Source organism: Zingiber officinale, chromosome 1A (assembly GCF_018446385.1).
Source record: "Zingiber officinale cultivar Zhangliang chromosome 1A, Zo_v1.1, whole genome shotgun sequence".
NCBI classification, from domain to species: Eukaryota; Viridiplantae; Streptophyta; class Magnoliopsida; order Zingiberales; family Zingiberaceae; genus Zingiber; species Zingiber officinale.
The window spans coordinates 165,132,627-165,193,574 of NC_055987.1; the positions used below are offsets into that span (position 1 = coordinate 165,132,627).

The window sequence follows — 60,948 nt, forward strand, 5'->3', positions numbered from 1 at the left end:
CTTACAATACCACATGTAAGTTAGGCTAATCCTATAGCCTCAATCTTCATGCCACTAGGTAATGAACATATAAATTAAGCTCTTCATTCTCCCCCTACGAGGGCACACTCCCTCTAGGTAATGAAAGCCTAAGTTAGGCTAATCCTATAGCCTCAATCTTCATGCCACTAGGTAATGAACATATAAATTAAGCTCTTCATTCTCCCCCTACGAGGGCACACTCCCTCTAGGTAATGAAAGCCTAACTTACACCCATTCATAGGTCCTTTCATTCTCCCCCTATTGGCACACATCAACCCATCTTTGGACACACATCAACCCATGCCCCAATTTTGGGTACACATCAACAAATCCATTTGTTGACGACTCTCCCCCTGAAGAGTTACTCATCATTGTTCACAACATCAATCGTTGTGATCAACACGATAATGAAGGTCCCATACCCTTCATTTATCCTTAACTTCTCCCTCAATGTAGACAAATACCCAACCTTGAGCATTATCTAACCACTTGAGTTCCCACTTGAAATAATGAGGATATCCACTCCCCATTTCAAGTTCAAAAGCTCATACATGAGCATTTTCTTTAAAGAAGGTTAACCACCTTCCAAGGTTCATGAAAAGTAATTTTTCATGTCTTTAAAGAGTCCCTCCCCCTAAAGACATGGTGGTGACTTCTGTCATTTCACCAACAATGACTTGGAATCCCTAAACCTTTAGGAAACCCAAATTTAGAAGTTTTGAAGTTCAAATACTCAAAATTTGAAACAAACCTCAACCTAAACTTCAATGAAGCCTTCCTTAACCAATCCATCCTTGTTTTCACATGAAAACACTCTTTGTATGTATACAAATGTATTTTAGGGGTTTGGAATGGTTACTTAGACTCAAAGAGGTTCAAAGATGCTGAAATCAAGCCTTCCCACCAAAATCAGCAACTTGGATCGATCGAGTTGGGTTCCAATCGATTGAACCTTTCTCGAATCGATCCACCGATCGATTCAGACTACCCGATCGATCGGTCGATCGATCCAGCGAGCCTCTGTGGAGAGTCTTCCAATCGATCCACGGATCGATTCGGCACTCCAATCGATCCATGGATCGATCGGAGCTCGATAGTTGCTGAAATTCCATTTCAGTCAATCTCAAACCCCTAGAAAATTCTACAAAAATCCAAAAATCATGAAATTTCGTGTAGACATTATTTAGGCATACTTAATCATGGAAAATAGCTTTCTATGAAAATACATCATATTTTCAAAGATTGACACAAACTTGAAAACTTGCAAAAACTTTAGTGTTTTTCTTCAAGTTTGTGTCTAACTATTCAATGGTGATTACTATCAAAAGATAGCCTTCACCAAGGTTTTCCAAAAATATTTTAAAAACATTTTCAAAACCAATATCCCATCATGTTCCTTGGGCATAATGCACATGACTTGTACATTAGCTTTCCCAATGATGGGAAAACACATAACTATGTGTTCTGATGAACCTAAAACTCAAAAGAATGCACTAAATCAACATCTTGAGTTTTGTTCATCTTCCTAACATCTCACTTGTATCTAATGTACACTAAAACACGGACAAGTCACCTTATAGTCCTTGTGAGATGTGGGATTTTGATTTTTCCCTAATCTAGGGATCATGCATATCTATCTAGGCATTCTAGAGATATTAGACATCCACCTAGGATGTCACTTGTCAATAATTGTTGTTAAATGTCATTCGTCCTTAATTATAAGGAATTAAACTTAATGCATGATTATGTTATGGCATACATCAAAGTAAAATAATTTTCAAAAGAAAAATATTCTATAACTATATGATGTATGAATGTCATGACATGGTATTTTTGGATTTTTCATAATAAAACATGAATGCAAAACTAGACATGATGTCATGGCATATGATGGGCAAACAATAATGGCAAGATTTAGCATAAATAAAATATACCTAGATTAACTATCTAAGTATCCTTAAAGTCTTAGCTAAACTTACAACTTAAACCTAGATTGCCCTAAAGTGCTACAAGAGAATGCCAAAGCCTAAATTGGCATTTCTAATTTCCTTGATTTAATGTATGCCAATTGAAAATAAGCATGTCCTCAAATGTTGGCATATTCCATTTTTCCTCAAGAGTGATTACATAAATCAAGGCCCGGATTGCATTAAATTTCCAAGAGAATACCAAAATCCCAACTTGGTATTTCTCAAGGTTTTCCCAATTTGTGCCATTTTAAGATAAAATCAATTTTTCACCATTAGACACATTTTACTCTTTCAAGGAGTAATCAATAGGTTCATTTCATTTTCAAAGGTTAACTAAAACCTTGAAAATACTCCTTGAGTGTCAATTTCCTCAAAGTTGGGTTAACTACCCTTCTAATCGGAGTTGACACTCTCTAACCCATCTATGGGGTAGAGAAGATGCTCCTAGGAACCCAACACCTATTGGTGCTCCTTGGATGCTCTAGGTACTCACTAGGGATAACTTCCCTAGATACCTTCCTAGTGACCTTGTTGGGCTTCTTAGAAGCCTTGGTCACATTTTCTAGGTCAACTCTAGGGATAGCCTCCCTTGTGACCTTGTTAGTGACTTTCTTAGACTTCTTAGAAGTCTTAGTCACTTTGGTTGCAAAGATACTTCTAGGGATATCTTCCCTTGTATCTTTGACTTGACCTCTAGACTTAGGGTTTGTTCCATAGCTATATGGAACCCTATGATAACTAGGAACATCCTTTTAGCTTTGGGTTTGTATCCCAAACCTCTATAGCCATTGGATGACCTTTGTGCTCCTAGCCCTAGGTATTGCTCATTTTGCCCTTTAAGGATATTCTCCATCCTTTTTAGGGTCTTTTCTAGTTTGTCAAGTCTTGACCTCAAGACTTGATTTTCTATCATTAAATCCTTAGGTTTTGGTCCATGAGCATTTTTGATCTTGGGCATGTGTCTATTTTCCTTAGTGTTCCCGCCCAAGTGTCTATCTACCTTCCTAACCTTAGGTTGGGTAGTTTTGGCATGTAGGGCCACATGTTTTTCCTTAAAGCCCTCATGCTTTCTATTCTTATGGTAAATTGCATTAAAATGATAAAAGTTAGAACTATCATGCTTTTCACCATAATGTAAAGGGGTAGGCTCAATAAATGTTACCTTCTTCTTTACCTTGGAGGCTCCCCCTTGACGAATGCCTCCTTGAGCCTTGACCATCTTCTTCCCCTTGGGGCATTGACTTCGGTAATGCCCCTTTTGATTGCAAGAGAAGCATATAATATGCTCCTTGCTCTTCTTTGTGTTGGGGATGATCTCCTTGGGCTTCGCCTTGCCCTTTTGTGCCACTTGGCCCTTCTTCTTGGCCAATTTAGGGCACTTGCTCTTGTAGTGCCCATGTTCCCTACACTCAAAGCATATAATATGATTTTTATTTTTAATTGAAATATTTATACCTTTGCTTGTAGGGGTGGCATCTTTTCCTTTGGATCCGGAGGTAGAAGCTTCCTCTTGATCCGATCTTGATTCTCCTCCATTTGATTTTTCTTGACTCGTGGAGGTAGAAGCTTCTTCAATCTCTTCATCTCTTGACCCGGATGTAGAAGCTTCTCCTTCTTCTTGATCCGGCGTCACCAAGGATTGCTCCCCCTCAATCCTAGAGGTGGAGGCTTCATCATCTTGAATATGAAACAAGGAGTATGCTCCCTCCTTGTTCTCTTCGTTGCATTCCCTTGAGGATGAAGCTTCTTGGATTTCCTCTTCTTCGGAGGTTGAGCATCTCTCAACCTCGGAGCCCTCCTCTTGGTCTTGCTCCAAAGAGTCACCCTCTCTGGATACTTCTTGCTCTTGTACAGTGGAGGGGATCTCTTCATGAAGCTTGGCCAATTTGCTCCATAATTCCTTTGCATCTTCAAATTCTCCAATTTTGCAAAGGATGGTGCTTGGCAATAAATTTACCAAGAGCTTGGTCACTTTATCATTGGCCTCGCACCTTTGGACTTGCTCTTGGCTCCACTTGCTCCTCTTGAGAACTTTGCCCTTTGAATTTGTGGGAGCTTCAAAACCTTCCATGAGAGCAAACCATTGCTCTATCTCCACCATTAAGAAGTTTTCGATCCTTGATTTCCAAAGATCGAAGCTTGTAGATGTGTATGGTGGAGGCACCCTCGTGTCGAATCCGAGTCCATCTCGGAATTCCATTTGAAGTTGAGCTTCTTGTGATGAAGTCTTCGACTTGTAGAATTGCTCCAACTTCTTCACCCTCTAGCTTTGCTTGTTTTGTTTACCCCTTCCGGCGATGATTCCGGTGAAGAGCGGCCTCGCTCTGATACCACTTGTTAGAACCAAAAGTAGCTAGAGGGGGGGGGTGAATAGCTCGTCGCGTTCGCTCGGTGCTCGGCGTTGCTTGTTCCTTCAAAGATGTGCAGCGGAAATACAAAGAAACAATCACACAACGCTAACACGGTTGGTTTACTTGGTATCCACCTCACAAGAGGTGACTAATCCAAGGATCCACACCAACACACACACCCTCCACTAAATAAAACTCTCCTTTATGGTAACTACCAAGGGCGGAGAAGCCCTACAAGACTCAATACAAGAAGAGAGGGAAAGGATACAAGAAATACAAGCTTACAAGCTTACAATGAGTATAAACCCTAACCCTAGCTTCTCTTCTTGGCTTTGATCCGCCTCTTGACTTGGAAAACTTCCAAGATCCTTCAAGAACTGGCGATCTGAGCTTTGTGAGTGGAGGAGTTGGCGAGATCTGGAGTGAATCGAGAAGAGATACCGCAGCCAACGAACGCCTAAATACGACGCAACGGTCGGATCCCGATCGATTCGAATATTCCCAATCGATCGGGAGGCTTTGGATCGATCCACGGATCGATCCGGAGTGCCTGCTCACCGGATCGATCCACGGATCGATCCAGCCCTTATCGCGCCTCGCCCCAATCGATCCACCGATCGATTGGACATCTCGATCGATCCACGAATCGATCCGCAGGCTCTCTATTGGAAAGGCCGGATCGATCCACCGATCGATTCAGCCTCGGATCGATCCATCGATCGATCCAAAGACTTGGTTTTTGCCCAAAACCAAGTCTCAAGCCTCTCAAACCAACATCCGGTCAACCTTGCCTGTTGATACATCATGCCTAGCATCCGTCACTCCTTTGACCTGCTAGGACTTCCCACCAAGTGTCTGGTCAATCCCTTTGACCCACTTGGACTTTACTCGTCGTGCCAAGTATCCGGTCACTCTCTTGTCCTACTTGGACTTCCACCAGATGTCTGATCATCCTTGATCCATCTGGATTTTCCCTTGCCTGGCTTCACTCACCAGGACTTTCACCTGGCTTCACTCACCAGGATTTCCTTCTGCCTAGCTTCACTCACTAGGACTTTCACCTGGCTTCACTCACCAGGATTTCCAATCTGCCTAGCTTCACTCACTAGGACTTTCACCTGGCTTCACTCACCAGGACTTTCACCTGCCTAGCTTCACTCACTAGGGCTTTCCCCTGCCTAGCTTCACTCACTAGGGCTTTCCAATCTGCCTAGCTTCACTCACTAGGACTTTCACCTGGCTTCACTCACCAGGATTTCCAATCTGCCTAGCTTCACTCACTAGGGCTTTCCTTCTGCCTGGCTTCACTCACCAGGACTTTCACCTGGCTTCACTCACCAGGATTTTCCTCCTGCTTAGCTTCACTCACTAGGACTTTCACCTGGCTTCACTCACCAGGATTTTCCTCCTGCCTAGCTTCACTCACTAGGACTTCCCAGTCAAGTATCCGGTCATCCTTGACCTACTTGACTCTTCTTCAATCAACCTTGCATTGTCAAACATCGAAACCCAAACCAAGACTCAAGCTTGGTCAACCAGGTCAACCTTGACCTGAGGGATGTTGCACCAACAGATTGGCTGATGTCCAATCGATCGGCCGATCGATTGGGAAGGTCCCCACGACAAGCCTCGGGTGGGCAAGTCGCAGAGCATACAGAACGCCTCTGGATCGACCAGTAGATCGATCTAGAGACCCCAATCGATCAGTGGATCGATTGGGGTGGAGCGCTTTTACGCGATAAAAGCTGGATCGATTAGCCGATCGATCCAGGCTATTCCAGAAGAGCACAGAGGCGCTCTGGATCGATCAGTGGATCGATCCAAAGCCTCCCCGATCAATTGGGAGCAATCCAATCGATCGGGATCCGACTGTTGGCGCAGATAAAGGCTGCAGGCGTGCGATTCCTTCGGCAGAACTCTCAGCCATTTCTTCTGATTCTCACTAACGATCACAGAGCTTCTCCACAGGGTTCTCACTGCCAGTTCTTGAAGGTTCTTGGAGGTCTTACAAGTCAAGAGGCGGACCTACAACAAGAGGAAAGCTAGGGTTAGGATTTTCAGTTGTAAAACCTGTAAGCTATTGCTTGTATTTATTTTCCTTTCTTTCTTCTTGTACTGTGAGCTTGTAGGGCTTCTCCGCCTTTGGTAGTTACCGAAAAGGAGTGATTTCTTAGTGGAGGATGCGTGAGTAGGTGTGGATCCTTGGACTAGTCACCTCTTGTGAGGTGGATACCAAGTAAACCATCCTTGTTAGCATTGTGTAGTTTGTTTATGTATTTTTCGCTGTGTATTTCTGAAGAAACAAGCTACAACAAGCACCTAGCACACGACGAGCTATTCACCCCCCTCCTCTAGCTACTTTTCCGTCCCAACAACAACTACCAATCAGATAAGGGGGTGATTTGCTTTTTAATTTCTTTTCGGATTTCAGTTTTTCGTAAAGATCCAAACTGGCATTATTGTCTTTTTGGAAGTTTCTTTCCGTAATAATTTAATCTAAATTGGTGCAACACCAATTTAGTTATTTTTATTTAATTCTTCCCGCACTACTAATCCAAGACCAAGTCTTGGAACCTCTCTATATCTTTTTTGTGCAGATTCAAAATGTCGCAGATCGAGGGGTTCAGCACTGTGTGACCTCCCCTCTTCAACAGGGATGATTTCCTGTACTGGAAGAAGCGAATGGAAGTGTATCTCAAGACAGACTTCGACCAGTGGATGAGCATCACAAGACCTTACAAAATACTAGTAGACAGTTTCGGGAATCTACTGGATCCAGAAGATTGGACAACAGACCTAAAGAAGAATGCATCAACAGAGAACAAGGCAATCAACACCTTATCGTGCAGATTGACTAGAGAAGAACTAAACCGGGTCGGACCACATAAGAACGCCAAAGACCTATGGGACAAACTGATCGAGCTGCACGAAGGAACGCGCGACGCTAAGGTAACAAAACGAGACTTGCTCCTAAATAGAATTTTTAACATAAAAATGCAGGAAGGAGAAACGGCCAGCCAACTCCACGCAAGAATCAAAGGCATTCTCAACGGACTGCACGCAATAGGGCACCAAATGGAGAACCGGGACTTAATAAGGTATGCCCTAAACGATTTTCCACGCAACAGCTTGTGGGCATCTACGTAGATGCCTATAAGATCTCTAAAAATTTATCTAAACTAAAATTAGATGAGCTTTTCTGTGAATTAGAACTGCATGAGCAAACTAACGCCGGGGTCGAGAAAGGTGTAGCCTTATTTGCAGATTCCTCAAAAGAAAAGAAGAACAAGTCTGAATCGGAAGAAGACTCTGACCAGAACTATGAAGATGAAGAACACCTGGTGAACCTGGTAAGTAACAAGTTGTAAATAATAAACCAACTCAAGATCTAACACTTGAGGAGGAGAACTCATCATTAAAATTAGAAATTAGTAATTTAAAAAATATGTTAGAAAAATTTACTACTAGATCAAAAAATTTAGATTTAATTTTAAATAATCAAAAAACATGTTATAACAAAACCGGACTCGGATATAAGTCGAACTCAAATAAAATGTTTAAATCATTAATAACCCAACACAAAACAACGATAAGGCCTGGGTTCCGAAAGCGTGTTTGACCATGCAAATAGGACCCAACCAATATTATATCCCTAAAGATAAAATATATTATATAAAATCAAATAAACCAAATCAAAAATCAGAATACAAACCTGAACCAACAAATTTAAAATCTAAACATATTAAAACTCAACAAAATGTAAACTATCACCAAGTAAAATATAATTACAAAAGAAATAGACATAAACCGAAAATAAAATTTGTTGGTTGCTACTCGGAAAACCCAGAGGTTCCACTGTACAAAAATTTTGTACAAAGGTCTGAACCTTTTCCTAGCTACCATGTGTTCTTTTAAATTAAATTTTGGATTGCCTGCGGAACTTAACACGTTTGATCCAAAACTTAATCTATTTGTTCTTTTAGGTTTTGACTTGGATCTCCTGCGGAACTTAACACGTTCGACCCAAGTCTCCTTAAGTTATTAATTTCATTAAATATTAATTTCCATAAAAGGTTCCCAGTACTGACGTGGCGAGGCACATGGCCTTCTTGGATATGGGAGCAACCACCACCGACTAGACAAAACCTTTAATAGAAAGCTAATATTTAATTTCCTAAAATAACTTTAGGTTAACCAAAGAGAACAATCAACTCACAAGGAAAAGAAAAAACAAAAGAACACAACTTCGGAAAAACATATTCGAAATTCTAGAACGTAAGCCTCTTGTATTTGGTATTATTTCCATAAATAACTAGCATGATGCGGAAATAGAAATTACTAGTTATACCTTGTAGAAAAACCTCTTGATCTTCTACCGTATTCCTCTTCTAACCTCGGACGTTGTGTGGACAACGATCTACCGAGATGAGAAACCACCAACCACCTTCTTCTCCTCCAAGCAAGGTTCGGCCACAAAGGAAGAACTTCACCAAAGAAGAAAATCAAAATACTAACCAAGCTCCAAGAGATGCTAGCTTTCTCTCCTTCTTCTTCTTCTTCTCCAAGTAGTATCCGGCCACCACAAGAACTCCAAGAGAGATGAAGTATTCGGCCACCACAAGAGGAAGAGAGGAGAGGTAATGGCCGCCACAACACCAAGGAAAAAGGAGAGAAAACAATAGAGGTTGTGTCTCATGAAGGCACCCTCACCCCTTCTTTTATATTCCTTGGCTTAGGCAAATTAGGAAATTTAATTACAATAAAATTTCCTTAATTTTTCTTGACATGAATTAATTGAGAAAAATAAAACAAAATTTCCCAATTAACTTGAGATGGTCGGCCACATCATTGGAAACAAAGAGGACAAGTTTTAATCAACAATTAAAACTTCTTAATTTGTTTCCGGAAATTTTAAAAATAAAATTTCTCTTTAAAATCTCTTCATGGTTGATAAAAGGAATTTCTATAATTTTAATTTTATCAACATGTGAATAATTTTAAAGAAAAATAAAACATCTCTCCAATCTATAAATAAGGAAAGAGATCTAATCTCTTTCTTTAATCTTTGTAGATCTTTTACAAGAGAGATATTTTAATTTTAATTCTCTTTAAAATATATCTTCCACATAATAATAAAATTAAAATTAAATTTCTTTTATTTTATTTTCGGCCCTACTAGCTTGGGTTCAAGCTAGGGCCACCCAATAATATCCGGCCCTAGCTTGGTTCCCAAGCTAGCTTGGCCCCTTATGTGGGTATAGAAGGTGGGTATAGGTGGGTATAGAACTCTATAAATAAGAGGCTACGATAGGGACCGAGAGGAGGAATTAGTTTTTGTCTCCCGATAAAATTAAGCATCTCGTGTTCGCCCCGAACACACAACTTAATTTTATCAATGATAATTCATTCCACTAGAGAACTATCATTGAACTACCGCACCAATCCCAAATTATATTTTTGGGCTCCTTCTTATTATGAGTGTGTTAATCTCCTTGTGTTTAAGATATAGAATGTCCACTAATTAAATGAGTTACTGACAACTCACTTAATTAATATCTAGCTCCAAGAGTAGTACCACTCAACCTTATTGTCATGTCGGACTAAGTCCACCCGCAGGCTTTACATGACAATTCTTATGAGCTCCTCTTGGGGACATCATCAACATAGATTACTAGGACACAGTTTCATTCTATAATCAACAACACACCATATAAATAATATCATTCCCCAACTTATCGGGTTTGTTGATTCAACGAACTAAATCTCACCCATTGATAAATTAAAGAAATAAATATCAAATATATGTGCTTGTTATTATATTAGGATTAAGAGCACACACTTCCATAATAACTGAGGTATTTGTTCCTTTATAAAGTCAGTATAAAAGAAACGACCTCAAATGGTCCTACTCAATACACTCTGAGTGTACTAGTGTAATTATATAGTCAAGATAAACTATCATCTAATTACACTACGACCTTCTAATGGTTTGTTCCTTTTCCATTTTGGTCGTGAGCTACTGTTTATAATTTATAAGGTACTGATAACATCATCTTCTGTATGTGACACCACATACTATGTTATCTACAATATAAATTAGATGAACAACTACAAACAAATGTAGACAATTAGACCAAATGTGATTCTTTATTCATAATAAATGTTTACAAGGCTTAGGCTTTCAGTATACATTCCAACAATCTCCCACTTATACTAATGACTAAGCTGCCATATCTTCTACCATACATCTGATTCCCATTCCCTCCACATGCCGATCGAAAGCTTTCGCCGGAAGGGCCTTAGTGAAAGGATCTGCCAGGTTATCCGCTGATGCAATCTTGGCGATGACAACTTCTCCTCGCTTCACAATATCTCGTATCAGGTGGTACTTGCGCTCTATATGTTTACTTGCCTTATGAGCTCGTGGTTCCTTCGAGTTTGCAACTGCACCACTATTATCACAATAAATTGTGATGATTTTGGGCAAACCAGAATCACATCTAAGTCCATTAGAAAGCTCCTGAGCCATACCGCTTCTTTAGCTGCCTCACATATTCAGCTTCCATGGTTGAGTCCGAAACGCATTTCGCTTAACACTCCTCCATGAAATGGCTCCACCTCCTAAAGTAAACACATAGCCTGATGTAGACTTATTATCCCTATTTGATTGGAAATCGAAATGTAACCCACAGGGAGCAGATCGTCGCTTGGTAAACTAGCATATAATCTCTAGTCCTTCTCGGTACTTCAATATACTTCAGTCCAATGTCCTTGTCCAGGTTACTCGATATTCACGACCATGCCCACAAGAAATGATATCGTGTCTCGTATATAGCATTGATACATTAGGCTTCCTACACCGAAGCATAAGGAACCGCTTTCATGTCCTCTATCTCTTTTGATGTCTTGGAGACATCTCTTTAGATAGAGCTACTCCATGTCTAAAAGGTAAGAAACCTTTCTTGGAATCCTCGCATGCTAAAACGAGCAAGGATTGTATCTATATATGAAGCTTGGGATAGACACAACATTCTTTTCTTACGATCCCTTATAACTTTGATCCCAAGAAGTTTTGCACAGTCTCCTAAGTCCTTCATATCAAATTGTTTGGACAACCATACCCTTACGCCCGATAATACCTTGACATTGTTGCCAATTAACAAAATATCATCTACGTATAGTACAAGAAATACCACCACGTTTCCGTTACACTTCTTATATACACAAGACTCATCCGGACTTTGAATAAATCCATATGACTGGATTACTTCATTAAACCGGATGTTCCAAGACCTTGAAGCTTGCTTCAGTCCATAAATGGACCGATTGAGCTTGCACACTAGATGCTCTTTGCCTTTTTCAATGAACCCTTCTGGTTGCTTCATATGGATGTTCTCTTCAAGACTTCCATTAAGGAAAGCTGTCTTGACATCCATTTGCCAAATCTCATAATCCATATGAGCAGCAATGGATAAGAGTATCCGGATAGACTTAAGCATGGCTACCGGTGAAAAGGTCTCCTCATAATCGATTCCCTCTTTTTGAGTGTACCCTTTTGCAACAAGCCTAGCTTTGAAGGTTTCTACCTTCCCGTCTGTCCCTCTTTTCCTTTTGTAGATCCACTTGCATCCAACGGCTTTTACACCATCAGGTGGTTCTACAAGCTCCCAAACCTTATTAGAGTACATGGACTCTATTTCAGAATTCATTGCCTTTTGCCAAGATGTTGCATCTATATCTTGGAGTGCTTCGTCATATGACCGGGGATCAGGTTCATGTTTACCCGGGATCAAGTCCGAAGACTCTCCCAAAAACATGAATCTTTCAGGCTGCCTCACAACCCTCCCACTACGACGAGGCACCGTCGTGGTTGTGTATCATGTGTGACACGTGTTGCGGTCTCTGTGGTACTTCATCTTGTAATCGTTGGTAACTGAAGTAGACATGTCCTCTAAGTTCTTCTAAAACAACTTTACTATCGGGCTTGTGATCCATTATATAGTCTTCTTCTAAAACGGGCATTGGTGCTAACAATGACCTTCTGGTCTTTAGGACTATAAAATAAACCACCTTTCGTTCCTTTGGGATATCCTACAAACACGCGAACTTCTGTACGAGATTCTAACTTATCAGCATCTGGTTTCAGCACATGTGCTGGACTACCCCAAATCCGAATATGTCTTAGACTGGGTTTTCGCCCATTCCACAATTCTATGGGAGTAGAAGAAACTGATTTAGAAGGTACTAAGTTCAGAACGTATACTGCTGTTTCCAGAGCATATCCCCAAAATGAATTTGGTAATTCTGAATAACTCATCATCGATCTAACCATTTCCATAAGAGTCCTATTCCTTCGTTCTACTACACCATTCTGTTGGGGTGTTCCAGTGCATCAATTGGGATTGAATCCGACCTCGATAAGTAATTCCTAAACTCTCCTAAGAGGTATTCGCCACCACGATCGATCGTAGTGTCTTGATAATTTTACCTAATCGTTTCTCCACATCAGCCTTGTATTCTTTGAACTTGTCAAAGCACTCGGACTTGCGACGCATTAGGTAAATGTATCCATATCTTGAATAATCGTCTATGAAAGAGACAAAATATTCAAAACCTCCTCTTGCCTGGACAGACATAGGACCACACAAATCAGAGTGAACCAACTCTAACACTTCTTTGGCTCTATACCCCTTGGCCTTGAACGGCCTCTTGGTCATTTTACCTTCTAAGCAAGATTCACAAGTTGGAAAATTTTCCAACTCTAATGAACTCAAAAGTCCATCGGCTATAAGCCTCTGAATCCTACTTAAATTAATATGACCAAGTCTTAGATGCCAAAGATATGCTTGGTTCATTTCTGAAGGTTCTTTTCTCTTATTAGAATTAGAAGATGAGTTATAAATTTTCATGTTTTGCTTTGTGGAAGAAATTGGATTTAAAGTATACAAATTGCCAACTAATGCACCTGAACAGATAATCACTTTATTTCTTTTAATAACTACATCGTTACTAAAGGAAACTGAATATCCATCTAAAAACAGTTTAGAAACTGAAATTAAATTCTTTCTAAAACTGGGTACATAAAGACAATTTCTTAAAACCAAATTCCTATTTCTACTAAAAGATAAGTAGACGTCTCCCACTGCAACAGCTGCCACCTTAGTAGCATTGCCCATGTAGACGGTAATTTCTCCTTCAGATAGTCGTCGGGTTTCCTGGAACCCCTGCAGGGAATTGCAGACATGATCAGTGGCTCCTGTATCTACACACCTGGTAGATAACACCGCTAAACATGTTTCAACAACTAGAGTATGAGATATACCTTTGTTTTGGTTCCTACGAGGACAGTCCGCCTTCCAATGTCCTGCCTGCTTACAGATGAAGCACTTGCCCTTCGGCTTCTTCATTCCAGCTTTAAATCCCGTACTCTGAGATTTATTCACTTTCTTTGCTGAACCAGCTTGTTTCTTCTTCTTCTTTCCTTTCGGTTTAGAAGTAGAACCATTTTCAGCATAGTGAATTTGAGCATTGTGACGAAATAATCCTTCGGCTGCTTGTCAATAGTTCCGCTAATGAATAAACCTCTTATTCATATTATAGTTCAGCGAAACTGCTCAAAACTTCTAGCGTTTGGAGGATCATATCGATCCGGGTTTCCCATCAATTTCTCCTCCAAGGATCTCTATCTCGTCGGATAAGCCATCATCTTTAGGATATGATCCTTCACAGAGTACCCTCTTGCATGGTGGTGCCATTATCTTTCTCATGGCTTCTTGCCTAGAAGCCCTATCCTGATGACCAAAGAGTTCCTTGAGATTGTTCATAATATCATAGGTCGTTGGTAAATCTTGATGTCGATGTTGCAATACATTTGACATTGAAGCCAAAATGTAACACCGCGCCATCTCATCCGCTTTTACCCATTTCCTATGATATTCAATCTCCTCTTGGGTAGATTCACAAGGTTCAGTCAGTACATATTTATAGCTTTCAGCAGTAAGAACAATGTCTAGGTTTCTTTTCCAATCTATGTAGTTTGGTCCAATAAGTCTATTCTGTTGAAGTATGATGGACAGTGGGTTGAAAGACATCCTAAGAATCACAAATAACTTTTGGTCAGAACTCTAAATTTAGAATAATATTGATTCCTCAAACAATACTATTTTAAATTAACCAACACCTCATAACACCGTGAATTTTATATGCCATGTTAGTGTGGACGTATACAAATTCAACATTTGTAAAAGGAGGGTTTTAACCCATTAATTTTATTATCTTGTCAACCTAACTTTTTGACAAATAAAAATAATAGTTGGTATCATTTGGTCACACAAATAATAGCAGTGACTCCGTTGGGGAGGATACTATTAGATGTGTCTAAGTGTATACCATTACTTGACACTAAGTCCATTAATAAGATTATGCCCCTTCCGTTGGGGAAGATCACACGCTCTTAATTAACTTCCTATAGTCATCCAAAAATAGAAGTCTGTTCTAGTGATCCGCAAATAAGCTCATCCGTTATGGAGGAAGGCACTCAGAGCCAACGCGCAAGCTTGTTTGCATCACTTACAAACCAGTAATGGAGACCATGGGATTTATTTAAAAATCCCTCTCCCACTTAGTTATTTATAAATGAGGAATTTTAACTATGCTAGCCTACTTAAACTTGTAAACTAACATGCACACAGCACAATATAAAAGCAATAAATAGAAAATTTAATTTTCAACTATTATGGCTTTTATCTCTAATTGTCCTCCATGTGTTGTCATCCCAAGTTGCTGCCATATTTGGCCACCGCCACCTGTCGCATCCATCTTGCTCCTAGTTCCACTGCGCCTCTGGTCCTTAGAAGGTTCCACGCTTGCAAGATTCGATCCATGACATAAATAGAATTTTACATTTTGATCCTATATTCCATAAAAGGAATGTACATGTATCTAGATCAAAAATAAAATCCTAATAAAACTAAATACAGCTCCTGTATTTTAATACAATCATGCACACACATTAAATGCCCTTGACATGTCCAAGGGTCCAATCACACACATAATAACTAAAAGCCACAATAGTTGGATCCTGCATCCACAAAGTTAGCACATCCTACTATTATCCCGCCTAAATTATGTATGACATGTGCATAATTAAACTAAATACCAAATACACGAGGCAAAACCCTAGCTCGATACCAATTGTTGGTTGCTACTCGAAAACCTATAGGTTCCACTCTATACAAAATTTTGTACAAAGGTCTGAACCTTTTCCTAGCTACCATGTGTTCTTTTAAATTAAATTTTGGATCGCTTGTGAACTTAACACGCTTGATCCAAAACTTAATCTATTTGTTCTTTTAGGTTTTGACTTGGATCTCTGCGGAACTTAACACGTTCGACCCAAGTCTCCTTAAGTTATTAATTTCATTAAATATTAATTTCCATAAAAGGTTCCCAAGATCGACGTGGCGAGGCACATGGCCTTCTTGGATATGGGAGCAACCACCACCGACTAGACAAAACCTTTAATAGAAAGCTAATATTTAATTTCCTAAAATAACTTTAGGTTAACCAAAGAGAACAATCAACTCACAAGGAAAAGAAAAAACAAAAGAACACAACTTCGGAAAAACATATTCGAAATTCTAGAACGTAAGCCTCTTGTATTTGGTATTATTTCCATAAATAACTAGCATGATGCAGAAATAGAAATTACTAGTTATACCTTGTAGAAAAACCTCTTGATCTTCTACCGTATTCCTCTTCTAACCTCGGACGTTATGTGGGCAACGATCTACCGAGATGAGAAACCACCAACCACCTTCTTCTCCTCCAAGCAAGGTTCGGCCACAAAGGAAGAACTTCACCAAAGAAGAAAATCAAAATACTAACCAAGCTCCAAGAGATGCTAGCTTTCTCCTTCTTCTTCTTCTTCTCCAAGTAGTATCCGCCACCACAAGAACTCCAAGAGAGATGAAGTATTCGGCCACCACAAGAGGAAGAGAGGGAGAGGGTAATGGCCAGCCACACCAAGGAAAAAGGAGAGAAAACAATAGAGGTTGTGTCTCATGAAGGCACCCCTACCCCTTCTTTTATATTCTTGGCCTAGGCAAATTAGGAAATTTAATTACAATAAAATTTCCTTAATTTTTCTTGACATGAATTAATTGAGAAAAATAAAACAAAATTTCCCAATTAACTTGAGATGGTCGGCCACATCATTGGAAACAAAGAGGACAAGTTTTAATCAACAATTAAAACTTCCTAATTTGTTTCCGGAAATTTTAAAAATAAAATTTCTCTTTAAAATCTCTTCATGGTTGATAAAGGAAATTTCTATAATTTTAATTTTATCAACATGTGAATAATTTTAAAGAGAAAATAAAATATCTCTCCAATCTATAAATAAGGAAAGAGATCTAATCTCTTTCTTTAATCTTTTGTAGATCTTTTACAAGAGAGATATTTTAATTTTAATTCTCTTTAAAATATATCTTCCACATAATAATAAAAATTAAAATTAAATTTCTTTTTAATTTTATTTGGCCGGCCCTACTAGCTTGGGTTCAAGCTAGGGCCGGCCACCCAATATTAGGCCGGCCCTAGCTTGTTCCCAAGCTAGCTTGGCCGGCCCCTATTGGGTGGGTATAGAAGGTGGGTATAGGTGGGTATAGAACTCTATAAATAAGAGGCTACGATAGGGACCGAGAGGAGGAATTGGTTTTTGTCTCCCGATAAAATTAAGCATCCCGTGTTCGCCCCGAACACACAACTTAATTTTATCAATGATAATTCATTCCACTAGAGAACTATCATTGAACTACCGCACCAATCCCAAATTATATTTTTGGGCTCCTTCTTATTATGAGTGTGTTAGTCTCCCTATGTTTAAGATATCGAATGTCCACTAATTAAGTGAGTTACTGACAACTCATTTAATTAATATCTAAGTCCAAGAGTAGTACCACTCAACCTTATTGTCATGTCGGACTAAGTCCACCGCAGGTTTAACATGACAATCTTTATGAGCTCCTCTTGAGGACATTATCAACCTAGTATCTCTAGGACACAGTTTCCTTCTATAATCAACAACACACACTATAAGTAATATCATTTCCCAACTTATCGGGTTTATTGATTCAACGAACTAAATCTCACCCATTGATAAATTAAAGAAATAAATATCAAATATATGTGCTTGTTATTATATTAGGATTAAGAGCACACACTTCCATAATAACTGAGGTATTTGTTCCTTTATAAAGTCAGTATAAAAGAAACGACCTCAAATGGTCCTACTCAATACACTCTGAGTGTACTAGTGTAATTATATAGTCAAGATAAACTATCATCTAATTACACTACGACCTTCTAATGGTTTGTTCCTTTTCCATTTTGGTCGTGAGCTACTGTTTATAATTTATAAGGTACTGATAATATCATCTTCTGTATGTGACACCACATACTATGTTATCTACAATATAAATTAAATGAACAACTACAAACAAATGTAGACAATTAGACCAAATGTGATTCTTTATTCATAATAAATGTTTACAAAGCTTAGGCTTTCATAATAGAATTTTTAACATAAAAATGCAGGAAGGAGAAACGGCCAGCCAACTCCACGCAAGAATCAAAGGCATTCTCAACGGACTGCACTCAATAGGGCACCAAATGGAGAACCGGGACTTAATAAGGTATGCCCTAAACGATTTTCCACGCAACAGCTTGTGGGCATCTACGTAGATGCCTATAAGATCTCTAAAAATTTATCTAAACTAAAATTAGATGAGCTTTTCTGTGAATTAGAACTGCATGAGCAAACTAACGCCGGGGTCGAGAAAGGTGTAGCCTTATTTGCAGATTCCTCAAAAGAAAAGAAGAACAAGTCTGAATCGGAAGAAGACTCTGACCAGAACTATGAAGATGAAGAACACCTGGTGAACCTGGTAAGTAACAAGTTGTAAATAATAAACCAACTCAAGATCTAACACTTGAGGAGGAGAACTCATCATTAAAATTAGAAATTAGTAATTTAAAAAATATGTTAGAAAAATTTACTACTAGATCAAAAAATTTAGATTTAATTTTAAATAATCAAAAAGCATGTTATAACAAAACCGGACTCGGATATAAGTCGAACTCAAATAAAATGTTTAAATCATTAATAACCCAACACAAAACAACGATAAGGCCTGGGTTCCGAAAGCGTGTTTGACCATGCAAATAGGACCCAACCAATATTATATCCCTAAAGATAAAATATATTATATAAAATCAAATAAACCAAATCAAAAATCAGAATACAAACCTGAACCAACAAATTTAAAATCTAAACATATTAAAACTCAACAAAATGTAAACTATCACCAAGTAAAATATAATTACAAAAGAAATAGACATAAACCTAAAATAAAATTAAATTAAAATGACCATTAATTCAGGGGGAGACTCCAGAATAGCTGACACCTCTAAAACCAACCTACCCGGCAGGGTAACCCTAACCAACCTACCCGACAGGGTAATTAGGATTAGTTAAAAAGGGTTCAAGTTTAACTTGAAAAATGGTACTGGTGAAATTTTGGATGATAGTACGTTAGGGAAACTTAGTCTATGCATGTCTAGGAAGATATAGCTTCGACCTGGTGCATTTGGCTAAGTGGAACTGACCGAAGCTGTCCTTTATGGATCCTAACCAGTTAGACCAAGGTTTTGTACTAAGTCCAGTGGATAGGACTATTTGGAAAATCTCGAAGGCATGGTTACTTTAATGATGTCCGAGTGACTCACCATAACCCAAAAGTTTATCCAGAGAATGTCTATTTGTTGAACCCAAAGCTAAACCTGAATCTAATACAAGTTAAAAACAAACTCTAAAATTGAATCTAATTCATCTCACAAAATTATAGGATTCCCTGATTGAAAACATAGATCAGGTGAGATGACTAAGAACATTAAAATTAAAATTAAATTAAAATTAAATTAAAATTAAAATCAAAATTAAAATTAAAATAAAATTAAAATTAAAATAAAATTAATTTAAATTAATTAAATCAACTTACATTTTTTTTTTAACTTAAATTTTTCTTAACTTAAAAATTTAGTTTAAAAATTAAAACTTAAATTTTTTTTTAACTTAAAAAATTATTTTAAAAATTAAAACTTAATTTTTTTAAACTTAAAAATTTATTTTAAAAAATAAAACTTAAATTTTTCTTAACTTAAAATTTTATTTTAAAAATTAAAACTTAAAATTTTTTTAAACTTAAAAATTTATTTTTAAAATTAAAACTCAATTTTTTTAAACTTAAAATTTTATTTTAAAAATTAAAACTCAATTTTTTTAAACTTAAAAATTTATTTTAAAAATTAAAACTTAAATTTTTCTTAACTTGAAAATATATTTTAAAAATTAAAACATAAATTTTTCTTAACTTAAAAATTTATTTTAAAAATTAAAACTTAAATTTTTTTTAAACTTAAAAATTTATTTTAAAAATTGAAACTCAATTTTTTTTTAAACTTAAAAATTTATTTTAAAAATTAAAATTCAATTTTTTTAAACTTAAAAATTTATTTTAAAAATTAAAACTCAATTTTTTTTTAAACTTAAAAATTTATTTTAAAAATTAAAACTCAATTTTTTTTAAACTTAAAATTTTTTTAAAAAATTTAAAACTTAAATTTTTGTTAACTTAAAAATTTATTTTAAAAATTAAAACTTAAATTTTTTTTTAAACTTAAAAATTTATTTTAAAAATTAAAACTTAAATTTTTCTTAACTTAAAAATTTATTTTAAAAATTAAAACTTAAATTTTTCTTAACTTAAAATTTTATTTTAAAAATTAAAACTTAAATTTTTTTTAAACTTAAAAATTTATTTTAAAAATTAAAACTCAATTTTTTTTAAAACTTAAAAATTTATTTTAAAAATTAAAACTTAAATTTTTCTTAACTTAAAAATTTATTTTAAAAATTAAAACTTAAATTTTATTTTAAAAATTAAAACTTAATTTTTTAAAAATTAAAACTTAAATTCTTCTTAACTTAAAATTTTATTTTTAAAACTTAAATTTTTTTAGAAAAAATTAAAACTTATTTTTTTAATTAAACTAAATTTTCTACTTAAAAATTATCCTAAAAATTAAGCTTACAAACTTCTATTTAAAAAAAAAAATCAATATCGGAATCGAAAACCAGGGGCAGGCACCCCTGGTATACGAACCCGGGGCGCCCGTAGCGCCTCGCCCCACTTGACCCCGGGCGCCCGGAATAGGTCCGGGCGCCCGGACTCCCCCATATATAGGAGGGCAGGGGCGCCCCCCACCCTTGCATCTCCTCTTCCAAGCTTTCGTTCAAGCTTCTTCCAAGCTTTACTACGAAAGCATTCAAAGTTAAAAATTTTTCTCGTTCTACGGTTAATACGCGGTCGCGAATCAACCGAGGTCGTCAGTTCTAAAATTATTTTAGCAATGACTCCTCGGTAAAATTCCTGTCTTCTATTTGAAGTTTAAGAATATTATTACATGTTTGTTTTCTTTAATTAGTATAATTTTGTTATATAATTTAGGAAACAGTCTAAATCTGGTGCTGGGCCCTCTACTCCTAGTGTTGACCCTAGGTTTCCCACTGATGAGCTTAGGATTAAGTTCGAGTCAACCATTTACTTGGTCATTAGGACCAAATGTATAGATAGAGCGTTCTTTTTACGCTCTTGCGTTCCAGCCATAGAGGCTATAAACCACTATAGGTTGCAAAACCTTGTTGAATGTACTAGCCCAGTAAACATAAGTTTGTGTGCCGAATTTTATAACAACCTAGTGAAAGTAGACGACTTTACCTATACTACTAGGGCAGCTGGGACTGATATCACACTGTCCCTTACTGCCATCCGTGACTTTTTGGGGTTACGGGAGTCTACCTGTCCCTTTCAGTGCTATCCTCCCAGGGAGCTACCCTTTGGAGATCCCTACTCGCATATTACTCTTGATACGATTTATTCATATTTTTTTGGGGGCGAGCGAGTACCCACAGTGACCCAGTTTAGGTCAGTTACCCTTCGAGTCAAGGACTACGCCCTTTATAGGGTCTTAGTCTTTTGCATCCTACCACTGAGCACTCACGACATCGCGATGATGCGCCCATTCCATTCTTTTCTCCTCTATGCCCTGTGTCATAGGCTAGATATTGACATTAGCCTACATATCTTTTCCACCATCATTTACTCGGTCGGATACGTGACGAGTGGGTGAGTTCATATGCCCTACTGTCACATTCTGACGGCATATATGTCCTCCTTGGACATTGATATCACCAGAGGTGACATCCGCTACATGACCGAGTTTAACGTCATAGGAGCTAGGAACTTTTCCCTAGCTAGTATTCATATAGATGGTGAGGGTATCATGACTTGGCAGAGGGGGGCACAACACTAGCCTAACCCAGACGCACAGCAGGAGGAGGCAGATGAGTTTTTTTTCGCACTCTTTCCTGACGAGGCCGCTCCTGCCCCAGCTCCAGCTCGAGCCCCACGTCCCGCTCCTCGCACTCTAGCCGATCGAGTATCCGGGCTAGAGAGAGCTATGTCAAGCCTCCAGCAGGAGTCCTCCGAGTTTCACCGAGACATACGACGAGAGGTCTCCGATTTTCGACGAGAGGTGCGGCAGGAGGTCTCCGATTTACAGCGAGATGTGCGGTAGGAGATCTCTGACCTGCGACGAGATCTACGACAGGACGATCGGACTCGTCCCACTGAGATATTGGCACTGCTTCGGTCGTTGGGTTCCGGACCACCTCTGTCATCGTCTCAGTAGTCGTGATTATTACATTGCACTGTTATGACACTATTACAACTTTTGTAGTACATATTGTTCTATTGATCTTCATTTTCAGATCTGATTGGTTATACTCTAATTTAATAGATTAGGACTTTTCAAAATTCAAAATTATTTTTCAAAAATAATTGTTTTAAATTCTAGGTTAAAATTGTTTTAGTTTTTAAAACATTCATACTTTTAGAATTTCAAAACAATTTTAGCCTTAGACTAGAAAAATCCCTTTAGAAATCATGTTCCCCCAGGACTAGTATTTGAGCATCTCACCAACACCCTAGGTTTACTTTGCTTGTGATTGACAAACATAGAAAGGGGTGAGATGTATAGGCCAATTGTCTGGACCTAAGATGCTTATATCAGTGCATCGATATAAGTCTGGGCGTTAAATACAAAACATACATTAATCAAGTTAAGTTATTCAGTTTAGTCAACCACTAACTGATCACAATAAACTTAACTTGACTAATCAAGTGAAAGCTGCTATCTTCTGATAGTCAGTAAGTACCTAATTGGTTAGACAACTATTTTAGATGTCAGGTTTAGGAGGAGGATTAAATCAACACTTAACACCAAAATAATTTTCTCCATCTTAAACATAATATCTTTTCTAATATTTTTTATTCAAATTGAATTTTGGTTTCAAATTTAAAGTTTTTACAAACTTAATAAGTCTTGAAAAGAAAAGTTTTCAAACTTAGTTTTTGAAATCTTATGTTTCAAATATTTTTAAAACTAGCCTTTATAAAACTAAATTCTTCAATTAGATTTTATAAACTAAGATTTTTTTCAAACTTAGTTTCAATCAGTTTTGAAAAGTAAATAGCTTTTAAAACCCAGCTTTGAAATCTTTTTCAAATTTGAAAAATGTTGTTTGGAAAATCTAGTTTTGAAAACTTAGCCTTAAAATTTTTATTTTCAAAACTTATGTTTGAAAAATACTTCAAAATTGAAACATATTTTGAAAATTTACCCTGATCCTAAAATTTGAAACTTATACACTTATATTAGAAAATTAGCTTTTCAAATTTTTTATTAGAAAGCTCTCTTTTGAGTTTGCAGAGTCATTTTTGAAAATTAAATTAATTTTGTAAATGATCCTTAAAAAATTGATCACTCTTTCAAAACTTAGCTATTTTTCAAAAGCTAAAGATAATAATTTAAACAAGTCTTCAAAAAATTTAAACTCCCCCAAGATAACTAGATATCATTCCTTACATTTTTATGTATTCTGTATTTTTAAATGTTTAAATTATATCCTTGTTTGATGAATGCCAAAGGGGGAGGGATAGGTGGTTAAGTTAGAAAAACAAAATGTCAAAGTTAAAAACCAACTTAAACCTCATGCTAGAACAAAATGTTTAAACTCTTTTTACTCGCATATATTTTTTACTAACTTAACCAGGTTGTCATTCCATCAAAAAGGGAGAGATTGTTGGTGCGGTTAGCACTAACGGTCTAACTCAAGTTTTGATGAATGACAAATCAGGTTAAGTTAGGTTTGTCATGATCTAACACTCTGACCGACTGTGCAGGATAAGTCCAGACAGGTCAACGGGATGACCGGATGTCTGGCACGAAGTCCAAGCGGGTCGACGGGTTGACCGGACGCTTGGCGAGAATTCCAGCTAAGTCGATGGGCTGACCGAATAGTTGGCGAGAAGTCCAAGCGGGTCGACGGACTGACCGGACGCTTGGCGAGAAGTCTAGACTGGTCGAAGGGCTGACCGGACGTCTGGCAGGTGAGTAAAGGTAAGTCACTGGAAGGAGTGACTGTGAGGATGCGTTCCCGGGAAGGGAACATTAGCCGTCGATCCGGCTTAGATCCATTTCGGATATCTAAGTCGAGATCGTGACTAGATTTCGGTCTCAGAAAGACGGAATCTAAGTCATACACTTTTTTCTAAACTATAAACTGAGCTAACACTCTGTTTTGCAGGTTATAATCTATATATTTGCCTCGGACTAACCTTGTTTTGCAGGAAAGGTGCTCCCTGGAAAAAGGTGGTTCGGGCGCCTGGGAGGCAAATTTCATCCAAACATGTTGTCGCCACATGGAGCTCACTGGTTACACCTGCCACGTCCCACCAGGGCGCCCGGAAGGGATCCGGGGCGCCCCGAGCGTCATATAAAAGAAGGGGCAGGGGTGGAGCTCCAACAACAACTCTGAATTGACGATCTGCTCTTCTGTGATCCTGTGACGCCGCAAAGCTCCGACAACGCACTCTTTTCTTTTTGATTTCTTCCTCTCTCGGTACTGCTTTATTTTTCATTAGCAACTGTACTTTCAATTGTAAAACGATTATTCGAATTGCTAGTGAATTGCCCAACGAAAGCACCCTCGTGTGCAGGCCTTGGAGTAGGAGTCGCCAAAGGCTCCGAACCAAGTAAAATTGATTATTGTGTTAGCATTGTTTTAATTTCATCCTTTCCGCTGCGCTTACTTTTGTCGAAATTTTTATAATCGCTATTCACCCCCCTCCCCTCTAGCGAAACTTCATGATCCAACACATCACTCGTGCTCTATGGGACAAGGTGAAGTTATGGATAGAGTTTAGACATGATATTCAAATAGTAGAGGAACGCTTCCTAGTTCTTGGTTGGCACTACAAGGGTGATAAATGTAAAAAATAAAGGGTCGACACCTTGGTATCTCAAATATGATATATGTTTTGTGGGAAGCCCGCAACCAATGTCATTTTGATGGGATTGCTCCTGATATTGATAGGATGTTTCACAAGATTCAAATATATGTTTTTTGTTTTGTGGGCATGCATTGAGAGTAAGTAGATGCGGATGGCTTGTATCCTTGTGTTGTTGTTGTGTGACTGATTGTGGGATGATTGAGAAGTATACCTCATATGTAGAGGTTGTTAACTCCTATTTTATGATTGTATCCTCTTGGCTCATGAGGTTACAAGCTCTTGAAGTTTTTTTTATACATTTACATTTTAAAAAAAACTTTCATCTTCTGTTTGGGGTCGTGTTACATGCTACATCATTAATTCTTGTAAGACCAACTAATTATCACCAATACTCATCGTTACAACTTGTCAATGGTCGAGAACCTGATATTTGTAACCTTCGAATATTTTGTTGTGTAGTATAAACTCAATCCCACCTACATAAAAAACCAAAATGGGTCCATAACGTAGATTTGGGATATGATTCACCATCCATTATTAGATAATTGAAGCATTTGACAGGTGACTTATTTACTACAAGATTTGCATATTATATTGTCACTTTGATGAAACAAATTTTCCAACTCTGGGGGGAGGAAATTTGTATCTTGAAGAATAATAAAAAAATTATTGTAATGAAAAGACATTATCTTATTTTGATCACCTGCATCAATCAATGTGTGCAAGAAGTGAAAATAATCATTCATTTGCAAATCAATTGCCTAATTTTGTTAATAAAAAAATATGACAAAGTCATATATACAAGTAGAGAATACTCTAGTAAAAATCAATGTTCTTGTAAGACCATCAATTACTTACTTGCAAATGTATTTAGAATATGCTAGTATGATCGACCAATTGGATCAAAAGACATTGTACTTTTGAAAAGAAAAGTATGAGAAAAGGAAGAATCAAAAGCTCCAAAAGAAGCAATTTCAGATGATATAGCAAGAAAAATCATTTAACAAGATGTGGATAATGTTGTTCTTGAATAGTCACAATTGCATAAAAATAATGAGATTTCAATATATTATTTGATGTCTCATAAAATATGGGATCAAAATAATATAACCATTGATGATATTTTCATTCTCAATGTGGCCCTTGATATCGTGCAAGGTGATAATGATCCCAAACCACAACCTAAAATCAATTATGAGGAATATATTCACCTGTAATAGATGACATTACTTTCTAATTTTTTATTAGTTTAAATGTATCCGAAAAATTGGACATGCAACTTATGGATGTGGTCATTGCATAGCTATATGGTTCACCCGATAGTGATATACACATGAAGAATCCTAAATATACATGATCCGGCGATAAGAACAGGGGACCCTCGTTGTAAGGGGTCAACACCACGTGGAAGTCAAAGTGCTGGGTGTTAGAGTGTATACTAAAAGCCTAGCTTTTGGTATAAACATTTATCTAGAGATAAGAATCACATTGGTCAAATGTCTACATTTGTGATAAATGTAGTTGTTCAATTAATTTATATTGTAGATAACATAGTGTGTGGTGTCACACACAGAGGATCATGTTATCAGTACCTTATAAATTATAAACAGTAGCTCACGACCAAAATGGAAAAGGAACAAACCATTAGAAGGTCGTAGTGTAATTAGGTATCAGTTTATCTTGACTGTATAATTACACTAGTACACTTAGAGTGTATTGAGTAGGACCATTTGAGGTCGTTTCTTTTATACTGATTTTATAAAGAAACAAAGACCTCGGTTATTATGGAAGTGTGTGCTCTTAATCCTGATATAATAACAAGCACATATATTTGATATTTATTTCTTTAATTTATCAATGGGTGAGATTTAGTTCGATGAATCAATAAGCCCGATAAGTTGGGAAATGATATCACTTATAGTGTGTGTTGTTGATTATAGAAGGAAACTGTGTCCTAGTAATCTAGGTTGAGAATGTCCCCAAGAGGAGCTCATAAGGATTGTCATGTTAAACCCTGCAGGTGGACTTAGTCCGACATGACGATGAAGTTGAGTGGTACTACTCTTGGAGCTAGATATTAATTAAGTGAGTTGTCAGTAACTTACTTAATTAGTGGACATTTGTTATCTTAAACACAGGGAGACTAACACACTCATAATAAGAAGGAGCCCAAAAATATAATTTGGGATTGGTGCGGTAGTTCAATAATAGTTCTCTAGTGGAATGAATTATTATTGATAAAATTAAGTTGTGTGTTCGGGGCGAACACGGGATGCTTAATTTTATCGGGAGACCAAAACCAATTCCTCCTCTCGGTCCCTATCGTAGCCTCTAGTATATAGAGATTTATACCCACCGCATACCCACCTTCTTACCATCTAATGGGGCCGGCCAAGCTAGCTTGGAACCCAAGCTAGGGCCGGCCAAGACCAAGTGGATGAGTTAAGTTGGTGGCCGCCAAAGCTTGGGTCCCAAGCTTAGGTGGCCGACCACTAGAATATTAAAAGGATTTTTATTAAAATTATTTCTCATGTGGATATCATGTTTTAAAGAGAGTTTAAAATTAAAATTTCCTTTTATAGCTTTCTACAAAAGATTAAGAGAAGAGATTAATCTCTTTCCTTATTTGTAGTTTAAAAGGATGGTTTTAATTTTGTAAAACTTTCCTTATTTGTAAATCATCTATATGTTTAAAAGAGAGTTTAAAATTTGAAATCTTTCCTTATTTGTTGATTAAAGGAGGATTTTAAATTTTAAGAAAACTTCCCTTTTAAACATGTTCATGATTTAAAAGAAAGTTTAAAAATTAAATATTCTCTTTTATAAGTTTCTACAAGAGATTAAGAAAAGATTTGATATCTTTCCTTATTTGTAGATTAAAAGAGATTTTAATTTTAGAGATAACTTTCTTTTTATTCACATGTTTAAAAGAAAGATTTTAATTTATTAAATTTCCTTTTTATAAACCAATCATGAAGGGATAAAAATTATTGAGAAATTTTTATAAAATTCCGGAAGCAAATAAGGAAGTTTTAATTGGTGTTTAAAATTTTATTTGCTTGGAGTTTTTTTCTTGTGGCCGGCCATTATAAAATTGAGAAAGGAAATTATTTTTAATTAAATAAATTTTCCTTTTCAATGGCAAAAGAATTAAGGAAGTTTTTATTAAAATTTCCTTATTTGCCAAGATCAAGGATTATAAAAGAGGGGTAGAGGAGGCTTCAAGGCTAACGAATCTATTCTATTTTTCTCCCTCTTTTCTTCTTTTGTGGCCGGCCCTTTCTCCTTTCTTCTCTTTTGGTGGCCGAACCATACATCTCTTGGAGCTCTTGTTGGTGGCCGGACCTAGGAAGGAGAAGAAGAAGAGGAGGAAGCCTCATCTTGAAGATCCCTTGGAGTATTGGTGGTGATCAAGTTCTTCTTCCTTGGAGGTGGTTCTTCTTGTGGCCGAACCTTGCTTGGAGAAGAAGAAGGTGCGTGGTGGTTCTCGCCTCGGAAGATCGTCGCCCACACGACGTCCGGGATAAGAAGAGGAATACGGTAGAAGATCAAGAGGTTTTTCTAAAAGGTATAACTAGTAATTTTTCTTTCCGCATCATACTAGTTATTTTTGGAAATAATACTAAATACAAGAGGCTTACGTTCTAGTGTTTCGAATATGGTTTTTCGAAGTTGTGTTCTTTTGTTTCTTTCTTTTCCTTGTGATTTGATTGTTCTCTTTGGTTAACCTAAAGTTATTTTAGGAAATTAAATATTAGCTTTCTATTAAAGGTTTTGTCTAGTCGGTGGTGGTTGCTCCCATATCCAAGAAGGCCATGTGCCTCGCCACGTCAGTACTGGGAACCTTTTATGGAAATTAATATTTAATGGAATTAATAACTTAAGGAGACTTGGGTCAAACGTGTTAAGTTCCGCAGGAGATCCAAGTCAAAACCTAAAAGAACAAATAGATTAAGTTTTGGATCAAACGTGTAAAGTTCCGCAGGCGATCCAAAATTTAATTTAAAAGAACACATGGTAGCTAGGAAAAGGTTCAGACCTTTGTACAAAATTTTTGTACAGTGGAACCTCTAGGTTTTCCGAGTAGCAACCAACACCGGGCGCTCCATCGAAGAAGGTCGGACCAACTACGCCGACCGGAGAGAGGGGTCCGACCCACCGGGCGGCCGCTCGGTGTTTAGCCGATGGCAAAAGGCACCCCTATGGAAGTCGGGGTTCCGGCGCTCATTGAGCAAGACCGTAGGGCCGAGCGGACCTCACGCTCGGCCGAAGACATGAAGCATACTACTAACAGTCGCCACAAAACAATACCGATAATTTCTCGAGTGGACCATCATATATGACCGGTCGGACGGAAGGTGGACGTGGGCCGGTCGGACGACCGGCAGGAGTTCGGGGAAAAAGACAAGGGACATCTTCTGACAGCTGGCATGCTTCGTGATATGGTCATACTCCAAATCATGTGACAAGGGGTTCCGCTGTCCCATCGAGGACATGCTTGGACTGTAGCAGTATGGATCAGGTAAGCTCACTGACAATCCCTTACTGGGGTATGGGCTACAGACACGTGTACACCTCGATATGTGTGCACTTGCTTCTCTGCTGCCCTATATAAAGAGCCTCATACTTCGCCGGAGGTACGCGTTCTAATTTTTCAAGAGCCACTTGTCACTGCTTGCTTGCCTGACTTGAGCGTCGGAGAGTCGCCGCCGGGAACCCCTTCCCGGCCCGACTTCTGTGCAGGTTCGCCGGAGTTTCGTGCAACCAGTCGAAGATCCACACCAGCAGCCGGGGAGCGCCACGTGCCCAGCGTCCGTTGGTTCAGCATTCGGACAGGATCAATACACATGAAGAATCCTGAATGATTCACACCATTAGAAGCAAATGATGTAATCCCCATGACCATGTTCTTAATAAAATTGCAAAAATTGTTATATGGATTGAAACAATCAGGGCACATATGGTACAATCGTCTAAGTGAATGCTTATTATAAGAAGGTTATACAAATAATGTTATTTGTCCGTACATTTTTATAAAAAAGATGGAAGAGGGTTTTACAATTATGACAGTATATGTCGATGATCTAAATTTTATAGGGACTCTCAAAAAGCTTAACAAGACTGACAATTATTTAAAATATGAATTTGAGACAAAAGATTTGGGAAAGATAAAATTTTATTTTGGATTGCAAATTGAACATTTATCGGAAGGAATATTTATTCACCAGTCATGATACACAAAAGGTTACTAAAACGCTTCTATATAGATAAAACATATCCATTGCCTTCACCAATTGTTGTTCGATCATTTGATACTAAAAAAGATCCTTTTCGTCACTCGAAGATGGAGAAAACATCCTTAGTCCAGAAGTATCATATCTTAGTACAATTGGTACATTATCATACATTGTCAATTGTAGTCACCCAGATATTGCATTTTTTGTTAACCTTCTAGCAAGATATAGTTTTTCTTCAACCCAAAGACATTGGAATGGTATAAAACACATATTTCATTACCTTCAAGGTACAACATACATAGGGTTATTTTATTCTATAAGAATAAATTTGTCTTTAGTAGGATATGTAGATGTAAGTTACCTTTCAGGTCCACATAAAGCTATATCCCAAACAGATTATGTGTTTACTTGTGAGCACTGCTATATCATGGAAGTCAATAAAACAAACTTTAACAGCAACATCGTCAAATCACTCTGAAATTATTGCAATGCATAAAATAAGTCGAGAATGTATATAGTTAAGATCGATGGCACTGCATATTCAAGAATCATGCGGACTAATAACAACTATTGATAATCCGATGACTATATTTGAAGATAATGTTGCTTGCATTGCACAATTAAATATTAAAGGGGATAGAACAAAACATATGTCATCAAAATTCTTCTATACACATTCACTTTAGAAGAAATGTGGTATTAATGTCCAACAAATTCGTTCTAGTGATAATGTAGCTAATTTATTCACAAAAGATTGTCGACGTCAACATTCAAGATATTGATGAACAAGATAGGGATGCATCAATTAAAAGATCTTCAGTGATTGAAATCAGGGGGAGTGTCTATTGTTGTACTAGGTTTTACTAGCAAGATTTTAATGAGGTATCTCCATCAATCATCTAAAAGAGAGTACTATACTAGATGATTGATTTGATTTGATTCTCGATTAATGAATCATTGTATTCTTCCATGTTTACATCACTCCACCTATCTTATGAGTGTGTTATTGAAATAAAATGTCCCCTCGGGACGGTCTAGTGGCTAGCACATGAGGTGTTGCAATCATGAGATATGGGGTTCAAATCTCGACAAAGTCGAGGTAAATGTCTCCCTTATGTGCTAATCACTATTCCAAAGGTTAATAGATGCCCGTGATTTACCTCCTCCGTGTTGTAAAATTTTGATATCCTGCGAACCTGACCCTATGAATTCGTCCGGACTGGACTCGGGGCACCTAGAATTGATCCAAGTGCCCGTGTATGAATTAGTCCATGCGCTTGGAATGAATCCCGATGCCTAGATTCTTTTCTTTATTGTTTTATTTTTTAATTTTATTTTGAAGTATATTATATATATTTAAAATTTAAAAATGATCCAGACACCCGTGTATGAACTAGTCCAGGCATCTGTGAACACTGCTTTTCAACACGGACTAGGATTTCTGTTCATGGGCTGAAAAATAACAAAATGAAGGAAGAAAAAGGGCAGCGGTTCTTGACAGAGGAAGGAAAAATGGAAGTTGTTGCCGGAGGAGAAAAGGAAATAAAAACAATTAAATTTCGATTGGGAATAAACAAGTGGAGGTTTTAAATAGGTTGAACTGATTTAATATGATTAAATTTTATTAGATCAAATTAAATATAAATTAATATTGATTTAAACTAATATATTTTTATCTTTGTATTTATCCGATAAATTTTATTTAACTTCAATTAATTTTAAATTAACACTTTCCCTTAGCTTTGTGTTCCATGATCTTATTTTTTTTTATTTTATTAAAATAATTTAATATTTAATGAAAAATTTAATACTGATGGGAGCATAATGTAAAGTTGTCATCTTAATAACCCTTCAAAACAATTCCACACTCTTTAAAAGGAAAAAAAAATTATAGAAGATATTTATCATAATATAAGGATCCGTTTTTATGAAAAGATCAGAGCCCTTAAAATTTATTAGAGCTATGTGTCGTCAGTCTAGGGGAGGAAAAATAAATCAATAATGATGAATAATGTAGGAATAAACTTTTAACAACAAATTATAGCAATCAATTTGAATTCATACACAACGGTTAAGGAAAGTGCTGATTTAAAATATTAAAAGTATTGAGCCACATAAAAGTTGAGCTATAGCTCCGGACTTGATATAGATAGTAAACATATAGTATTCTATTTGAATTGAACAGTCATCAATCCGAGGGTTTCATCATCTACCATGATTCTATCATACATTTTCATCTGTGCTCCTATTAGACCTCACTTTATATGACATGGGATCACTTTATATATAACAGTTATATATAGGACTATAGAAATATAGTCCACACTATCCTTACGGGGCTTTCTTGTCTATCTCTTATAGCATACCTAATCTCAAATAGGTACTTTGATCCACAACGTCTTAGTGGTTACGTATTTAAAGAAACACACTCTTATATCTTACTTGCTGGCTATTTTTGTGTAAAAAAAAAGTCATATGTTGATCGGGCGTCTCACTTGATTAATATCATAATTATTTGTACAGAGATAAATTAAGAAATCAAAAGATAATTTTTATCATACTTCATATATAAATTGGTCTTTATCCATTTCTATAAATCTATCTGACCGATTCAATTGTCTTATGTGATTTTTATTAGTGATAGATGCATTGATCGATGTAACATCAACCTTTTCTATATGTAATACCTGATGATAATGAATAAACAATATCTCCTATCCCACTTGAGATCTTATGCTCCTTTTATATGTATTAGTGGAGATTGATGATCTCTATTTATAAAATAGATGGAATTAAAAATTTCCACTAATACATATAGACGGACCATCTCCTCTGATCCACAAAATCTAGAGGATCTGACCTCCTATCCCAATTTTCTGTCTCTCTCTACTACTTCCGACCTACTGATCGATTCCTAGAAGGCATGTTTCCATTCCGATACTTGGGTGGAAAGGTTGTGAATTGCCAATTATGATCCCTTAATTGATAATATCACAAAGAAGATAAAAGCTTGGTAGAAACATGCTCTATCCTATGCGAGGCGTTTGGAGTTGGTTAAATCAATCCTCCAAGGGATGGTGTGTTATTGGCTCTCCTCGCTTCCCCTCCCTAATGGTGTTATTGAGAAGATCAAAGCCTATGTTGAATATTTGTGTGATCCCCAAGCACCCTCCAATATCATAGGTCACTATTTGCCTTTCTATTGACTATGGACTTCGTAATCTCCGCGCATAGGACAATGCACTACTAAGCAAGACACTATGAGAAATCCAATCCAAAATAGATTCGCTATGTGTAAGATGGGTGCATTAACAGTACATCAAGGGTACTAATCTTTGGCAATGGAAGGATAAGGCCTTAGACTCTCCCCTTATTAAATGACTCATTGACATACGTGTTAAAATTTTACAGGGCTTTCATGGACAAGGAGCGACCAACATAGAGTTGATTGGATGGTTTGCGTTAAAGAAAAATGAGACTGCAAACACCTATGAGTTCTTCAAGTCAAGAGGACTAGTGGTGACTTGAGTATGGATGGTTTAGAGAACGGAGATCTTGCCAAAGTACCAATTTATTGTATGGCTACTAGTATATGGAAAACAATGTACAATTAACAGAATGACATATGTTTTAGACAAGTCTTGTGTGCTTTGTCGTGGTCATGAGGAGATGAACTAACACTTCTTCTTTGTTACATATTAAATAGTGAAAATAATTATTATACGTTGCATTCGAATATCTTGCGGCCGAAAAGATGAGAGAGGAGGAGAAGGTGCCGGTGGGCATGTGGACGAAGCCAATAATAGAGTTAAAAGAGGTATCAGTCACCAAAAACATAGAATTAGATCGACACGAGTAGAGGTGGATTTACACGTGGTTAAAGTGATTTTTTTTTTATTTTATCTTTTCTTAGATTTTATTGGAGAGATTTTTTTATGTAAAAAAAATGTCATATGTTGATATCATAATTATCTATAGAGAGATAAATTAAGAAATCAAAAGATAATTTTTATCAGACTTCATATATAAATTGGTCTTTATCCATTTCTATAAATCTATCTGACCGATTCAACTATGTCTTATGTGATTTTTATTAGTGATAGATGCATTGACTGATGTAACATCAACATTTTCTATATGTAATGCTTGATGATAGTGAATAAATAACATCTCCTATCCCAGTTGAGATCCTATGTATTAATAGAGATTGATAATCCCTACTTATAAAATAGATGGAATTAAAATTTTCACTAATACATATAGACGAATCATCTCCTCTAATCCGTAAAATCTAGAGGATCCAACCTCCTATCCCAATTTCCTTTCTCTCTACTACTTCCGACCTACTGATCGATGCCTAGGTATTGTTGATGTAAATTATGGATCCCAAAGAAAAGATATTAAAACAATATAAATATTATAGGAATAAACACAAAATTAAATAACAGTAGAAAGGTTGATATTTAACTTTGCATTCGCTAAAAGTTATTTAGACAAGGTAAGAATCAATAGTTGAGTTGTAGGAACTATCGGGCGGATTTATGCGGATTGGGAGGCCAATTTTTTATTAGTTATTATGATAAATTTTAAAGTGTTCGTAATGGGCAATTCAGTCCAGTATTTTTAAATTAATCATCTATTAAAAAAAATTATTCATTAATTTGTTAAAATTATAACCCGATTCTTAAACATATGAGAAATTTAGAAGACACCCTACATGCTATTATTCCAGGGATACGCAGGAGATAATTGACCTTTGGTTTGTAACCGCCCATGAGCAACAATCAGAGAATAAAAAAAATGTTGAGAAGGATACCTGTTGGGCCAAACTAAAAAGACCCAAACTTAGTATTCTCTTAATCAAAAGTAATTATATGCGGACGAAATAGCACACTATAAGTCTCTGGATACTAAGAGTCAAATAAAAAAAATAAAGAATTCTCCATCCTACCTGACTACATAAGACATCGTATTATTTCTTGTTGTTTGTTCTAATTGTAGGTAGAAAAATTTTATGGAGCATAATCGAACATCTCCATTATTAATTAATAAGATTAGTTGAATTTATTATTTTTTCTTAAGTCATTATATTTAAAATTTAGAAAATACATATGATGTCCTATGGGTCAACTCAGATGCTCTAGTCCGTAAAAATACAAATCGTAAATCAGATGATGAGTCACTCTTCATTATTGGTGGAGAGTGATGATCCCACGTGTAAAATAAACGGGGTCATCACTCTCTACTAATAGTGGAGAACTATCCATCCTTTGTCCATATTTTACGGACCAAAGGATCCGTACTTTTTTTGGGTGTAACATAAATAGAGACCTATTATATTTCATGCATAATGATCTAGCGTATCAGAGACGTTTGGTTTCAAAATTTTATTTTATTTTTATTTTGTTTGTGAATAACAACACTTTTCAGGTTAAAAAGCCACTTTAAAATAATAAAAAAATACTAATCAAAAGTCTCATTTGTTATTAGTTTATAGAACAATATTATTATTTTATATTAATTTTATTTATTAGAGAAGGATAGTCATTAAAATAATATTTTAATAAGTAAAATAAATTAAGAAGACTCTATAACATCTATTATATTTTCAATAAATATCATCGGATGACAATTAATTATATAACAATTAGTACGTAGTTACTATAATGTATAGTAATAATTAATTACTAATTTTTATATATTATAATAGTTATTTGATAATTTCTATATTGTATAATAATTATTCGATACCTTTCACACGTTGTACCTGATCTGCTTATGATATTCAAAATCAAGAGACATTTGACAAGGAAGAGTATGAAGTTCACAATTTTATTTTATTTATGATTAATCAACAATTTAATTGGAATTAACATGCTCTTCTTAAAAGATACATTTTTGTTTCTTATTTTTAATTATTTTTTTATAGATTCAAAAAGCAACTTTTGATGATTTTAATATTAAAAAAGCACCCTTCTATTTATCATTTAACGTGCTCGACAACATTTTTTTATCGATGTGAAAAGTATTCTGTTATCCCTGATATTTATTCTCTTCATAAATCATTTGATTTTGTTTGATTCTTAACGATCCGTACAAAAAATATTGAAATATATTTATAAATCAATAGATGAATCCAAAGATATTATTCTAAGATAATAGTTTCCTTAATAAAAAAGGCTGGACCCTGATGGATGATGACAGCGAATCACATTTATATTTTGGGTGTTATTTAATACGTATTTGAATGATAAAATATTTGACGGACACTGCAAGAGTGGCAAAACTGAAAATTCCTGAACAAAATTTGAAAAAAAAAGCCATGAGAGAGACAGTCTACTGAATGCCAACTTACCATCTGATGTCACGTGCCGAAAAGTCGACTTTGTTGTCCTTTACGATACCGTCACCATTGAGTGAGTCTACCGACAGGACTTGCTGGCTACCAATTTTCAAAATTAACGACAGTAGGGATCACACATGTGCTTTAGAGAGCACCTCCCGGTGACCCGATCCATATCGATAAAACAAAATGCCTTTAAAAAAAGCAGGCATCGAGCTCGCTTCCGCCTTCCTTTTTCTTCTTTCAACTGCGGCTAGTACGCTCCCTTGTTCAATCGAGAAGGGGAAGCGGTGGAATCGGAATGGATCAGAACACGCCGGTGAGGAAGTCACACACCTCCACTTCCGATCTTCTCACGTGGTCGGAGACGCCTGTGCCAGCAGCCGATCAGTCGGTGTCGGCTAACCGGCGAACTTTGAAGGTAAAAAAAAGCCAACCAAAATGCCCCTCTGTCTGTGTTTTGGTGCCTTTGATGGATCGGGTTTCACCTTCATTATTCTTGTCGTAGCCGGCGGGAGGGATCAGCCCAGTCATGTTCGGGGCGCAGTTGTCCGCGGAGGAGGAGGAGAGCGTGAACAAGAGGTGAGAGATCTTGATGGTTGGCTAGGGTTTTCGCGGATCTTTGTTTCTAGGTGGACCACACCGTTTTACTCGCTTGCGAAAATGTCGCTTCTTTTGCTCTTTTGAGCGAATGAGAAATGTTGGTTTCTCTTCTTTCGATGCGCCTCGGATCTGATCGCAAGATTGATTTTTTTTTTTTTCATTAGGGATATTGATTCAGCACGAAATGTGCTCTTAGTGGTGGCACCTTCTTTTTGTCGAGTGGTATTTACTGTTCTTTATGCTGCATTAGGGATTTGGTTGGTTTTTGAATCTCAGCCGCGACCTTTTCCTCCCCGTTCCTTTCCTTCCCACTATTTTTCCGATTTTCAAAATGGTTTCTTTCGTTTTGAAAAATCTCCCAATGAATTTTGTTATACAATTTCTTTGGTTGATTTAAACATTTTCACGGGATAAACATATAAGCGGATAAAATCTGTGAAGAATAAAATTTTCAAAGGATATTTGTATTCTATATAAGTAGAGCACATTGATAAGCTTATTGTAGCGATTAACAATATATGGTAATGAATAATATCAAGATAATAAAATAGGAATGTGGATGAATCAAGCTTATTGAGGAAATACATTAAAAATTAATATATTTCCAATTCCCTCCCTCAAAATGAAGATGCGGTAGCTTCTGAAGTTGCAAGGGTGTTGAAACATAGATCAAGTGGGTTAAGCATGCCTCTCAGATTGCTGGAGGTGCAGCGATGATTCATTGAAGAAACCATGAAGGTGCAAATGCAGTAGTAAGCTTGCTGGACCATATCAATATATCTGCAAGTGAGATAAAGTTAGCAAACTTGTTGGAGCAGAGCCACGCTGGTGCGAGCTTATCCAGTAGCCTTAGATCCCTGATATTCAGTGATGTTGTAGGCATAGCGCCAACTAACTTTGTATGTGTTCGAGAGAAAAAATTTTGCACTCTGATGGATGTTCAAAGTGGGTAGCCAATCCTTTCATTGTCAATGATTCATAAGAAAATTGGGTAGCCTATCCATTCATTGTCAATGATTCATAAGAAAATTGGCATGCCTGACATGATTTGGACAAATCACCTCCACACACCATGCCTATACATGTGGCTACAGGTTGGTAGATTCAGCTGAGAAGAAATTTTACTAAGCAGGGACGCTATGGAGGATAAATTGAGATGGTGCGGAATGTCAAGGACTCAAATAGTGACCGAAAATGCCAATCCATGGGGAGGAAAGAGGGGAGGTCATAATTTGTGCTGCAACCTCCACCTTTGATGCCTGATGACTTCGAGCATTGACGAGAGAGTTTATAACTCTGACACCACGTGAATTTTCAGCGGAATAGTATTGAGCTACATTCCTAATTTTATGCAAGTGGGATACATAGGCTTGCGATAATTAACAACAACAAGAGGTTGGGAATAGTATCAAGCCAATAAGGTAAAGAGTTAGCGCTGATTAGGCTAATATGCAAATTACAAAGAAGAACTACATTTTGAGCTAGGTAGTTTATGAAATCTTATTATTCATAGTCATGTCTCTGGTGCGGCTTGTAGTCTGTGATGGAGATTGTTTACTACCCCATGTCTTCCGTCACTTTATTCCTGTGAACTGTGATAACAATGGATAAAGAAGTACTCTATTGTGTGATCTTGCGAAGTTCTTTGACCAATTAAGAACCATGCAACTTGTCTTCCTTTATTAACATATATTTGTTGCTTGGTTATTGCATCGCTTCAAGATTTCATTTGATATTATCCTTTCAGTATATCACCAATTTTAGTTAACCTTTCAAAATGTGCTTCAACTTCGGTTTAAATTTAATCAAATTGTTCCAGGGCAGGTGAAGAAACTGTCGGGGGACAAACTTTTGGGCCACACATATGATAGCCTCTGTGAAAGGTTCTATGTGAAGAGATGTAGATGTAACAAATCAAAGATTCTTAAATAAAACAATGACACTGAAGAAATATGGAGAAATTTAGAAAAATGGCTGGGACTAACATCAAAATTATCATCTGGTTCTTAAATGCTATATAAATCACATCATGATAGAATTCAAACTTCAAAAAATATTCTCTTGAGAAAGAAGTCCATAATTGTAGTCAAATTTTTTCTTGCACGTACTAAAGTATAGAATCAGTGCTGGATCCTTAACAAGTATAGAATCCTTCTCAGTACGATTTTACCTTGGATGTTGTGGCCTACACATGTTCTAACAGAAATATTTTGAAATTTTCCTCTCTTTTTTTAGTCTGTCTGCAAGCTGATGACCCTTATTTCTTTTAGGAAACCCTGTTCCAGCTCAAAAATGAGAGAAATGACTGGTAGTGGCATATTTGCAGTGGACAATGAGAACGAGGTGATAGAATCTGGTAATGCTGTCCCAAATCCTAATAATAAGACCACTGTTCGAATTTGTCAGGTAACTACTCTTGATTTACTAGGATCCAAAAGTTTCATGACAATAAACCATTGTTGGTGACACACTTTACTCATTTTCTTTTTCTCATTTCACTGAACTGAAAGAAAGTTACTTAATCGGGCAATTATGACTCTGCAATCACATTCCTGGTTTGCATTTATTCATCAATTCTAATACAATTGGTTTCCCCCAAGCTTTAAGTAATTTTGCTAACTTAACTATACTTTCATTAGTTTAGATCATGATTTTGAGGTTGTTTATGGCGGTTATATCAAATAACTTCTTTAATTGTCTATCAGCAAGCAGTTAATGCGATTAGCCAAATCTCATTTAGCACTGAAGAGAAAGTTTCTCCAAAGAAGCCTACATCAATTGCCGAGGTTGCAAAGCAGCGAGAGCTAAGTGGAACCACTGAGAATGAATTAGATACTAAAGTCAAGAAGCAACTTTCTGAAGCAAAGTCTAAAGAACTTAGTGGAAATGACATATTTGGTCCGCCCCCTGAGGTTCCAGCTAGGCCTTTAGCTGCTAGGAATCTGGAACTCAAAGGGAACTTGGATTTTGCACTTCCACAGCCTCGAAACCTACATACATCTGTTAAAGTATCCAATGTGAGTGAAATCATTTCAATTCATCCCCCTTTTCTTTTTCAGCAGAAATCTGGTTTTACAAACCTTGTAAAATTGCTCCATATTTTTTAAGGGTAGGAAAGAGTAACATTTTCACCTATTATTCGATATTATCGTCACATCTGTAGGGGCCTATGCACCAGCTAGCTCTGTTCTACTTTAGGCATTTCATGTCTCGTTCTTTTCCACTTCTCGTGGTCATCTTCAGATTTTTTTTTTCCTGCCAACGTTTTTAACAGTTTAACTTTGCCTGGGAATCTTTCACTAGAAAGCTTCTTCTTATCGCATTAATGGATGATATTGTATATAGTAATGCAAATTAGTTATCCTAGCTATGCAAAATAATCCTTGCTTTTTTTTGAACTAATAGCCAGCAGGAGGTCCTAGCCACATCACCTTCAGTGATGAAGGCGTCATCAAAGAAACCAAGAAGATCCACACACAGAAGTTTCAAGAGTTGACGGGCAATGACATATTCAAAGAAGATGCACCCCCAGGTTCAGCTGAGAAGCCGCTGAGTGAGGCAAAGCTTAAAGAAATGAGTGGAAGTGACATCTTTGCCGACGGAAAGGCTGCTTCACGGGACTATTTTGGTGGAGTCCGCAAGCCGCCTGGTGGTGAAAGCAGCATTGCTCTGGTTTAGCTAATTCTAACACCACTCTTTACCACAGTTGGGCATTAAAATTTGAAACTCTATTATCTGGAGGGATTTGAGACATGGCAGGATTAGTGTGTGATAATGTTGAAGTTGTGTGCCCCTAATGACTGAACCTTGTCGGATGTTTGGATCATCACTGAACTTCTGTAGTGGTACTAGTTTAGTGGATTGGGATTCTGATCATGTTTTATAAACTGCACGAATGGAAGCTTTCCAGTCGATTTAGTTTTCAGCTGGTTCCATTGGAAAAACTGCAACAGGTAGGCAACTAGTTCAAGCATGGTTGTGATCTGAAAGTACTTATTAACAATACATTAGTTTTTAGTTTCATAGTTAATTGATTATGTTTAATGTTGAATCAGAGTGGAGAATAACCATATAGACTTAACGAATCATTATACTTATATGAGATTGATGGGAGTAGAATCAAAAAAAAAATGATTAACGGATTAAAAAGCAGTTTTATTTTCTGATGTATTACTAATCAAATTGGTAGTAGTTTATTTTTCTTGATAAAGAAGAGCAATGTCGGTCTTTTTCGAAAACAACAAAATATCATTTAATCTATGAAAAACGACTCCACTGGGGATCGAACCCAGAATCTCTGGTTCCGTAGACCAGCGCCTTATCCATTGGGCCATGGAGTCCGATTATACATTTTAAGATTAAAATCAATTTACTTATAAATACTTTAGCGGTCATAAGCAGCAAGACAAAATGGAAAACTATTTAAGAAGAATGAGTATCTTTTGTTTTTTTTTTCTCGCGTTCCATTGTAAATTTAGAGAAAGTGAAAGAGTAAATTGATCATAAGTAAAATTTTGATTAACTTAATTTGCTAGATTGATTCAACTTATTAAAACTCTTAGATTTGCTCAAACGATAGGTTCCCTGAAAATGTTATACATAACTTTTCTAATCACTCAAATCTTTAATTCACTCGGCTTATTTGACTTACCTAGTCAAGCTCGCTAGCATAACAATTGGGTGATTTAAACCTTCAAGATGTTGTCTGATATGCTTGTTCCATTCATTTTATAACTCTATAAAACTAGCCCTACTTACATATTCTGACCCACCTCATTTACTAATTCATTCAATCACATTCATTCATTAATAGTTAATATACTCTTAGGGGCGTAAATGAGTCAAGCCGCTCGTGAGTTATTCGAAACTCGATTCGATAAAAGTTCGTTTGAGCTCGTTTAATGAGGCTCGTTAAGATAAACAAACTAATCTCAAACTTCACAATATTCGACTCGTTAGCTCGTGAACATGTTCGTTATGCTCATAAATTAACTTTTAAATAAAAAAAATAATAGTTTTGATATTGAATTTATAAATTTTACACTCTACTTATGAAAAACATAGACAAATATATTAAATTTATTTATTAGAATAAAATTATAAATTTTAACCAGAATATTATAATTTTTTAAAAATATATAATTTAATTTTTAATGAATATTTAAATTTATAATTTGTATTTATTATGCTCGTTTATGCTCGATAAAAGCTCGAATAAACTCGTGAGTCATGAATATATTCGTTAAATAAAGCTCGAGCTCGACTCGATTATAAACGAGTCAAACTCAAACATCCAAGAGTTCGGCTCGACTCGGCTCGATTACACCCGTATATACTCTCACTTCCCCTATCCTAATCATTTTCTCTTTCCAAGTTTGCTAAAAAGCTAACTTATCAAAGTTTATTAAATTGGTCTAGTAATTTATCTATTTTTATTTTTTATGGAGCCGCTGATATTAGACCATTTTGGATGAACAATATTTCTTTTACTTAAATTAAATTAGTCCGTAGTAAACCATATACTTGACCTGCCGTATGGTTAGTGAATTGGATAATTTAACTTCAATAATAATTTGTATTAAATTAATACAAGGTTGAATCATTTTTTTAAAAACTCACAAATGTATATCTAGGTGCGTAATCATAGTTTGAAAGTTTGAAAGCATTGAATTTGATTTGATTGGATTCTGATTGGACAAAGATCATAAGTAGATATTGATAAAAACTCATAATTGTAAGAGAGTGAGATTTTGAAACATTTAACATATTTTATTTCAAGAAGCTCCTAAGAATGCATTGAGGTTGATGCTGGCTCAGTGAATTTTGATTAAAATTCACCGAGTCAAAAGGCGTTTTGACTTGTCATGAGACTAGGGTTTGTAAAGGACGACAGGTTAGAGCAAGAGGCAAGGACGATTAGGGTTCTGGGTATTGAAGACGCAAGGCTTTGAATAATGGAAGATTAAAGGGGTACAGATTCTTTAGACCGTAAAGTACTATTTAGAAGATGGACTATATCACTCACAGATAGGGTTTTATGAACTCTATTTATTTTATAGGTGGGATTCATAGAATTTCACCTATAAATGAGGTCAGATTTTTTGGTCCAAAATTTTTTCGATTAGAAGAGACTCTGCTCATTTATTGGTTGGATGAACTTGACTCTATTTATTTAGCAGATGTGATCCAACCCACCTAACCAATGAATAAGCAAGGGACCAGTACGGATCTAAGGATCCTGGACCAGATGATCCCTGCCCCCTATGAATAGGGAAGGGATCATCTGATCCGCAAATGTTGGACCATCCCCTGGTCCAGTATTTATATTGGTGGGAGGCAATGATCTCCGCCTGTTTAATATGTGGGGGACATTGCGTCCAACCAATCCGAGTAAGAATTCTTTAGCCTGCTTTTAGTGGACTAGGCCATGGTCCATTATAGTGATTGGAGGGTCCCATATTACACCCTGTCCGTCACATACTTGCTCAGATGTTGCGATTTACCTTTCTCATGATGGTCTTGGGTCGGGTACGATGGGAGCGCTGGGGGCGAGCATTTCGTTTTTTTTTTTTTTTTTGCCACAATTATAATGATTGGAGGGATTCAATGATCCTCACCTGCTAAAGAGGTGATGATCATTAAATCCCTTCAATCACTGCCCCTAGTCCAAGAGTGAATCAAGATAGACAGGACTAGAGGATCTCGTCTACACCAATCCATTTTTTATTTTTTTTTTTTATCTAAGAGCGGATTAAAAAAAGATGGTATAGAGAATCCCATTCATTATGAATAACCCTTAATTCAAGAACAGGTCAGGGGTTGTGATCCAGAAGACTTTCGGTGGGTGAGAAACAGTAGAGTGGAAAACCTTCAGATCGCGGTCAGCGAAAGTGGTTCGGGTTATTGGGAGTGGTTCGGATGGGTAATTGGCTGAGGGGGTATTTTGGACAAATAACATATTTTCATAAATATAAAATTGGTGAAAGATAAATCGAAACTTTTTTCAGGGAAATAAAAGTTAAACAAACAAAATATAAAACGCCACCTTCTTGGTTGGATCTAGAGCGCCATTGAGAGAGGGATAAGGCCACAAGGGTTTGCGAGATTTTTGGTACCCGATTCAATCTCACGCAATTCGCCTTACCGATGGGCAATACTTCCTCCATGCTCACCCAATACGACATCGAAGAGGTCCAGGAGCATTGCAATCACGCCTGTGAGTCTCCCGATGTGCCCTTTTGATCGATTCCTCTGTCAAGTTTCGCGCTCTGTTGTTTTTTCTTGTAGTATGCCCTCCAAGATTATGAATTGTGGCTTGATTTGATCTACGTATGTTAATATTTGTTTATTTATTTGCTTGATTCTTAGTTTCGCAGCAGGAGATTGTATCTTTGTATCACAGGTTCTGCCAGCTCGATCGTAACAGCAGCGGGTTCATCACTGGAGATGAGTTCTTGTCAGTGCCGGAGTTCGCAGTTAATCCGCTCTCTCAGGTTTGATGCATTTGTTTTTTTATTCTTTAAATATTATTCTTTTGTTTTTTTAGACCAACCAGGTTAATGCTTTGTCAAAACGAGCTTGATAAAATCTAGCAAACAAAATAAGCTAACACATAAACATTTCAGAGAAAAAAAAAAGAAAGAAGCTGCATTTGGTCATTTGGAATTAAAAATTCAATTTACAGAGCTTGTACTTTCCTACGTTGGGCAAAGTTCATCTTTAGAGTTTTTGCTTGTCTCAGAGGCTGTTAAGGATGCTTGATGGCTTAAATTTTAAAGAATTCGTTGCGTTCCTGTCTGCTTTCAGCCCTCGGATTAGCCTCCAGCAAAAAATTGAATGTGATCACTATGTTTTTATCTTTCCCATTTTTTTTTTTTTCATTTTGCCTCTCTTTGCTGTGGAACATCACATTTTGTTTTGGGTAGTTTTATTCAAGGTCTATGATTTCAACTCCAATGGGAAAGTCACATTCGATGATATATTGAGTGTATTACGAGACTTAACAGGATCATTCATTAGCGAGCAGCAGAGGCAGGTTGGTGAGATTTATTGTTTATTGCTTATATTTGCCTGTTTTGTTTTAGAGAACATACTTGTTCATCTGTTAGATGTGGTCTTCTATGAGAATTGAAATAAGCTATTGCATTAAACAAATTTTGTGCATTTGTTACATCTTTCTCTCTTTGCTGCTACACGGATTGTAGGTTTGCTTTAGTCATATTTTGATCACTCTAAGATGACTACAGAATTAAGAGAAGTGTCTATCACTAGTTTTGGCAAGAGCTGCTAACTTTCGAGAGCTATGTTCAGTTAAATTATAAATAGTATTTCATATCATACAACATCCATGTTTTCCGAGTTGACAAAATAAAAAACTGGAGGATCAAGATTGAAATACATGAAACTCTGAATTTTGTTTATGACAATTCAAGCAGTGAGTAGTGATTGAAACTGCATCCTTTTAAGTTACCTCTGAGTTGGGTGATTTCAGATTATGTAAGTTCCTGCAAGTATTTTACTGTGATTCACGTGACAACAAAATGACCATACTAATATAGATATCTAGGATATCCTTATATGTGCATATAGTTGGTGGCTTTATGTTCTAATTTGACATCATCTTGTTGCACATGCAATATTTTCAAATAGTTTCGGTAAGCTGGTTAATGTTAATAGTCGACATCACCTTTCAGTAAATGCTGAGAGTTGAGACATCACCATCTCTCTTCTCATAGTATTTTTCTTGCCATTGTTCCTGCATAAGAATTTTTATAACCGTTAACAATTATCTTTACTTGTAAAAAGTAACTAAAGACCCTTCATCAAAGTTCCTTCCACTTCAATTAATAGAGGCCCTTCAAGCACCTAGGAAGCAACCACGTGAAGAGCTTCATGGCAAGTGAAACAAGCAAGATTTTTGTGCAAGTTCAGTAACCTTGAATGTAGTGTATTTCTCCGCCGAGCAAGGATGATTTAGTGAGATTTTAGCTTCGGTAGATATTGTCATATAGTGTGCTTCTATAAGATGCTTCTTTCATTTATTCAGTTAAGGTTATTCCAAATCCAATATATAGTCAGTACTAAGTTGGTTCAGGTGTGCCTTCAAGGTATTGACATTACCAGATTAGTCATTGAGCAATTTCGAGAGATTCCTTGTGCAATTTGAGACTGAACCTGATGTTTTAGAATCGGACTGAGAAAGGAATACGGAGAAGCTCTAATCACCATGGCTATTTTGCTGGCCTAACTAAAGAAATTAAGAAGTCCAACAACTACAACTATAGTTGCTGGACTATCTGACGTGAGCCTTGCTTGAGATGTTGACTAAAGGTGACAAGAGATGCGTTTAAGGCACTTGGAAGAATGATGCTCTGTTATAAAATTAGGTAATGATTCTCAAGGAGAGCACCAATTAAATGGTTACAGAGAGCTACATTTCTCATAAAGAGTAGACTATGATGGATAGGAAGAATAGGAGGAGATCATATGTGCTGTATACTAAACTGCTGCAAAGATGAGAAAATGCATTGGGAGAAATGAAAAATAATAGTTGGTAACTGTTGGCTGCACTGGACGTTATCTTAGTTGGCTCTAATAAGCATTAGACAAGGGAACCACCCATCAAACAAAGAAACTACCCAACAATAGACTGTTATGAATGCTTAAACTTTTAGTGTATCACAGGTGTTCCCTGGCTTTGACTGACCAATAAAATGATGATAAAATTTGGAATGAGTTCCTGGGTAACAGACATGCCAATTTTTAATGAATCACGTGTTTTCTGGCTTTGGCTTGCCAACAAAATGATGATAGAATTTGCCTTGGAAGGAGTTCCTGTCTAACAGACAAGCCCTTCACCTGGAAGCCTCTATGCATAGTGCATCATTTTCATATCATGAAATCCCATGCCTGCATCATCCTGATAGCAATTGCTGATTGAGAAGGATCCATATGGAACACTTAATTGCATGCATACTTGATAGGTTCCTTTTTCTTAGAGTACACATCTAATAATAATAGATAGGGTGCAGTATTTGCACTTCTGTGATATCCCCAAATCTTCTTCTACTCCTTGCAAACTCTAATACACAGTGTGGTTCAGCAGTTGCACTTCTATGGTTTCCTCCAAATTTCTTCTACTATGTGCAAACTCGTTTTTTTCTGGACAGTCCAGAACATAAGATGTTTCTGTTATTGGATATGGATCTTTGGTAATTCCTTAAACTTCCTTTCTCGCAAAACCCGATGAATATTGTAGAGTTAATCTAGTTATCGCTTCATATCAGTTTGTTTTGGTTTTACTAAGTCAGCCTGTCAAATTTTGTGGCTGACAGATCACAGACGTCCTTATAGCATCTTCCCACTGCCAAAACAAAAAGAACAAATATACGTTTTATTCACAACTTATTTTGTATAATGCTCTAAAGTGGGTTGCTTTATTTATAGACAATCGGACAACTTCAATTTAGTGAATTTAGAGATAATATGCTTCTTGGTTCTTGAAAAATCATTCTAGTTGACAAGTAAACTGAGAGGATGAACACATGGATTTTACAACTATGCTCTGGAAATCAGAAAATATTGTCACATGATGAACTGATAAGTTACTTCGACTATATCATCTCCAAAGAACAGCCTATTTGATCATTTACTTTTTTTTTGTTTGTAACAATTGCTTTTCTGCTTTATAAATGCTCCAACAGGCAACAAAGTACTGGAATGTAATATGTTATTTGGGAATTGATTCAGTTTGGATAAATATCAAATAGTAATTATTAACATGGTTTTAAGTTTTATTTTGTGCTGATCAAGATGGACAAAACTTATCGTTTTAACCTTTGATTGGCTCGCAAAACACTTTAAGACACGATACAGGTGTGTTCCTCAATTTTGTGAGCCATGCAAGCTGTAGCCGCCTTCCTCATTTCCGTGAGCGTACACAGTTTCACAAGCTGTGACCACAAGGGATTTCTATGGGTGCAAATGGTAGCTTTGCGACTCCATCTATGATGGACTCTCCCTATTCCCATTCTTCTCGCCCTCCTTTTTCAATTCCACATCACAAGTCCTTTCCTTTCCTCATTGATGCCATTGACACTGTCTACTGCAGAAACCACAAAGGTTCAAACTCACTGTTGTAGTTTCAGCCTTTTGACTTGAATATCATATTGACGTTTCAATTTATGGTATCAGAAGTGAATTTGAGGTAGGAGGAAGGAGATGAAAAAGAAAAAGAAGATAAACATAATTAAAATTTGGACTTTGTGTTTCATCTGAAATACTATGATTTTAGCATTATATTGTATGGAGGCAATCTAAAAAAATAATATTATCTCAATTTGTTTTTATTTGTGTTGTAGCATTGTAAGAGATGTCAAGTGTCGGCATAATATGATATTTATCGACATAATTGACACAATAATATAGGATACATTTCCTTTACCAAATAGAAGTTTTGATAATTTATTAGAATAATATGTTGTGATCATTGCTGTCTGGCATGGTACAATATCATTTGGGTCCGGGATTGAAACTTTAGCTTGAAATCTTGGCTAATAATGCATTTAACAAGATTTATGTTGAAAAACATAGTTTTGCACGGTTAATTTTACTTCTGTCCTGACATAATGCATTGTGGATATCACTCTAGGCTGTAGTTTATGGGCTAAAGCTAAAGTGTTATCTACTCTTCCATTTTTTTCTTTTCTCATAGATACCACTCTATAGGCTGTAGTTTACGGTTTAAAGCTGAAGTGTTACCTACTCTTCCATTACTCTTCCATTTTTTTTTTTCACTCATATATCCATATATCATTTCAGGAAGTTATAACGCGTGTCCTTGAAGAAGCTGGCTATAGAAGGGACTCCTCTCTTGTCCTATCTGACTTCATGCGGGTAAATTGAGCTTTAGGTCTCTGTTTACAGATTGAAGGTGCATTGAGCTGGGTAAAATAGTAGGATTAATCTGTGTTGGTCATGATCAGTAACTTGATAGCCATTCAACTAATGTTATCTTTCTGTTATAAACTGTTTCTTCTGTTTACATTAAGTTTCTCATTATTCTTTGTGGTTTTGGCGGACTAGGCAATCGGGTGGGTTGGATGAGTCAAATGAGTTGAGCAGGTTGTTTAGGTTGAACAATCTGAGTAAGTCAAGAGGGCTAGGCAAGCTAATTGAGCTGGGAGCACACTGATTTGGCAAGTTGGATTAGGTGTGCCAATAAGGTCAAATTGACCCGAAGCACAAGTTGGGTTGGATGAGTTAGTTACAAATCAATCAAGTTTGACACCAAATGGGCCAAGTGGCCAAGATAGATAGTCAGATGGTTTAGTAGAGCTTGGCAAGTTGGATAAACTAACAGGGGCAGACAAGTCAGACAACAGTGTTAGTTGGATAAACTAACAGTTCAAGCTGAACAACTTGAATGTACCACTTGGGTTGATCAGACTAGTCGAGTTAAAGGGGTTGGGTTGCACGGATCGAGCATGGTGACTCAAGCAAGTCAAATGGATTGATCATGCCGATAAAGCCAAGTGGATCTAGTGGATCACATGAGCTAGTCGAATTGAGAAGGTAGAGGCTGGTGGCTCCATTGGCCGAGTGGCAATGCAGATTGGCTGCATCTGAAGGAAATTGTTCAACAGTGCAAGCTACACATGTTTGATAAAATATTTCATTGAAAATATTTTATCATTGTAAAAACTTTATTATTTGTACAAGAATGTAAGAATCATTATTGCTACTCAATTCTATGAACTAAAGTAAACAAAATACTTATTTCTAGTGTATTCCTTTTTTATCATTTTGTTTCTTAGAAATAGTCATTTTATTCCAAGCAGAATGCAGCAATGACAGTTTTTTTTCCTCGATACAGATTCTTGGCAGCTCTCAGTTGAAGATGGAGGTTGAGGTTCCTATTGATTAAGCTTTACACGCCTTCAATTCAACCTGGCATCTGGCCTGGATTCCTCTGTTTGATATGCAGTCATCAATTGACAATTTTAGAACAGGCTTTCCTTTAAACATAATGGTATTATGTACAATAATTACAAACAACAGTCATCAATCCAACCTAGTATTTGTTTTCAAACCCAGCTTCAAACTTTATGTTACTAGATTCTAAACAATATGCACAAGTTGGAAGGATATCATACAATTTATCCATCGTCATTCTTATCTTCTGAAATGTTGAAAAAGAACTGGGGAATGGATGTTACTCGAGGAAGCATTAGAAGTTCCCCAAACGATTCGATTCTTGAGATAAATGGCTTTTGATCAACAAATTCATCGTGCTCAAGTTCATCTTGAAACTCAGCATCTTGTTGCAAGCCATCACCGGTATTTTTGTGCCAAGCCTGGATTGAGTTTGTGCCTGTATCTGTCTGGAACTGACAGCAAAGAGAGTTAACACCTGAGATGGGAGAAGGAGCAATTTAGGGGTGGCGATGATCTGCAAGTCATTTAGAAGATGCAGAGTAACATCTTGGAATGCCTCATTGTTTGATGGAGCATCGACGGACATTGGATTAAAAATGCTCTAAGAAGCCTACCAGATCAATTATGCATGCTAAAAAAATCAGTATCATCAATCTAATTCCATCCTAAACGAATTGAAAATAATAGCCACTAAGTAGCCTTTTTGTGACACTAGAAAAAAAAAATGTTGAAGGGAACTGATGATACCTGAGCGTGGCAAAGGCGAATCCATCAAGGCATGGTTAAGCCTCCTTTCAACAAAATTCCTCGGTTCATTCTTACTAGACATCAATGAAGTGGCAGTGAAGAAAGAATTAGATAAACTTGAGCCGTTTCTGTAATCTTCTTTTTCGATGAGATCATGGCTTTCAGAATCATCTTGATCCTCAAAAAACAAGAGCTGTGTTTCTAAGTTTGGAGGATCTAAAGTTACATCTTGTTGCAGCCAAAGAGAATTCAGACGTGGATCACAATGAGCAATCTTCTCAATGTTTTTTCTTAGAAAACCATAAGAACATTGTAGAAAATGCCTCCTACAGGAAGGAATTGAGGTCGTCAGGAAATTAAACAAATATTTCATGAATATTTTGTCAGATAACCGAAGTAATTTTAGAGGGTGAAGTTTGTCAAACTACATAACTTCATCAAAAACAAGTACATATAAATCCACACGAGGCACAGCCAAAGAACGAAGAGAAATGTTTTGATGAAAAAAAAAAAAACTTTCACCTGAACATGCTGGCCTGCCCGTTAGTAAAATCTTGTGTTGGTTGCCACAAGGTATGTTTCCGAGGTTGAGGATCCGTCTCCCGAAAGAAAAGAGGTGGCTTCGCCAACTGAATACTTATGCATTAGTTTGATATAGAAACAAAAGTTAAAAACCAAATCTAATTCAATTGAATAGATGCTACCACTATATCCAGACTTTCAATCCCATCTTCTGTGCATGCCATCTTGAGAAAAGTAATGTCTGTCCACTGAATTTCAATCTTGCTCTTCAAGCTACCTTCAAGAACTTCCCAAACAAGTTTATGTTTTGCGAAGTAGCACTTTGCCACTAAATCGCCTTCGTATTTTGAGACACGCTGTTCAAAAATAGCTAGACTTTAGTTTCTCATGCTATTATCCTTCTACTAAAGAAGAAGGAAGTGCAGAACTTTTCCACTAGGACATTAGGCCAGAAAAAAGATATTGGTCATTTTTACCCAAACAAATTGAAACAGCTATATTCAAATCTAAGCATGAAGAAATATGAGAAAAATTATAGACAATGACCCATACAACAAAAGCAATCATGTGTAGTTGACTAATCTGAGGCTTAAAATGGATTTTAGCACAAGTTAGAGGTCTTGTTGATCATTCGTTTGAATCGGATTTAAGATCTGTGCAGATTTGCATGATCATGTGTTATGCTTTCGAGCCCCCTTTCACCCAATATTTGGTGAAAGGGGCTTCATCCTAGTTTTCTCTGTTTTCTTCTCTAGTGTGATTCTTGAGCCAATTGTCCAAGAAAACACATTGCATTGCTCTATTGTTAGGGTCCGAGTGAATTGCTATCTAAGAATGCAAGGTGAAGTGAACACATAGCCTTAATCATATACGGATCCTAAGAAACAAAACAACAACAGCAACAAAATCATTAGCAACGTACTCCCTCACCTCCCATGAACCAATTCTCAATAATGACATAGGGAAGTTGGAGGCTTTCATCTTATCTGGAGTCGAACCAGAGATGACTGATGACTTCAGTTCTTTCTCATTTCCAGCTTGCAAGCTCCCAAAACTTGATGCAGCTGCTGCATTTGCCTGTGAAAGTTTCATCTGAATCAAATCTACCAAGGAAGGGCTCTTCCTGAGACGAAGTCCCAAAGGGCTGGGATCATCAAGCACACTACCAACCACATACTGTAAGAAATCAACATGTTAGAATCGCATACAGAGCTTCACGAGCTGCACTCAGTTCATACCAAAGATCAATCTGCGATCTTCAAACAATATCAAAATTTCAGAACTAACACTCGTGGAGAATAAAAAATCACCCCTTTTTCAAATCCATAAAGAAAAGTTGCTGCAATCGAGCCCTAAACTTTACTTTTTGGAAACGAAAGAAACGAACATGAACCTTGAGATTGGGAACTGTGGTCTTGGATCTCTTCTTGATGCGGGGGCGCTCGTCATCGTCCGATGCATCGTCGATCTCCAACTTCGTTGCTGTCCCCGTGGAACGAGGCCCGAGCTTGTCTGAGTCTGCCGGAAGACGGGCCATCAGGATTCACTCTTTCGCTTTTCGCTTTCCGCTTTCTCTGTTCTTACTTTTGAGAGGGCGATGAAACCCTAGCCCTAATCCGACCCCTACGAATCGATCTCGGGAGAAAAGCAGGAGGGTGAGTAAGAAGACGAGCAAGAGAAGCAAAGTTGGAGTGGCAGAGAGAGAGGAGGAGGAGCAGGAGGAGAAGGAGGAAGAAGAAGAAACTGCGAGGTGGAAGAAGACTGAACCAAAACTGGCAAGCCGAGGTTGAGTTTTCCAAATTAGGCAATCATGGTACGGCCAGTGTGGACTGTTCTATGCGGTAAATAAGACGCGCCGTCATAGCGCTCAGTGCGAGGGCATTCTCATCCAGACTTTATGCGCGAGGATAATTTATTTATAGGGCATTTTGGCTGCTTTAACGGATCGTGAATTTGTGTGGGCAAATGCAACTTCCACCGCACGGTGTGTTTATTTACAGAAAGAGTTTTCGGGAGTAAAGCGTAAAATTTAATTCACTTTTCCATTTTACCTCACCAAAAAATAAAAATAGAAATAAAAGGATGCATTTTGTTTATATGTATAATCTGAATGGCCATACTCCATCCTACTAAATAATTCAATTATCTATCTAATTGGTTAGAGGATGATAAATTTATTATAATAAAATATATATTAATTTTTGATAGATGAATTATTTTTACTCATAGTCATTTAACGATTAATTATAAATTAACCTGTGATTTACCTCATATTCAAAAATAAAATTTCATATCTATAAGACCAGTATTAAGGAGCCGTTTAAGTAGCAGTTCTATTTTTTTTAATTAGTGTTAGAAGAGTATCTTAATTTTAAAATGTTAAAAAAAAATACTTTATATCCTATAAACAGTTTTGTATTAAAACTACTGCTTAAAATGTAATAGTCTTGATCCTATTAAAAATTAATTTTGATAAAATTGGAACACTTTTAATTAAATTAAAATAGTTTTGACTATAATTTCCTAATAATTTTGGGCATCTTGGAGCATATTTAACCAAAGTGTTCCGAACAACACTAGAATTAAAGGTATTTTTAAAATATGAGATGTTCATTGTATATATTTTAGCAATTTATCAACAATCTAGATGAATATATATTTTTTCCAGATCATATATGTGATTTTAGAAATGTCCAAATAATATAGTCACTTTTGTTTGATTTACCTTCCCTCTTCCTTTTTATTTATTTATTCTATTTATTCTCTTCTTTTAACTGTTCATCTGGAAAAAAAATTCCGGTCCACTTTTTTTTTACTATATTATTGATTTTTAAAAATCAACAAAACATTTTTAAAAAAATAACAATACAACATTGTGTTGCTATAACTTTTGATTGGAATTAAACATAAACGCATAATATATCAAATCAAAGCTCATTCAAATATCTTTAATTTGATATATTATACGTTTCGTAATTCAATCTCAGTTAAAAGTTATGATCTATAAAAGTTTAAGTTAGCAATAACGTGTTGCAGATCTTTCGTTGTAGCAACTTTTGACTTATATTTAACTATGGGATGCACAGTATATCAAATCGAAGATCTCTAAACGAAGTTCGATTTGATATATTGTGTCTTGTAATTCAACCTGAATTAAAAGTTATGGTCTTTCAAAATTATAATTATAATAGTAGCAATTGCAATTTTGTAGCTACTACAATTGTTGTTGATCTTCGAAAGACCAGTAACAACGTTGTTGTTGACTTCAACTTTGAGACACCATAATTTTTTATTGAGATTGAATCACAAGATATACAATATATCAAATCAAAGATCTTTGAATGAGTTTTGATTTGATATATTGTGCATCCGTGGTTTAATCTCAGTCAAAAGTTATGATCAATTAAAGATAAGTGGCATAAAATCAGTAACATAATGTATTATGTTATTTATTTTTCGGCAACATAAAATCAACAACATAATGCATTATATTGATTACTAAGAACATTGCATTGTTGATTTTTGAAGATCAACAACACAGTAAAAAAGATGGATTGAAATTTTTGGGATGAATTGTAAAAGGGAATAGAGAAGTAAAAAGGAAGAAAGAGACTACATTATTTGGACATTTTCATAATCACATATGTAATGGAAAAACATATAATCATTTACATTGTTTGGTAAATTGTGGTATAAATTTCCTTTCTAAAATGGGATGCATTTTTTATTTTTTGCCCCCAAAAAACTTTTCTTTTGAATTTCAATTGAAGTCGTTTGAATTTGGAATGATATGAACTTCATCCATAGAATTTTGAGCAAAATGCATATTTATCTCCAATACCGTGAGCTTGAGTGAGATCAACAGGAATGTTGGTGAGTAAAAGGGCGAGCAACTCTCTTTTATGCTTAGTTTATCTGTATGATCACATAGTAGAGGTATGGGTTATTCCCAAGAGCACAAATTCATCATAGAAAAAAAGAGAAAAATGAAAATTATCCATCTTCAATTTACCACAATAGAAGTCAAAAGAAGATACGGCTTCATCTTGCTTCTGGTCGAGAAGCTTGGTAGGAAGAGAAACAGAAGAGGAAGGGGGGCTTAGGGCAACCTTATAGTAGCCAGTGTGCTTGAGATGAGATGAAGATGTTGGAGATATTTGTAGAAGTTATAAGGAAATAGTTTGAATTAAAATTACAATTGAAATGAAATTAGATTTTGTTGTTAGATGATCTGAGTTGATAATTTTAAATTGTTAAGCTGAGCTGATTAGGTTGTTTGGACGACTGAGCTCCTTGTATGGTCAAGATGACTCGGGCTGAGCTAAACTGGCCAAGTTCCAATTTGGATGAGTTGCTGAGTGCCCGAGCTGCTAAGTGTCAAGTCACCAATGTCGAGTCGGTCAAGCTGCCAAGTCGTCGAGTGCTCTTGAGTGGTTGTGTCACTAACTACCAAGTCGGCCAAGTCTGAGTGGGTTGCCTCTGCTTGAGCACCGAATTGGGAGAGAAAGATACTGAGGCCTGCGTTTGACGTAATTTTCTTAAAATAGATTCATCCCCTATGACTGTGCTTTGAGGTCATGTTGGGCATTTGTTTCCAGGGGAGGATCAAGGATTTTAGATTTGGGGGCCACATACTAAGTGTTGTAAATAATTATTATACATTGTATTCAAATGTCGCACGACCAAGGTGGCTGGATTATCCTTCCCTTGCAAAATCTACAAAAACTTTGTTAAAAGACCACTGTACTACCTCATGTCATAGTCTGAATAAAGCTAGAGTGAAGGAACCTTCGCTTGCTCAAATTTATGTAAAGGCTCCCAATCTATCTTCCAAACCCTACACCATTTAATTCACGACCTTACATTTAGCAAGTGGACTATCATGGATTAAAAGAACGAGAACCAGTTGTTGGATACAGCCCCTTGACGCGTGCAAACATGGCTATCTAGGGTCTCATCATAAAAGTTGCAACCATAACTCTAGATAGCCATAAAAGAATGTTAATAAAGACCGACACTAAATTTAAACTATTCCACAAAACAAACCACTGAAATCTCTCAATATTAGTACTTATGTAATATAAGAAGCATGAAAATTGCAAGATAGGTGAGCCAGCTTTCAGCATAAATTAATTTGTCTTCTACTATTGACCTGTTTCAAAGCATTCCCTTAACACCACCATATACAAGATAAATTAAACAATGCTCTATAACATGACATATGAATTCCAAAGGAGGCAATTTTAAGCATGCAATACTTTCCTACAGAAAGGTAGAAAAAGCTCTTTCCATTTGACTTTTGGATAACTAGGTCAGTAAACTTCATCTAACACAACCAACTAAAGACAAAGTAAATTTATACTTTTCTTCGACACATTTCAGTTGGACAATTAGTTTAGGCATTTCTATATACATCTAATAACACACTGCATAACAACTTACATAGCAAAAGTTACAGTCTGTCATCAATAGAACTTAGTCTCATCTCAAGCAACTAAGCCAAGAAATCATCATCGCTGACCTTGAGCATTTGGGAGAGCGGCATACACACCCGACTCTTCATCAAATGTCGGGGCTTGATCGTTCGCTCCAGATTAAAGGAGAAGTACTGTGGAAAGTCCTTGAGTTCGGAGAGATCTCTGCCCATTTCATGACGCAAAAACTCAACCTTGGGTTGGAAATTGCTCTCGATGCTGAAGGTAAGCAAATCGGGCGAGCGAATCACCATGCTTCAGGTTTCCCAATGGGAGAATCCAAGGCCACAGAGGTATTCAAGCTTGGGGTTGAAGGTATCCTCGACGCTAGAGACGAGGAGGGCAGTGGTGCGACAGGTGATGCGGTGGCAGCCGACGAAACCCAGATGGCGAAGGAAGTTGAGTGCGGGAAGGAGCCGGTCAAGAACGTTGGAGACGAGAAGGCGAGGGCAGCAAGCGAGGAGCGACGACCTTGCGAATATTAGGGAAGAGAATTTCCATGGGACCAAGGAGGAAATTGAAGATGGGAACGAGGTCTGCATTTGGTTCGTAGCCTCGTAGGTGAGGAGGGAAGACCTTGGCCCTTGGATGTACTGGCGATAGAGAACCCACATCAGCTCACGAGATATTCGACCTCGCACCCCTCCCCATGTTAAATCCGCCCCTGTTTGTTTCATATGATACAATGAAAAACCCACATATATAACCAAACAATAATTGCTCATGATACCTCAACATTATCATAAAAAGAGTTGTCAAGCACAGCGCATGATAGAGAGAAAGAATGAAGGGAATGAATAAAGGTGGATTCTGTATCTGTCTTTTTGCTTAAGGTTGTTGTAGCAACCTGTGTGACCCTAGTTTTTGATATTTGGATAAATGTTTAAGTTAGGATTATTGTTGTATTTGATATGTGTTGTGAGTATGCAGGATGCAGGTACAACAAAAGCAAATTCTAAGTGTGATCTTAACAATGGCAAACTCCAAGTGGAATATTGGCAAAGGTGAAAGCCCAAGTGGAGTCTTGGTAGCGTAAGTCCAAGTATGTAGTCTTGACAACGTAAGTCCAAGTATAATTTGACAATGTTGAAGTCCCGGAGATGAGGAGTCTCTTGGCAATGGAAGACCCGACAACAAGGACAAGGCCAAAGAAACTCATGAAGGCAAGGCGTGAAGGATGGGGAGATATATGAGGAATGTGAGATTGATGGAGGAGGCTAAAAGACAAGGTCGAGGTTGTGCGGGCAAGCACGAGTATATGAGAGATTGTACTTAGGGTAAAATCCTAGGTTTAGAGTTTTATTAGTAACTGATAACTGGACTAATCGACTGGGCTAAGGCACAGAATATTTCTGTGCCCGACGACTGTGAAAACTAGTCAACTAATACTGTAGAAGTCGACTGGGACTCTAGCAGTTAAATTGGTATTGTAGCAGTTACTATAGCGGTCGACTGGTATCGAGCCGTTGGCATGTAATGATCTAATTCTATAGAGGGCAGTCTACTAGTATACTTACCAGTCGACTGGTAGGCTGGATTTTTTAACCTGTAGCGTATATAACCAAGGCTTTGGAGCTTGGTTTGGGTTGACAAAATAGACTTGGTTAAAGTCTATTAGAAGTCTCCTAAGTGCTCCAAGCTCTTCTTGTGATCTAAGGGTTTTTGTATCAAGGTTGTGGTGAAGTTTCTCCACCGAGAAGGAGGTTTGAGCTAGCCAAGGTTTTCTGGAGAGTCATCCACCGATAGATCAGGATCATCCACCTCATAAACAAGTCGTGGAGTAGGAGTAAGTTATCTCTGAACCACATTATATAAACATGTTAGGTTTGTATGTTTTCCACTTATTAATTGTCTTTTAGATTAGCTTTCTTCTTGTTAGTGTTGTTTATATTTTCACTGCGTACTAACAAGTTGTAGGAAGCGATTAAAGTGGGTGATCAGTTATTTACCCCGCTCTAGCCGGGCATCAAGGTCCTAACAAAGGTCACATCCTCCTTATATAGGAGCACCAACCCTTGACAATATTAAATGGTCAATTGTCTTTACCCGTCTTGCTCGAAACATCTACCGCATACCATCAATGGTCGATCGTTTCACTCGGACGGTTACAGATATGCCATTAACATTCGATCGTTTTAGATATGACACATTAATACGTTCATTACACACTTGAGCATAGCAAAATAGATTTGGGTGGCAAAACATAGGTTGATTTGCTTAAGCAAATTTTGTCCCAATCGATTTGATATTCGACGCGCGCAGATCGCGCTCACACATGAGTCACCTTGTTTCAGAACTTTAAATTTACATCCTTACTGACTTACGCGTAAGGAGGAGTCTCTCCATACATGTTGACAACTTCAATGATTGTAATACATTATAACCAACCATAAAACCACCCATTCCCCCACTAAATTCCCATGCATGCGAGAGATTTTTCCATTTGCTCTCATATTTCCATTCACATTTATAATAGAAAGTGTAAGGGTGTGAGAAAGAAAAGGGTACGAGAAAGAAGTGTTGGACACAAACAATCTAATGCCAAAGATTTATGGGTATTAGTTGAATTTAAGCTACACCGAATTAAATTCAACTTACAGTCGAAATGACCTGAGAGGATAATCTCATACTGCCAGCAGGGGATGGTTTCTGCTACATACCAAAGAGCGGCTGGGTAGGTCTGCAGAGCGGTAGAGCAGGTTTGCAGAGCAGCAGATCAGAGCATCAGAGCAGATCTAGAGAGCGGCTGACCAGATCTGCAGAGCAGAAGCGACAGGCTGGTCTGCAGAGCGGATTCGTAGGTCTGCAGAATGGAACAATGGTGCTGGTCTGCAGAGCGGAAGACCAAGTCTGCAGAGTAGAAGATAAGGTCTGCAGGCAGAGTAGAAGACCAGGTCCGTAGAGAGGAAAACCAGGTCTGCAAAGCAGAGCGACAGGGTTAGTCTGCAGAGCGGAAGACAAGGTATGCAGGCAGAGCAGAAGACTAGGTCTGCAGAGCGGAAGACCAGGTCTACAGAGTGGAATGACAGGGCTGATATGCAAAGCGAAAGACCAGAGCAGCAGGACAGATCTATAGAGTGGCAGACAAGAGTAGCAGACCAGAGCGACACTTGATCTGGCAAAAGACAGATCGGGCGAGGAGACTGGCCGATCGGGAAAATTAACCGAGGCCTGCGAGTGTCGCAGTTTCCTTAAAACAGATTCGCCCACCTCCGGCTGTGCTTCGAGGCTTACAAAGGTCATCTATTTTCCAAGATACAGCGGTCGACTGTGAATCTGACCAAGCACTGGTGGTCACGGCGAACTGGGTGGCACCCGAATGCTACCACGGGCACTCCGCCGAGTAGGAGCTACACGACAGAGGAGGAGGAAGAAAATGGGGAGCCTTTGCTATGTAGTGTGCATAACCCTTTTGCCTGTAGTCACAACCTCCTTTTATAGGAGCTCAAATGAACGACAAAATTAATGATCGATTAATGATCATTACTCACCAAGCTACGAAACGTCAGTGTTTCTCTCGCCCATTTTGATTCTGCATTAATCTTCCTTTAATGCATTCACTACACAAGCAGCAAAAAGGTTTACATGGTAAAATGTTGGTTGTTCCACTTGGGCGAATTTTGCCTCGACCGGTCCGACATTCGTGTGCGCAGGTCGCGCTCGAGTCAACATGGTTCAGTGCAATCCGGACCCTCGATTTGCACCCCTCCTGCGCACTCACGCGTGAGAGAAAGCCTCTCCCCATGCATTTGTTCACATCCTCAATGCATGTGAATCAATTTAAACCAACAAAAGTATCTTGAAACTTCCAATGTGGGACTAAAGTCTCATTCACAATGGAGTCTCTTTCCTATTTCATTTCTTCTCCATTCACTTATTCAACAATCCCCTACATGAATGGAGATAGGGTAAGTGATAGCATTCAGCAGTTGAGTCAAGTATAGGATAGGTAGGTTTTACCCTTTGAACCTTCCCTTGTAAAAATTTGGATGCTTACTGGCTGATAGTAGACACGATGTCCTTGAACTATACTGCCGTCTGTGTAAGCAGTGACAAATCTCACCTTAGACTCTCCCTGATACAACTCAGTTCTCATGAGTGTGTTCATTCTTGGCCATGAACACGCCCGGTTCTATGAGAAACTCTAAGAATTGTGTCTCCAATTCTCTTCGAAGCGGCCCCACTTCTTTCTCACATAGGTGATCCCTCAAGAGTTGTCATCTACTCGTAGACTTAGAGTCTTTTATATCAGATATCCAACTCGCATGGC

At 37.0% G+C, this 60,948-nt stretch overlaps 3 protein-coding genes, 1 non-coding gene and 1 pseudogene across 6 annotated transcripts; 2 read left to right on the plus strand and 3 right to left on the minus strand.

Moving 5' to 3' along the window:
• The first annotated feature begins 36,601 nt into the window (after positions 1-36,601).
• On the plus strand, positions 36,602-40,924 carry LOC122038275. Its single transcript, XM_042597927.1, has 5 exons — positions 36,602-36,817; positions 36,905-36,978; positions 39,270-39,405; positions 39,705-40,016; positions 40,405-40,924. The coding sequence occupies exons 1-5, from the start codon at positions 36,698-36,700 to the stop codon at positions 40,675-40,677; spliced, it is 915 nt and encodes a 304-aa protein (XP_042453861.1). The 5' UTR covers positions 36,602-36,697; the 3' UTR covers positions 40,678-40,924.
• A 342-nt stretch (positions 40,925-41,266) lies between these two features.
• Positions 41,267-41,339, minus strand: TRNAR-ACG. The gene has a single exon. It is a non-coding gene; the product is annotated as a tRNA-Arg (tRNA).
• A 2,677-nt stretch (positions 41,340-44,016) lies between these two features.
• LOC122038277 (calcineurin subunit B-like) lies at positions 44,017-50,169 on the plus strand. 2 transcript variants are annotated; one of them, XM_042597931.1, is made up of 6 exons: positions 44,017-44,215; positions 44,368-44,492; positions 44,741-44,837; positions 44,925-45,034; positions 48,820-48,910; positions 49,874-50,169. In XM_042597931.1, the coding sequence occupies exons 1-5, from the start codon at positions 44,146-44,148 to the stop codon at positions 48,901-48,903; spliced, it is 486 nt and encodes a 161-aa protein (XP_042453865.1). In that variant the 5' UTR covers positions 44,017-44,145; the 3' UTR covers positions 48,904-48,910; positions 49,874-50,169. The 2 variants fall into 2 exon arrangements, with proteins under 2 accessions (XP_042453865.1, XP_042453864.1); XM_042597930.1 differs by having other exon boundaries at positions 44,018-44,215; positions 48,820-48,894.
• LOC122038276 lies at positions 50,009-53,072 on the minus strand. 2 transcript variants are annotated; one of them, XM_042597929.1, is made up of 6 exons: positions 52,598-53,072; positions 52,135-52,380; positions 51,390-51,560; positions 51,205-51,311; positions 50,683-51,008; positions 50,009-50,410 (listed from the first exon to the last, which is right to left on the minus strand). In XM_042597929.1, exons 1-6 carry the CDS (start codon positions 52,739-52,741, stop codon positions 50,157-50,159), a joined length of 1,248 nt encoding a protein of 415 aa, XP_042453863.1. In that variant the 5' UTR covers positions 52,742-53,072; the 3' UTR covers positions 50,009-50,156. The 2 variants fall into 2 exon arrangements, with proteins under 2 accessions (XP_042453863.1, XP_042453862.1); XM_042597928.1 differs by having other exon boundaries at positions 51,387-51,560; positions 52,598-53,071.
• A 3,584-nt stretch (positions 53,073-56,656) lies between these two features.
• Positions 56,657-59,081, minus strand: LOC122006241 (annotated as a pseudogene).
• Between the last annotated feature and the right edge of the window lie 1,867 nt (positions 59,082-60,948).

Coding starts and splice junctions, on each gene's coding strand:
- LOC122038275 (XM_042597927.1), top strand. CDS start 36,698: ATGGATCAGAACACGCCGGTGAGGAAGTCACACACCTCCACTTCCGAT. Junction 36,818..36,904: donor CTAACCGGCGAACTTTGAAG/GTAAAAAAAAGC, acceptor TTCTTGTCGTAG/CCGGCGGGAGGGATCAGCCC. Junction 39,406..39,704: donor CCACTGTTCGAATTTGTCAG/GTAACTACTCTT, acceptor ATTGTCTATCAG/CAAGCAGTTAATGCGATTAG.
- LOC122038277 (XM_042597930.1), top strand. CDS start 44,146: ATGGGCAATACTTCCTCCATGCTCACCCAATACGACATCGAAGAGGTC. Junction 44,493..44,740: donor CAGTTAATCCGCTCTCTCAG/GTTTGATGCATT, acceptor TGCTTGTCTCAG/AGGCTGTTAAGGATGCTTGA. Junction 45,035..48,819: donor TTAGCGAGCAGCAGAGGCAG/GTTGGTGAGATT, acceptor ATATCATTTCAG/GAAGTTATAACGCGTGTCCT.
- LOC122038276 (XM_042597928.1), bottom strand. CDS start 52,741: ATGGCCCGTCTTCCGGCAGACTCAGACAAGCTCGGGCCTCGTTCCACG. Junction 51,009..51,204: donor GGGCAGGCCAGCATGTTCAG/GTGAAAGTTTTT, acceptor TCCTTCCTGTAG/GAGGCATTTTCTACAATGTT. Junction 50,411..50,682: donor TTCGCCTTTGCCACGCTCAG/GTATCATCAGTT, acceptor CTCCCATCTCAG/GTGTTAACTCTCTTTGCTGT.